Source organism: Thalia democratica, chromosome 1 (assembly GCF_965202585.1).
Source record: "Thalia democratica chromosome 1, ktThaDemo2.hap1.1, whole genome shotgun sequence".
Taxonomy (NCBI): Eukaryota; Metazoa; Chordata; class Thaliacea; order Salpida; family Salpidae; genus Thalia; species Thalia democratica.
The window spans coordinates 87,306,230-87,378,318 of record NC_139165.1 but is presented as its reverse complement, the minus strand read 5'-3'; the positions used below and the strand labels follow the sequence as shown (position 1 = coordinate 87,378,318).

Here is a 72,089-nt window from a genome sequence, read left to right as displayed (position 1 = left end):
TGGTTTCAAGTTTTTTTTTTGTATTATATAAAAGGAAAAATAAAAAGATTTCTGTCATTGAAGTAATAACAAAGGTAAATTTTATTACAAAAATTAAAGGGATTTTTATTCTAGTTATTTTAGAATTATCTGTTTAAGAGAAAAATTTTAAGCTGATTAAAACTCTTAAATTTGAACCTTGTTAATTAAAACTATTTGACATTTTTTACTTTTAAATATTTTAATAACTTTTTGCTATACGACTTAAATAAGTTTTAAACTTAACTAAATTATGGCAATTTTTGTCAGTATTAATTTTACTGTATTTAACTTAATATAATTTACAACCATATTTTTTATTAATTGAATCTACTGAGCACTTTTTAATTTAAATCAAAAACTAATTTTTAGAGATTTAGCTTCTTACAGTTTTCTTAAAAAGTGATTGTCATGTAATTAAAGTTTATTTCAATTAAAATTTGAATTCATTTTGGTAAATAACAGTTTTATATTTTTATTTTGTTTTTTATTAATTCATGGTTATAAATACGAAACTATTAAGAAAAAATATATTTCAGTGTTAAAGTCTTAATAATTGACAGTAAAAATTTATCTAGTTTTAAAGTATTCCATAATTAAGGATTAAAATATTTTTATTTACATTTAACTTACAAAATGTTTTATTTTTGATTATGTAACTAAAAAATTAATTTATGTATTATGTTACTGACTCAATATACTATTTAAAATTAATATAAACTACAAAGTACACATAGGCTTATAATAATACCATTGTGTTAAAATTTATGGTCTATTTTTAGTTATGCAATTTTTGAGATTCAGATCACATATTAATACAAGACAAAGATTTGAGTTATTTAATTAAGTGCGTATTATTTAAACTTTGGTTTCCAAAGCTATTGTTTTTAAGGTCCCCTTTTAAAAAGTAAAAATCAATGACCCCTTTTGAAATAATTAAAAGAAAAACCACCCTTAAGTACGCCTAAAAGCTTTTTTTTTGCTCTTCATCATCTACCCCAAAGTATTAGGTTTCAAAATTTCGACATGTGCCGTCGCTTCCTTTTTTTACATCTCTCTAAACTTTTCCCATATTATCTAGTAAAAGTTTCGAAACTACCCTTAAATATGCCTAAGACCTTTTTTTTCTCCTAATTATAAACTTCAGAATATCTAGTGTAAGTTTTGGTTTGTGGCCTTATAGTTCCCCTATGGCCTATTTTACACTTTACTTACAGATCCCCTTTGAATCCCTTCGCAGCTTGTAGCCCACGATTTAGATTTATCAACAAGTATATCATATGTGCGAACAAACTTTAACTGTAACACTTCAAACAAATACTTTTTGCAATAAAATAAGTGATCTTCTAATAATCTATACAACTTTTTTCTTTATTTCTAAAACTTAAAATAATTAAATAAAGATAATACTTGTTATTTAAAGCCTATAGAGTACTTGGTCAACTTATATATTATACTGAACAGAGAAGAAATTATAATTAACGCGAGAATGAAACTCAATCAATCACTTTTGATACACAACCACATTATCAAATAACAATGAGCACAGTTGTAATTTTAAATCTATTGTACCCCTACCTACTTATCATGAAGCACTAAAAATGTAAATTAGTTGTAAAACTTATTTATTATAATCACCAGTAATATACTTTCTTATGTTCAAAAAAGCACGTACTTAAAATAAGATATATTATTTCTGTATAGTGTATGTTAAATATTTTTCAATTAGTTGTTTGCCGTATTATTAAAAGAAAAACTTTAAATTATGTTAATCATTAGTGTAATTAAAGTTGAGTATTTTGAGTTTATTTAGAGTCAGTGAAAACGTTTTATCTAAGATATATTTTCCTAAATAAGTTGTGTTACTGTTCAAAAATTACAAAACAAAAAGCAATGTCAAAACTTATTGTTTAGTTTTTACAATGTTCACAAAACTGTTTTCTATTAATTAAACTAAGTCTTAAATGGTTTTTTGTCGCATAATTATGGAAATAAAATCTTTATTTAGTTCTAAAACTTATTAGCTGAATAATATTGAAAAAAAATGCATCACTTCTCCCACTAACTAAAATGTTCTGACTCTATTTTAAAACTTTTTATATATGGTTAAAACATCTATCTTTAAGATATTTTGATTCTAGTTCTTAACACGTTATTTTTTATTTTAATAAAAATATATCATAAGTTTGAAAAAATTAGAAGTTTAATATATTTTATTATATATTAACACCTTTTGAAATATTATTCTGACGTATATTTTAAAAGTTGTTTTAACTTTACTTTTATATGAATTTTTAAGCAAAATATATCTTAGTTTTTATTTTTTTAATACGAATCATTAATAAACTTTTACCTATTTAATCTACAAATAAAAAAAACAAGAAAATCTTGATTATGTTGCATAATTTAAATTTAATCAAATTGTTTTACAATTTAAGTTATGTTGATTAGTTTATGTAAATTAAAAGTAATTAAAAAGTGCTACAAAGTTTTAGTAAAAAAATTAAATATATTCCTAGTTATACTAAAAGTAAATGTTATTCCACATCAAATTAAAATCTATTAAATAAGAGCATTTATAAAAAGTTGGATATACTATTTTTGTACAGTATACATCTAGTGTATTTTTAATAGTTTGTATACTATATGAACTAAATTCTATTTTTCAATTTATGTTTCTCATTAGTTTTCAACAAAAATATTTCTATGTTTATTTTTTATATTTAATTACAATAATTTAAAACAAAAAAACTTTATTTACAAACTGCATTGCCCATATAAGTTATTTTATAGTTTCAAAATTTATTAAAAATAAGAGTTGTACTATACTGTTGTTTATTTTTTTTTTTTGCACGTTCAAAAATCTATCTTTTTCTAATACGTTAATTACGTTTTCCATAATATCGTTTTGTATTTTTTAAACATATATGAAATAGATTCTTCCCTTCTCCTTTGGAAGAGGATCTTCACTCCTTCTTCTTCTCTCCTGCTAGCAAAATTCTAAGGTTGTGTTCACCTAAACCTAATTGGTAAACAGCAAAAAATCAAAAATAAAGGAACAGTGTAACGCATAAGTAAATTCAAACTAGTCAGTAACTAATTTAAAAATCAAATTGAAGTAGAATACTTATAAGAAAGAGAAAAAAATATCAAGTATTTGGCTTCACATAATTAAAACAACTTCATTAGTTTTTATATAAGAACATAAGTTTTATCAGAATAATTAACTCAGTAAATAATCTTAGACAACATGGTAAAGAAGTGGTGTTAACATTATAGTATTTGCATAATGAATAAAATAAGTATCAATAAAATTCCTGGTTACATTTCTAAATACTATTAGAACTTTTTATAGATAAGCAACATTTAATTATAATTTTAAACTCAGAAAAAAATCTTTGGCAATATGGTATCAATTTGTTTTAAGATCAAAATATTTTCACAAAAAAAAATACTTGCTTAGTCATACAGAATCATCACTTAACTATCATGCCTAACTTAATCTAGAATACAAAGAATTTTAATTCAGCCTTTCTAAAACTTTAGTTCTTAATTTATCAATTTTAAGTTTAATACTTTCAACAATTTCTTTTATTTTTATACCTTCTTTAATCAACTCATTTTTTTCTGAAATTAATTTTAGAATTTCACTCTGAGGTTCAACCTGATCTTTTTTATTGCTATTAGGTTGATAGCCTGTAGAGCTAATTTTTTATAAATAATTTGGAGAATCAGTATTGGTGCTTTCTTTTGCAAATTGTCTATCATCAGTTGCTTCAACCTGATGGGTTAATTGGTGGTTGTGTTTTACCTTACAACTGTTTTGCTCTTCCCTTTGCTGTTTGTCTCTTACTTTATAGTCACTGACAAAAAAGCATTTTTGTTGAAGCCTTTGTTGCCTGTTAAAGCTCTGGTTATAGCATGGACACCTGTCTTGGGTATATTTGGAACCTTTAACTGGTTTGTTGTTAGGACCTGTTACGTTCACAGCCTGTGGTAAATTTCTTTCACTTATTACAACATTAAATTCAACAGCCTCACCTTGTGCAAGTGACCTTTTAAACTTGTTAGGGTTGTTTTTACTAATTTCGGTGTGATGAACTAAAACATCACTGTCCTTATTACCACAATGAATAAATCCATAGCCCTTTTTAACATTAAACCACACAACTCGGCCTGTTACTCCATATGCTGTAATTTTTCTGGGAGTTTTAGGTTTAAATTTTTGTGCCTTTCTGATTGAATGTACTGAATTAATTTTAGTCATTGCAAACTTACAGTGTTTTACTGTTCTGTTATTGCCTTCATTTGGTGAAGTATTTTAATTTTGATAGCCTTCATTTTGTTTGTTGTTATAGTGGTCTCTGTCTTTATTTGTACATTGGTTGTCTCCCAGCCTATAGTACTCTTGATTAGGGTGGTTACTACTGTGGTTAATATAAAAAAAATTTTGATTTTGCTGCCAACCTACATTATTGTGACTCTTACTTCTGTACCTACCATAGTATGGTTTGTGAGGTTCATATAAAATGTTTTTGGAATGCTCAACAACTCTGTTCTTTTATTTCACATAATGACTCTGTGTGCCTTAAAAATTCCTCATACCTTAACCCAAAATTTGCTCTAATTTTCTTTTTTAATTTATCAGGAGCATGAACATACATAAAATAATTAATTCTATCTTGCTCATTTGATTTTGCCCACTTTTTTGCTGACAAGTATAAATTTTGAAATTTTACTGGCCCCTCCCATGTTGGATGCGCTCCTAAGATTTTTGGTAATTTACTGCCTTTGCCTTCTAATAATTTAAAAAGATTGCTATATGACCTATTTTCATCATAAGCTTCAAAAAACTCTATTATATCAGGACGTGGCCAGATTCTTTGAAGTATTTCAAACTTCTCGGTATCATCAGTAATGCCATAAGTACTACACCTATCCTCAAAAAATCTTAATTCATGACAGGGTTCCCTATGGCCGCAATCTAGGAAAAAAGTTTGCAATTTTCTATAGTCCTTTGTTTCAAACTGCTGTTATATGTAGCCCCTACAGCGTGGGAAAAATTATATACAGGACTACTACCACTATAACTTATCTTACTTTGTGATTTATATTGACCTTAATTTAATCTATTATAAATTGAATTCAATTCCTTTTTAAAGGTGGCCTTCTTTTCTAAAATTCTAGCTTGGGCTACTAGTTTTTTGAGCTCCTCTATATCCAAATTTTCCTACTCTAGTGAGCTTTCATAACCTAAAGACTGCTTATGTCTATTGGCCTGCACATTTTCATGTATAGTGTGCTGACTGTAATTACCCATATAAGAATGTTGATTATTTTTATTAAACTTGACTTATTTAACTGTTGGTTAAAAGATTGGTAGTTCTCACTACTTCAAAGGACGCCATTGTGGGCTACCGATGTTGGTGGGCCCAACCAAACATATTGTTTTAAAAAGAAAATTGGACATAAAATAACTAAGTGTAATATGTAGACTACATTACTAGACTTAAGGGAATCGTCAGGTTTAATAAAAAAAAACCTTTGTAAAATTTAATATTTATTACTTTATGTGACTGCAAATATTTTGATTGTTTGACGTTTTCCAAATTAAAAATCACTATATTATGGCAGAACTTATTTGTAAACCGAAAGTAGCTAATACAGATAAAATTAAAAATATAAATACAATGACCTCTCGCTTATTTACGCACATTGTTTCCGAAGAAAAAATTCTTAAAGATAAGAGAGATCGTAATGATACGAGAAGCACCAAATATACTTACTAAAATGGCTGTTTTTTGATACTGCTTTTAGTTAAAAGCATACCGGGGACTTTCCCACTTTTAACAGTTTGCATACTTTATTTATTGTTATGAAAACGAACGATAGAACTGTACACATATTAAAGAAAATATATTAAAATTCACGTAAAATAATGATACATATGTATATTTAATATACTAATGTAATTAATATTACTTACTAAGACAATAAAAGCTACTAAATTTTAGAAAAAAAACTATTTTAAATATACTTTTGGTAAATTATTAATTAAATAAAATTAAAAAAGACATTTATAATTTTTGTTTTGCAGCTTGTTAAACGTTGAATGACGATTTAATGTTGATGATGCGAAACTAAGTAACTTGGTGGTTAAAAAGTAACTGATTTGTTGACGTCATAATCAGAAAAATTTTCCTCTTTGTCACTGTAAAATAATATATTAATGTTGAAAAAATTTATAGAGTAGGCTCAGTATTATGCTACAGGTAGGTACATATAAAAAAGCTTAACCTAAGACTGCGATTACTATTTTCTACAATTGATATTACGTACAGATTGTTTAAATTATTTTAATTGTAAAGATAAGTAGTAGTTAATAATGAAGTAGTACTAAACAAATAGAAATAAACGCAAAATAGAATAAATAACAGTTTTTACAATCAAGAAACAACTTACATCCATATTCAATTTTTCCAAGTCTAAATCTATGTCATCATTTATCTGTAATAAATTTAAACTGTACTAACAATTTTAAAATTAAGATTTCTTAACATTTGTATTTACCCATATAGTATTTATTCGTTTAACTGGAGAAGGATTTATCAGTTGATTAAGTTAATTTTTAAAATCCCAATAAATAATAAAAGTTTTATATATTTTTGCAAATTTTTGCTTGTTACTTAACAAAAAATAACAAAAACAGTTAAACTAACCAAAATAAATCTTTGGTCATCTGATTCTTTAAATCTGTAGAAATACCAATTTTGTTTAGTTAAAGTTCTTACCAATACTTTTTTTGGTTTAGGTTTAGAATACTATTAAGATTTTAAATGCTTTATAGTAACTGGTAAAATAGAAAATAAAATCATACTTAAATTTACATTCCTCAACAATAGACTTTTTCGATTTTAAAATAAAATTCTTCATTCTATGTTAAATATTTAAAAAATTTAAGCAATTTAAAAAAAAAGTAAATAACGTAACATTTAACTCACAGTTCGTTAAAGATTTTTCTTTTAATTTTTCTGTCTTCATAAAACCTATCTAAGTAGTGTTTTACTACGGATAAGCTTCGGTCTGTGCGAAGCTGTTTGTTATAGTCTGTTATTTTTTCATTTGCTTTGATTTCCTCTATGGGCTTTCCATTCTGTTATAGTTATAAACTAAGTGTTATTATGCAGTTTTAGCAAATTAATTTTGTTTACAAAAAGTTTAAAATTTATTAATACGGAGTAGTTTTAATTTGAAGTTTAAATAAGACAGCTAATTAGTCTCGGAAGTTGATATAAAATAGATTACTATGAAAAATCTTAATCAAAACAAATTTGAGTAAATATGAAAAGACTGTGACTTAGAAAACAAAACCTTTTTTTCATTTTGTTGCATATTTAAATACTTAAATTATAAAGCAAGTTGATTACTTTAAATTTGTAGGTTAAAATATAATTTTTTTTTATTAAATTGCAGTAAAACCTACAACAAAATATGATCTTAAAATTTGCTTGAATAGCTAAGGTTTATTTACTAAGAGTTTTATATAATTAAAGTTTTAAATTCATTAGAAAAATTGTTGTAGTAATTTTATAAAAAAATTAAGTTGAAAAAAATAATAAAAACTTTACAAATTAATGTTAACAAATTTTGTGTTTACAGTCTTATTTATATTTTTATAGTTTTATAAACTTAAGTTTTAAACTCTATATAAAAGTTTTTGACTATAATAATGTATCTTAAATTTTTTGAAAGTTAACTTACCAAAACATTTAGGTTCGGATAGTTATCTTGCAGACGGCTGTAAATATAAATAATGTAAAGCTTTATAATTTTTTAATGATAATTATAAAATGCTTTTAATATATTTGATAATAAAAAAAAATTCGAAATGAAATTTGTTGATAAAAAATCTAAATGAAAAGTCATTATAATAATATGTAGATAACAGATAGAGTTAAACTGTATGTAAAGGTTTCTTGTACTTGAAATTATGCTTAAAGCTGTCTATTTTAACGAACTTGTTTAAATAAATATAATAGTTTTTAATAATATAAAATATTTTTATTGACTTTTTCATAACATTTTAAACCTCTCTTGCTTACTTAATAAGTTTTAGCAAACTTACCTAACTAATACTTCTTGCGATACCTCTCTCAACATTTCATCCCAGGTCTTAGTTTCTTTTATATTGTTACAGTCCTGACTAAACCTTGTTGGAAACACAGTTTTTTAACATATAAGTCGATTTCGTACATTAAAAAAATTTAATCAAACAAAGATATGAAAATTTAAATAATTAAATTGTTGTTTTACTTAATAACTTTACACTTTACTAGTTTATAATATTTCAAAAACTAGCAGTGGGTTAAATAAAAAGGCTTATACATTTACAACACAAGTATCACAACAACCCATACTCACGTTAAACTGTTTAAATTCAAGTCATCTTCATTCACTGAAATTATCTCAATTGAATTCAAATTCCAACCAGCAAAAGTTGTGTATATTTGAATAGTTGTTTGAAGTTTAGTACACGAATTCTGTTTGAATATCATTTCATAATAATGGATTTTACAGATGATCAAAAACTTTTAAATTTAAACATTTATTCTTTAAGCTTTAACCTTTTATACTCGTTAAATTTTATAATGAAATAAACACTAAACAAATCAAGAGCAAAAAAAAATATTATAGTTTAATGTGTTAATTATTTTTTCTGCGGTTTCTAAGGAGAATTCGGTATGTCAAAAACCTTAACAAGTTAACGATCAAACTTAATTGAATGTGAAAGTTGATAAAGCATATGTAACCACAGAAAAGACTAACCGGTTTTATACATTCTACCAAAGAAACACTTGTAACAGTAGAAATTCGTTTAACTAAATGCTTTAAAAGTTGGAAATAAAACTTATCATCTTTGCATTCTAAAACAACCATCTGTGAAAAGACATACATTAATTTTTTTTATTAACTAACTTAAATTAAAAAATAAGCACTGCACATTATTTAAATAGATTTGTAAAAAATTATATTTCCTAATATCAAGAGTTGGTTAAAGTTTTTAAAATTTTATTTAAAAACAGCCACCGGCTTTACAATTCATTTCAAACAAAAAACTGTTTGTTCAGAAAGCTTGTGTCTAAAATTTATAAATATTATTAAAAGTAAAATGCTAGAGCAATTATTACTAAAAAACTTAGAAATTTTTGTAAGTCAGAAAATAACAACTGTTTTACAGTTAGTAAGAAAACGATGAAAAAAAAATATTTTAAAAATATTTTTGTTTTTAAATAAAAGTTTAAATTCATCTCCATTAATTGTTAAATACTAATTTAAGTAAACTTGTTAGAAACTAATTATCACTTACATCATAACAACAACTTTCTAGTTGATCTGCCAACTTTTCAAAAATATAAGGACAATTAAAGTTAATCTTCTCTTTGTCTGGTACTTTACTTTTGATATAACGAAACAAAAGAGACAAGTCTAATCGTTTGTTGATTCGATCATAAATATGCTTTACACATTCCTGTTTAGAGTTAATAAAATATTTTGATTAAAATAAACATATGTTCAATTAGCTTTTTATAAATAAAATGTTCATTCCTGAAATATTAAATTATTCATGGTGTTAAGTTTCCAAATATTAAACTGGATAACTTTTTGCTAATACAACATCTTAATGTAAAAGACATTTAAAAACACTTACTTTTTTAGACTACCTTGGTAACTATAAAATCAAACATATATTATTTACCTCAAAACAACTTGTGTCGGTGTTAAACGAAGGAGGGTCAACATAGATCCTTACTGGTCTCATTTGATACTTCATATTAATGTAGCTTGAACAAGATGTTGTTTTCAAAAACTTTACTACTTTATTAGCAACATTTTTTGCCTCGCAGTACACACAAAATTCGACTTCGTTAATATCTCTACAAATCTGCGATTTAAAGATAAATTAAATTGATTTTGATCTTTTAGTTCTTGAGTCTTCTGCATTGAGTATGTATTTAATTTATAACAAATCTAAGCTTTTACGTTAAAATTTACTTTAAAGTACTATTTAATGATGTTAGTTACTCAGTAATACAAAATATTGAGAAACACAGTATTTTTTAGACTAACCTTAACATTTTTTAACTTCGGATCCTTTTCCAAACGATACTTGATGTGATAATATCCACTGTAGTTTATTAACATTCCCTGTAAAATAATGAGTTTGAATTAATATTAACATATTCTTATTAATTTTACCAAATGCGTATCTAATAACGTTTTCTACTTCATATTCATACTTTCAAATTTAAAGTTTTGTTAGTGGTTTTAATAACGGTATAGACACTGTTATTGCATTAGACTTATGTAAAAAATAAAACATGTTTCCGTAATAATTTAAAGGTGTTCTTTTTTTCTAAACATTAGTGAAACAATCTTAGTTTTAAGTATATATTATACCTTATAAACTATCACCCATCTAGACTGATTTATTTCATAGTTAAAATTCCATCTGCAATTGCAAAACTCTAATTAAATAACTATGAATGTGCCAGAAATTAAAATGATAGTCGTTTTTCAATTTTAAATAAAGCATTGAATGTATTTTATTCAAGTGGTGTTTTTGAAGCTTCGTTTATTTAAAAGTTTAGACTTAAGTTATGTAAATAACTCTACGTCTATAAATCAAATTGCTATAAGTTGATATAATTTTTTAATTCTTTTGTGTGCTTAGTTTATATTTCTTACTATACTTTTGTTTTTTTATTTTTTTATTTATTTTCGTTAAACCCATATTTACTTTCAATATATTAATGAATTTTTTTTATGTTAACCTATCTCTAACCAAACTTTTTTTAATGTTTGCTTCTGACCAATTTTAAATTATTCAATTGCTAAATTTTATTTTTTATTTTATTTGCTAGAGTCGTAATTAAAATGGATTAGCCGAAATACATCTAATTTACTCGACAAACCGTTTTTGGATGAAGTGTGTCCAAAGTTTTTGTAAAAAATGCAGTACCAATAATTTGTTAAAATAGATTAAAATATTCGAATTTTAGTTTATCTATATTAGCATAGTAATAGAAATCATTTAAAAGTATATATTAGAATAAAACTGTGTTTATTATTTTTAGTGTGCAAAAGTGTCAAATGTAAAGTGTTTAGTTTAGTAATATCGAGCAACACCTTTTTCTTTAATAAAAGCTTACATAAAAAATGTTTAATTTTTTTACCTTCAACATAAAAAACTGGTAATATTTTTTTTTACTTCAGGTGAGCAACCTAAGGCCTAAGGATTGGATTTCGCTTACTAACAGAAATATCTGACCTTGTTGGTAAAAATTAGCAACAAAAAAAGTAATTTATTGTTAAAATTAAGATGTTTTTTTATTCAATTTTAAATTGATTTTTAGTAGTCAATACTACTTTTTAAATGATTACTTCGTTGGAATTTTATTTAAAAGTATATTTAGTTGTTAAAATAGAATTTTTAAAAATGACGATTTATTTTGCTGTAAAGCTGAGTCAAAAAGTTTTTACGTTAAAGTCCGATGCGTAATCTATGATATGACATTCAGAGTTTCAAGATCTTTAAGAGGTTAAAAATAAGAGAACTGTAACAAAGTTTTTATAAATTATCTTAAACTTTAAAAAAATCATAACCTTAAATAATTAAACAAAAACTTACTTTGACAAGGAAAGTTGTACAAGGACGAGCATTGATCTTATTTCGAACTTCACCAACTTGAATAACTTGTGAGTTGTCATTTCTTTTTAGAAGAACTTCAACATGCTTAGTTGCTGACTTTGGTGGCAAACTTTTAAAGAAAAGTATAATATTATATTTGTTTCAGGTAACTAATATTTGTACTTAATTTATATAAGCAATATGTTTTTAAAACTACTTTAAATTTTTAACAACTATAGTGCACATTTTTATAATCAAAATATTAATACACAGTTAAAACCAGTTTAGTTTATATAACAAATTGATAATTTTACTTTTTTTTTATCAACTTTGTTTACCTATTATTTTGCTTTTTCTTTATCACTTTTTGGTTACACGGAATGCTTTTGATCGTAGTTTTCTTGCTAGGTTTATGTTTCATTTTCAACTAAGCTATTATTCACCTTATCAAAAATGTTCTAATTTGTTATAATATACTGCTGATAAACCATTAAAAATTGTTTTATACCTTAAGTATAGTCATTAATTTAAAATTTTTAAAATCTAATGTATGTTGTATGAGCATACACACTTGCAGAGTATTTATTCTAATTATTCAGTTAATTTATATTAAAGACAATGTTAGTTTAATTTTTAATAATTTTTAACTAATTAGTCTAAAATCTACTGCTGAAATCAATTGTAATGTGTTAAATGTATTCATTATTTTATTTAATCTTACCAGTAAAATAAATTAAATTAGATTGATACCATTATCATAGCTTTTAAATAAAATAGATGTGCATTGTACAGCTATTTGACAAATAAGAAAAATGCATCAAATTGCTATTTTTGTTAAAACCACGATGTGTTGATACACTTAAGTTGTTCTTACTAAGGGCGCTGCGTGGGATGGTGCATTCGCTATTGCACAACCTTAAATATTTTAAGTAACAATTAAGTGTCTGAAACGCTTTATTTAACTTTTAGAATAAAATTTCTTATAAAACTATAATTTAGACAACGACCATTTGCTCACTACACTGTCGCAGACTCATAGCTGACTGCCACAAATTAAATCAAAAAAGAAAAGATTCTTCAAGCTTAATGCAAAATGAATATCTTGCGGTAAGTAGGTGAGTTTAAAATTCCTAAAACAAAACAGGCTTAAGTATTATTCCAAAAGCTATTGTAAGCAAAAATAAAAAATTAAATATAAGCTGTTCAAAAGGGTTTTGGTTGAGTTTATGTAACCACTTTATTTTCTAAATAAACAGATCTATTCTAAAAACACAACAAAAAATATATAATTCATGAGTCAAACATGTTATAAAAATAGATAAAAACACTAAGTTTAGGTCTTAAAAACATGATTTTTTTTAATGTGTGTAGATAAGTTTAACTGTAACTAATTACTAGTATCATTAAGTCAATGAAATATTTAACTTAAATAAATTTTATATTCTCTATATTTTTGTTGTTACGGTAATTGTTTTAAAATTTTTCAGCCTATTCTTTTTAAACTTACATATTTTTGTTTGAAGGAAGTATCAAATTCTTAAGTGTAAATATATATTTTATATATAAAAATATAAATTTTTTATTACTTTTGTCAAAACCTTTTTTTCTTAGCTAAATAAAAACTGTATAAAATAAGTTAAGCAAAATTATTCTGAAGTAGATGTTAAAAGCATAGTTTTATCTTCGGGTTTAGCAAAAATTTAGTTGACGGTAAAAATATTATTTTATAAATACATCTTAAAACCCTAACACCCTTCATGTTATAAAAAGATTAAATTCTTTGTTTTTGAAAAAAAAAATATTTTGTTTTATTTAGGGTTGCCACAGACTAAGGGTACTCAGGGAGGGAACCAGTCAAAATTGCACGAAGACAAAATTACACGAGGTTACAAATATGAACGAGGGGATTTAATTGCATGAAGACATAATTGCACGAGTGCACAAAACTGCACGAAGATACTTTTGCAAGAAGACAATTTAGCACAAGGGAACAAAATTGCACAAAGACAATTTTGCACCAAAAGGTCAATTTTGCACCATTCACAATTTTTCACAGAGGATCATTTATGCACGAAAGTAAAAAAAATGAATATATATATTAACAATAACAGTAAAAAACTAAAATACAATTTAATGAAAAAAAATGATAAAAAAAAGATAAAAATATGAAAATTTTAAAAAAAACTGTTATGATAAAAAAATAAAAAATAAATAAAAAAAATTTAATTTAAAAGAAACAAAAGTGACCAAAGGTAAAGATTAGGGGTAACAGTGATAGTTAAAGAAATAATTAATGGAAAATAAAAATTAAATTATTAATTAATAAAAATAAAATTTACTAACCGAGGGTAAGGGGTATAAATGATAGAATGAAAAAAAAAAGAAATAAATAAATAATAAAATGATAAGCAACAAAAAAAAAAAACAACCCATGCGAAATTGGTTCTGTGCAAAAATTTCTGCTCGGGCATAAGTATCTTCTTGCAATTTTGTGCCCTTGTGCAAATTTGACAGCTATCCACTCAGGGAAGCTTAGTTAATTTTTATTTTCAGAAAAAATCTAGAAAATACATCAGAGTATTTTAGTTTTTCTTAAATTTAAAACTTAGTCAATTTTTTTTTCAAACATATTAATTTCATATAAAATTTTATTTAATACTAATTCTAATTTTAATATTAAATAGTAAATAACCTGTTTTTATTGTATTGGGTAAAATTTGTTTTACTTTAAACAAAGTTGCAATTTGTACATGAATATTTCTTTGTTTGTAGTCTTCTTAATTTACTTGCCAAATCTGATTAGGTTTTTTTTTTGTGTTATATATTGTAAAAAATATTCTTAATTTTAGCTTAATCCAATTTTTTTAAGGAGCATTAAAGCTAAAACAAATATTATTATAGTAGCTGTAAATTTCATTAGAATACAAATTTGTTTAGTATAACTTCTATGCTACTTTTAGCTTTAACTTTAGAACAGAATTCCCAAAAAAATTTTTTTAAAGGCCCCCCTTTAAAGAATTTAAAAAACTATGGCCCACTCTAAAACGGTTTAAAAAAAAAAAAATTAAAAACACTTAAGACCTTTTTATTTGCTTTTCATATGCAACTTTAGAATATCTAAAAAAAAATTAGAAATTATGACTTTATTGCTCCATGTGACTACTTTACTGCTAATAGCCCAAAAAAGGACTATTTGTGCTACTTTGGAAAATCTTGCTTCAGAGCCTTCTTAATGTTAGTATTCTCAAAAAACCTGACATTTTAAACATTCTTTAGACTCAGTCAAAAATATTTTTTTTTATTAAACTAAGTTCCAGTTATTAATATTGTTTTAATTTTTATATTCAATAACTTTTTATGGAAGTATTTTATTTTTTTAAACATGATTTCTTGCGTTACATTAGCAATTTAATGTAGTTGTAATAGAAAAAGTCTTTTTATAGAAACAAGAAAAAAAAAATAAGGGATTTTTTTAAATTTTTTGCCCCATTAATAAAAATAACACACAACGCCACTGGTTTTTAAAGCTCATAGTTGTGTAAGGACTTGTTAAATGTTACCTTATGTTTTTATTATAAACTAGACACAACTAGCACTGAATGGGCAAACCTTTTAGTATTAAACTACAATATAAAACTTATTTCAAAAAATTCTGTAACTATCAAAATAAGTTAAAGTTTAGCTCTTTTATTAAAACCTTAACAATTATTTAAGTTCAAGTTTAAAATTATAAAAAATTTTAAATTATAACTAAACTTAAGGTATACTCAAATCAATTTTATAGACTTAAAACAAATAAGAATGTTATAATAAATAACAATAAATAATAATAAGTATTTTATATATAAACAATACAAATGCATCAGTGTTTTAACATGCACTTCTGATAAGTCATGTTTAGCTGAATGACTTAACAAGCAGATCTAACTACCATTCTTAAAATGCTTCCTTGAATATCATGGAACTTTAGGCAGACAATCCCACACACTAAAAATTAGGAGTAAGTTGGAAATAATTAGTTCAAGGTTTCAATAGACATGTTTTGGAATTTCATAAAACTATAAACATCTCGCACTCTTTTTGGCTCATTTTATAACATTCGACATTCAAACATTTGAAGTTCGACATTCAAGAAATGAAGTAAAATATGAAAAATATGTTTTTATAAAATCGCTTAAACAGTTACTATGATACATAAACAATTTTTAAAACTATAATTTAGTTTTAATCTGGTATCATAACAATAACTTAGTTATTATTTTTAGTATATTTAGTTTTGTTTGTTAATTATTTGAAATAAAACTTTTTTTCATTAACAATAGTTCTATGGACATTAAAAAAAGAGGAGCTACTAACTATCGCATAAAGTTTTTACTTGATTTTTGCATATTATTATGTATAACATGTAGTTCATATTTTTTTTGCATTACAAACTCTTTTAATGATCATAAATTCAGAGTTTTATAAACTCATTTTAGTTTAGGAATCCTTAGCTGATACTTAAATAAAATTACCTACATTTACTATAAGTTGCTCTTTACTATTTATTTACATATTTTTTTCCGCCTTAGTAATTAATCCTTTTATTTAAATCCAAAATCGTTAAGGGGCAACTTTGCTACTTTGGAAAACTCTGATTTAAAAAGTGCCACGATTTATTTTTAAATCAACAGTTTTCCACAATGCCTCTTAGTTTTCCGCTTCTAGAGTCAAACACTTTATAATGTTTCCATCACCAATTCAAAATAAATATTATAAAAGTTATTTAAATAACATTAAACTTTTTAAAAAATGAATTAGCTGATTACTACTACTACTTAACATTTTTTTACTTTGTATTTATAAATCATCCCCCATCTAAATAAATAATACTAATTTGGCTTCAAAAATATTGTTTAAAACCACTCGAGCATGTCCTTAAAAGTCAAAACTAACAAACTTTTAGTAGGTAGTCAGTATTCAGAACCCTCATTTTTGGTATAAGAGAATCTCCAGACTTTTGCGGTAAAAAACATTATTAGAAAATATTATGTATAAAATATAATAAGTGTAGGATAATATATCAATTAAAGAAATTTTTAAAAAGAACCTTATTAGATATTTTTCAAAATATATTAGAAACCTGAGTTTTTCAAAAGTGATATCCTTTGTTTTTTAACTTAAAATAGACAAAAATAGTGTAAAAAAGATATAGTTAGGCAATGTATAAATAATTTAAGACTTTCAGTTTTTTTTTTTTGATTGGTAAATATTTCAAAAGTCCCAAAAAGTTAAACTAAGATAATAACTAGACTAAAACAGAATGAGAATAGTTGTATTACAAACTACTTTAGTATTAGATAAAATTTTACTGAAGACTACATAAAAACAACTGAAACTAGTTTTATTCCATTTTTTTATAGTTTACAAAGTAACTTTGAATTTTTTAGTAAATGATTTTAAAAGATTTTTTTAACATTTTAAATAAGGCTTATTGAAATTATATATTAATTAGTTAAAACGTATTTATACTATTTTTTTTTTTTAAGATGTAGATTTTGTTTAAAGTTTTAGGTTTTTCCCTTTCTTTTGGCAAAATCTTTAAACTTTAGTTATTTTCAGCTTAAATAAACAACCCTTTTGTGATACTTCGGGTAGTTTGAGATTTTTAATATACTTTGACCAAATCAGGCTAGTTTAAACATTAAAAGAAACTCAGGTTTCTTAAAGTTTTCATAACAAAGACTAGCTTTGAATTAATTTCAAATCCCAGGATAGTTCGTTTGATAACGTTTTTGTCTGCAATGCACTTCAGAAACTAGAAGATAACAGATCTTTTGAATAACTCATTATTATGCTTTTATTTAGAATTTAAGTTCTTGTAACAACCAGGTTTTTAAATTCTATATAACTACACATATCTAGGCAAGAGAAAAATATCCATTTGTACAAGGATTAACAGGGGGAACGGATTTTTCGTTGGATCGTACTATTTAAAATTCTTATTTTTGTGATGTTTTTTTTTCGTTTTATTTTATTTCGATAGAGATAAAATTATCCAATAAAAATCTTAATTTAATTAAGGTCTTCGGTATAGATTTTAATGGTATATAAGAGTAATGAGTTTTAGTAAAGATCATGAAGGTTCTGTGCAAATTTTTTGCGCTCGGGCATAAGTGTCTTCGTGCAAAAGTATCTTCTTCCAAATGTGCCCTTGTGCGAATTGTACAGCTACTCACTCAGGGAAGCTTAGGTTTTTTTTTCTAAAAGATCTATAAGATACATCAGAGTATTTTGGTTTTTCTTAAATTTTTAACTTAGTCAAGCTTTTTTTTTCAAACAGATTAATTTTAAATAAAACTTTAGTTAACAATAATTCTTTTTTCTAAATATTAAGTAGTAAAAAAGCTGTTTTTATTGTACAAGGTAAAATTAGTTTTACTTTAAATAAAGTTGCAATTTGTAAATAAAATTTTCTTTGTTTGTAGACTTTTTAATTTACTTGCCAAATCTGATTAGGTTTGTTTTTGTGTTAAGTTATATATTGTAAACAAAATTCTTAATTTTAGTTTAATTTAATGTTTTATAAGTAATATTAAAGCTAAAATAAATATTATTACAGTAGCAGTAAATTTTGAAAGAATACAATTTTTGTTTAATATAACTTTTATGCTACTTTTAGCTTTAACTTTAGAACAGGATTCCCAAAACTATTTTTTCAAAGGCCCCCCTTTAAAGAAATTAAAAAGCTATGGCCCCTCCAACAAGGTTATTAAAAAAATAAACATTAAAAACAATTAGGACTTTTTTATTTGCTCGTCATCTGCAACTCCAGAATATCTAAAATAAATTAGATTTTATGACTTAATTGATTCGTTTGACTACTTTACTGCTAATAGCCAAAAAGAGGCTCATTTGGCCTACTTTGGGAAAACCTTGCTTCAGAGCCTTCTTAATGTTAGTATTTACAAATAACCTGAAATTTTAAACATTCTTTAAACTCAGTCAAAATATTTTTTATTAAACTTAAGTTTCAGTTATTAATATTTTTAATTAATTTATTTATTTATTATATTTAATAAATTTTTATTGAAGTATTTAATTTTTTAAACATGATTCCCTGCGTTACATTAGCAATTTAATGTAGTTGTAATAGAAAAAGTCTTTTAATAGAAGCAAGAAAGTAGGAATAAAAGATTTTTTTTTCTGCTCCCTTAAAAATTATAATGAAATATGACACACAACGCCACTGTTTCTTAAAACTCATTGTTTAAGGACTTGTTAAATGTTACAATCTGTTTTTATTCTAAACTAGACACAGCACTGAATGCGTAAACCTTTTAGTATAAAACTACACTATAAAAATAATTTCAAAATGTGCTGTAACTATCAAAAAAATTAGAGTGTAGCTCTTCTATCAAAAACATAACAACTAATTAAGTTCAAGTTAACAGTGTTAAATAAATTTATAAATCATAATTAAACTTAAGGTATACTCAACTCAATTTTATAGACTTAAAACAAATAAGAATGTTATAGTAGATGTATTTTATATCTAAACAATACAAATGCAACTGTATTTTAACATGCACTTCTAATAAGTCATGTCTAGCTGAATCATGTAACAAGCAGATCTAACTGTTTTTTTTCTTTGACCATTAAGGAGCTCTAGACAGTCGATTCAAAACACTAAAAGTTAGGATTAAGTTAAAAAAGTTTAGTTCAAGAATATGCTTTAATAGACATGAATGAAATTTCATAAGACTTTAAACATCTTGCGTTCTTATTGGCTTATTTTAAAACATTCGACATTTAATTATGTAAAGTTCTACATTCAAACGATGAAAAAGAATATGAAAGATATATTTTCATAAAATCGCTTAAACAGTAACTATGATATATAAATAATTTCAAATACTTATAAGTTAACATAACGAAAGCTTAGTTATAAATTTTAGTATGTTTTGTTTTGTTTGTTAAATATTCTAAATCAAACTTTTTTCATTAACAATAGTTCTATGGACATTTAAAACAAGAGGAGATACTGTATTCAATATATTGAATAAGGTTTGTAATATAAAAAAGTTAAATGTCTATTGTAGCTGAAATCAAAGCATTGGTTGAGTCCTCCAGAATTGGAAAACAGCTGAAAGAAAAACTGATTGCAATAGGAAATAAGAAGGACAATGAATTTAGTCGTTTTCAAGCTGAGATGCTTAAATTGAAGGAAGATTATAATGAAAAAAGTAAAATCATTAAAAATAACATTGATCAGATTCAAAAAGATGAATTCAGCAGTAAGAGAATAAACAATATAGAAAATAGAATTACAGAATTACAAAACAGTTTCTCAGAGTTTAAGTCTGAATTTTCTTCTAAATTTGACAAGTTTGATACTAAATTCTCAAAATATGCTAATGCTATGCAGAAAAGTGAACCAACAGAAATTGTCACAAACATTAGTACCAAATTAAATTTTAGTAGCAGAAAAATTAGAGACTGAAAGTGAACAAAAACTGAAAGAAAAAAAGGCTTTGAACGTAATAATTTTTAACATTCCAGAAAGTAAAAATCCTACTAATAGTGCACTAGAAAATTGCAAAAAGGATTTAAAAATTATTCAACAAGTATTAGGAGAAAACAAATTGAAAAAAGAAAAGTTTAAGTCACTTTATCAAGTTGGTAAGATTGCAGATAACAAAATCAGACCAATTATAATCAATTTAAACAATTTAGCATCCAAACATAGACTGTTAAGACTAAGAGATTTGAAAATTTTTAATGGTGAAATTGAATCAAAAATCTACATCAACCCTGACAGAACTTTCTTGGAAATTGAAGCTTTCAGAACATTGAAAAAAAAAGTTAAAATAAAGCAAACCATCGCTGTTAAGAAAAAATTGAACATAAAATATGTTATAAGGAACAACAAGATAGTTGAACTATCAAGACAGCCCTTTCGTTACCGAACCCAGGACATCTGGGATTAGTGGAGGAAATCGTAAGTCAACGGGTATAAATTTACCAAGTGATAGGATTAATTTTGACACTGACAAGTTTTCCTATATAAACTGTAACAACAACTTTTTAAAAGTTTGTTACACTAATATAAGATTTGTTTTTAAAAAAATTTATATTTTAGAGAACTATAGAAATTTGAATAACATTGATTTATATTTTTTAATGAAACATGGTTGACTAATATGGTCAACGATGCCACAGTGTGTCCTTTTAACTATAACATTTACCGAAGTGATAGGTCTAGTTGGGGTGGAGGTGTTGCTATCCTTTTTGAAAATTCTCTTAAAGTTATTAAAGTTAAAAACGATTATATCTCTACTATCAACATCAATTTTGAATACCTATGTTTAGACGTAATTTTAAAAAAGATAAAATTAAGATTTTTTTGTGTCTACCTTCCTCCACAATATGCTAGATGCGCACTGACTGTTCAAAATGTAATTAAAATAATTAAAATGGTTTTTCCAAAAGAGTTTTTCTTTTATGTTCTTGATGATTTTAATATGCCAAAAATAGATTGGAGGATTCCTAGCGCAGATTTCAATAAACCCCATGAGTATTTCCTTAATTTTTGTACAGACAATTTTTTAACCTAAGTAATTTAAAAATCCTACCCATAAGAATGGTAACATTCTCGATCTTATAATTTGCAATCATTTTGGTCTAGATAGAATTATATCACACTCAACTAATTTTCCATTAACAAACACTTGTGACCATAACTTGCTTTCACTAAAAATTAAAATTGAAAATAAAATAGTACCTATTTTAAAAAAATCCTCATATGACTATAAAAAAGCAGATTTTGAAAGCATCAATGATTTCCTGTCAAAAAGTAATTGGACCTCTTCATTTAAAAGTTCAGAAAATCTCCAAAATTTCTACGATCAATTCATTAGCTTACTCCAAATCTCAATCAAACGTTTTGTTCCAATTTATTCTAATATAACAAAAGTGAAAAATATCCATCTCATATTAAAAAATTATTAAAAGAAAAAGCGAATCTATACAAAAAAAGTAAGACAAATAAATCACTTTTGATAAAATACAAAAACAAGTCTAAAGAATATCAATTAGCTGTTAAAAAATACAACTTTGAATATGAAAACAAATTCTGCAAAAACCCAAATTTAAAAAAGTTTTATAGCTACGTAAAATCTAAACTTAAGTTAAAAACTCCATACATCTCTTAATGATAATGATAAAACAAAACAGTAACCTCATATTTTGAAATAGCCAGACTTTTTAACATAAATTTTCAAAAAGTTTTTAAAAAAGACGAAAGTTACCAGTTCTTTAAGCTACCTCAAAAGAATTGCAATATTTTTCATAACCTATGAAGACATTATAATTATAAGAACGAATTAAAATTATAAGATCGCCAGAAAACATTCCACCCTATTATATCAAGCATGTTATCCAATCAATAATTTTTCCACTATCATTAATATTTAATTGCTCTCTAGAACTATCTGATGTTTCTAAACAATTGAAAACATCTTTTATTATTCCTGTGCACAAGAAAGATAATATACACGATGCGTTAAATTACAGACCAATATCTCTAACGAGTGGCTTTTCAAGAATTCATGAACATATTATATCTGTAAAAATTCTCAATTACCTCTTTGATAACAAACTATTAACTAAGAAACAGTTTGGTTTTGTCCCAAACCGCTCACCAACCATTCAAATGTTAACATGCTTTCATTCTTGGTTAGTTCCTTATCTAAAAAATGAATTTACTAAAGTAGTTTATACGGATATTCAAAAAGCCTTTGATTCATTATCACACAAAAGATTATTAAAAATTTTAAATCATTATGGGCTACATGAAAGCTTAATTGATTGGTTTGATAACTTTTTAAAAAATAGATCACAAAGAGTACTCATCAATAATACGCTTTCTGACTCTTTAACAATTTACAGTGGAGTACCACAAGGTGGTGTAGTTGGTCCCCTTCTCTTTTTAATTTATATTAATGATATTTGTTCAAACATTGATATTAAAAGTGAGTTAAGCTTATTTGCAGATCATGCCAAAATCTTTCGTCAATCGAATACTTCATTACAACTATCTTTAGATAATATTTACACATGGTTAAAAATAAATGCAATTTTATTGCAGAAAACACTTTAAAATTAGTTCAAAAGTTGATGTTGGCTGATTGGAAAGCAAACAGTTTATACCAAGCGACAAGCTTACGATTTATTTTTTCACGTTCTCTCGCATCTACCACAATACACGTGCTTAACATTTATAAACGCAATATTTATAAACGCAATATTTATTAGCTTGATATGTGGTCCTATGGTGTAATGGTTAGCACACAGGACATTAAATGCTGTGATCCGAGTTCAAGTCTCGGTAGGACCTTTTGTGTTTTAAATTATTTGTTGATGTTGACTTAGTTTATTTGAACAAATAATGAAGTTTTTCTTAGAGTTAAATACGTAGAAATAGTTACGAAACAAAATTTAAATTAAGATTTGTTTATAGTTCCAATAAACATTGTTTTAAAATAAATTGATTTACTTTGAGCAATACAACTAATGCAAAAAAAACTGTAATTTGATTGAAATAAAGTCAGCAAACTGGTATGATATACGTTTTCTTTCTTTAAAACTTATAATTTTTTTGATTATAAATAAATTTTTACTAGAAAGCTTGAATTTATTATTTAGTAACCTGTTCAAATTATTGTAGTATTTTTTAAAATATAAATATAAAATAAAATATAATATATAATTTCTAAATGTTCAAAGAAAGTTGTCTCGTCGACATATTTAATAGCATTTCCCAAAATTTAAGAATTTAAATATATTGATTTATAATAATAAAATAATAATGTTTTAGACAACTGTTTGTTGCTTTATTATATAGTTGTTAGTTTCGAACTAAATTATTTTTCGCATTGATATGCGCTTCATCATATTTTATTTTTGATTTTACTGTTAACTTATATTTTTCACATTAAACTCTTTCCCAATTTAAACAGCTGGTGATTATATGCATGTATAAAACAAAGGTATGAAGCAAAAGCCTGAATAAAAAAACTACTGTTTTATTTTATTTTATTTTGTTTTAATATCTCGTCATTATTTTTTGTTTTATTTGTTGGTTCATTTAAAAAATATTTTAGTTTATAGATCTACTTAAAGTAGATAAAGTTTAAAGCAAGAAGCTTAATAATTTTTTTTTTGTTTTTATTTCCATATATTTTTTGAATGAACTATTTATAATTTACGTATGTAAATATTTCTTTAATGTAAAGATATTCTTAACTTATTTTTTTTAATATTTTTTAAATAAAAACCATTATATTATAACATCTTTTATATATATAAAATATTCAAACGTTTTTTGATTGTTGAATTCTTTTTTAATACATACAGTTCAAAAAAATTTAAAACTTAACATTCAAATAACTTTAAAATGAGTTTAAAGTCTTTTTTTTTAATAAAACGTTTAAATTAATACAAATTACTACAACACCACAGCAAAAAAATGCTTTAAAGTTTTAAAAAATACACAAGAGTAATAAATTATTTTATTTTAAACTTTTAGCTTAGCACATAAACTTAAACAGTTTATGCAAAACTTAATGGTTGTTTTTGTATTAAAGCGTTACAGACATTTCTACTATTAAAAAAAAGTAGCAAGACATAGTTTTAAAATAAAACTTATATGAAAAAATAAATTAGATTAGTTACATCAAACTGTTACATCAACGACAAGCAACAGACAAGAAATGTTAAACAATTTTCTCCTAAACACTTTAGCACGCACAATGGATCGAAATTAACTTATTCATAGGTTTATAAATTTAAAAACTTGGCTTCAGTCGCCCTCCCAGGTGGTCTAGTGGTTAGGATTCGTGGCTCTCAACCACGCGGCCCGGGTTCGATTCCCGGTCTGGGAACCTCTTTAAACTAACGTGTTTCAAAAAAAATTCAAACTCTATTATATGTTGAACTTAGTTAAGGTTTCAACAGTCTAACATTTTCAACAAAACTCCTTAGAATTCAAAAACAAATTTCTCTACTAAGAATTTAGAGTAAACTTTGTAGTTAATGACTTTCAAAACTGTATTGAACTTATTCTTAAAAAATTGTAATAGTTTTAAACCAAACAACGTTCTATAAACTATCATAATAAAATTTGATTGCAATTGTCTGTATTATTACATTACTAAAAGTAAAAAAGTTGTCAGAAAAAGTTCGTTTCAGGTTTAACAAATTAATTGTTCAAAATGTTTTGTTATTGCTTAAATTAGATATTATGAAAAATAATAATTTAAGGTTATTCAGAATTACTTTAATATTTATACTTTAAACATTATTACATTATATAGTGACTAATGAACCTTTTTTAGAAACAATGTTAGCGTAACAACTGTTTCACACAAATAATCATGTTTTGTTTGAGTTTAAATCTTCATACAAACTTAATTACATTTTTATGACATTTAATAAAACCTATTAACTTTTATATCAATTTTAAAATATTACTTTTGAAAATTGTTACTCGACACACAAATTTGAAAAAAATTTTAATTTAATATTTTAAAGTAAAAAATAAATCTTATAAGTTGTTTAAATAATTACAGGTAAATCTACACCGTTATCGAAATAAATATTTTATGTATAAAGTACAAATAAAGTTTCAGATATTATTAGTAATTTATTAGTCGTGAATAACTGAAAACTTTTAATTAAAAATTATTTAACATTAGATTAAAATTGAATAACTCTAGTTATACAACACTTTTTGAAATAAACTTTAGTTACTGTTATTGAAAAGTACGTTATGTTCATTTCTAGCTGTACTACTAAATCTTTTTTTGTAAGTCAAATTCTAGTTACAAATGAAAAAAACTTGTGACAAAAAACGCAATTTTATTCAACCCAGAATTCAACTCCAGAAAGTTGGAATAGATAGTGAAATAATAACTTGTTCTCTACTAAAAATTAATAATTTACTGTCCAAATAAACAGTTAACTTATATGCTTGACAGTGGTGATTTTCAGTTATATTGTTTTCTTTTTTTTCTATTCTATAACTAATTTTCCTGAATTTAAATTTTATTAATTTATAAAAATTCGATAACTTTTTTTTATATTTAAAAACTCAGGGTGACTCAGGGTAGTAAAAAAGCTTTAAGGACATTTTTGGTCACTGAGGACTTTTTTTGACTTAAATAGTAGCAACCCTGCAATATGATTAACACAACTGGGGTTGAAATTAAAACGCTGAAATTATATACAAAAAATATTTCTTCTTTCATATTGTATGAAATTATAAAAGAAAATTTTTATTCAAGTTTTTTAATTCGAATTTATTTTATAGGTTTACGTAAAGTTGTCGTATTTTAAGATGAAACATAATTTAATTTATTTCTACATAAATCTAGTAAACAAATTTTTCATAAACTTGAATAATTGCAATGAGTTTTTTTCTACTTAAATAAACTAAGTTGTGATTTGAAAAATAGAATAATTGTTTTTAAACATAATTTAAATTTTAATAAACGAATAGAACTAAGAACACAAATCAAAGCTTAAGAGCAAATCTAATGATAAATGTCTGAAAAATATTCTTAGTAAAATATATGGAATATTTGAAATCGATAAACATAATTTTTAATAACATGAAGTTTAATTTAAAAAGTTTAAACATTAAAGTATTATTACAGCTTTCTGTTTAAACAATGTCTGATTTTTACAACAACAAAGCAGCATGCGATGAGTTTTTAACAAAGGTTGTTAACCTGATTAAAAGGAGAGTAAGCAAACTGAAGGCTGTTTATTCAGTTGCAAGTGACACTGCTAACATCAAGTTTAAAGAAAGGTGTGGCATTTAGAACGGTAGAAGTTACTGCGGCATTCAAATTTGTATCAAGCGGGAAAACCAAACTCCAATGAGAAGCAATAAACTTCTTTATGGCTGTTAGTTTATATTTTAAAACCTTAGGTTATACAAGCTTTAAAAAGTAATAATGTACATTGAACTTTAAAAAAAACTTAATATTTATTATATAAAAATAAATATTTTTACAGTTTTTTGATACCAATTGTTTATAGTTCGTTGTTTATTTAATAAATAAAATTGATACTTATAATCAGTGTTGCCAAAGACTAAACCAAGAAAACTCAGAATATTTTGAGTTTTTTTTATAAACTTGATCTTAACCAGGATTATTTTTTATATATAAAAAACTCAGGAAGGTCAAAGGGAACCTTTTAAATTTCACGCTTTTTTTTTTTTATTTAAATCAGATTTTGGTAGTTAATTTTGAAAATGTTGTTATTTTATAACTGATTTAGTTTGGAGCTTCATTTAAATTAATAAAAAAAAACATTTATTTAAGGCTTTGTATATATTAAGGATAACTTAAAACAGTTAACGGACAGTCATTACAGTTTTTATGATCTAAAGAATGGCAACCCTGCATAACACCGAGAACAAATTTTAATCAAAATGTTCTGTTTAAACTATTTAAAAACTTTTCTTTTAGACAAAATCAACTCAATCAACATTAATATTTTTTATTTATTCTAGGTGCTTATTATCCAGTGTTTCCCATCGTATCCGGTAGGTTGTTGGTGGAAGGATACTATGGGGAGTTGGTTGTGAGAGACGCTGATTGTCAAGATCCTATATTTCTTTAGAGTTCTCACGATGAGTTGCTTGACAGCATTAGAAGTTTTAACCGAAATTCTAATGTTAGTATTTAAACTAATTTAACTTAAGTTTGTCTTACAACACATAATTTAGCTATCATTTTTTTATTTCAAGTAAGGAGTTATTATTAATTTCTTATAGATAATTCAACTAGGAAGTACTAGATTCATATATCAAGCAATTTAAATATATGTTGAGTTCATCTATACTCAACTTTATTACTATAAGTACCAGCGTTTACATTTTTGAAAACAAGTGCTATCTCTGTAAACGCTAATAATTTAAGAAATTAAGACTAGTTAAGGTTTTAAAAAAACAAAAAGAAATACAAAGCATTAAACTCAACCGACAACAAACAACAACAGCATCTAAAACAACCTACGACCGGTTTGTTTTTTATCATCAATTAAAAACAAAGTAAAAATCACTATTCTATTTTTGTACTGAAAATTTTATGCTCATCAGACCTATAAGGTATTCGAAGTAAAATACAATTATATATAAAAGTTTCTTCTAAAGAAAAAACACAACACTAAGATAAAGAAAAAATAATAATATTAGCAAATATCATTGCAGTTTTCTTCTGACAAACCTGATTTTTACAACGACAAAGAAGCTCGCGATGATTTAAAGGAAGTTATTCACAAACTCTATCGGGAACTGAACATGCGGGTTTTGTTATATTCTAAAAACAACTTTGTTGGCATTTATCTAGTTGCAAGCGATACTGCTAACATAAGGTTTCTCGAGAAGGATGGAAGCTAAAACGGTAGAAGTTACTGCGGGATTCAAATTTCTATATTGTCAAAATTCCAAGCTCCTGTGAGAAGCAAGAAGTTTCATATTCAGCGTTAGTTAAGTTTAATTGAAAATTTATACCCTACTAGGTTTCATAAGGTGTAAAAAAATAAACATATAAGTAGATTTTTTTAAATAAAATCTTTAGTTTGAAAAACAAAAGCTGTTTTTTTTTATCTATTGTTGATTTTTTTGTCCCTAACAGTCGCTAGTTGATTTTATGTTTTAAGTTAATTTAAAATATAACAACTTTTTAATTAACAACTTTAAGTCAAAACATAACCAGCTAAATAAACATTTACTTTAGGAACTGCCTCAGCGTTTCCCGTCATATCTGGCAGATTGTTGACTCGTCGCCTTGGGTATCAGGAGTTCGTTGCGAGGGAAGATAGTCAGGATCCATTTTTCCTGTGGACTTCTACGAAGAGTTGATTGAAAAATTAGAAGTTTGATGACGTAAACCTGATTGTAATATGACGTTATATGTGATTATATGTTGAAACTTTAAAATCGCTACTTGCAGTTTGAATTATAAACTTAATTGTTTATTGGAAGTATTTAAATGACGATATATATTTAAAGTTTTCCATTTAATATATTTTTGTTATCCAACAAACGACAAGTTAAAGCAAAAGCAAATAATTTTTCAATTGATTTATTATGTTACAAATATTTGTTTTTTATTCATTTACTACTGTGCCTAACTTTATAATTTCATACAGTAATAAACCTAGAATTTATGGTTTAGTAGTTTTTCCTTATCTTATATTGTAAGAAATTCGCACGTTTATGCATTTTTAAGCAATCCCATGTGTTTAGCAACTAATTACCGGATTTTTTTTAGAATTTAACGTTAAAAAAAATAATTATTACTTATTTTATAATTATCTTTAAACTAGCCAACAAATTAATGAAAATATTAAACCGTGCAAAAAAGCCTCCGTACAATATTGTCTGCTCGTGCAGAAAAGTCTTCGTGGAAATGTGACCCTTCGTGCAGAAGTGTTTTCTTGCAATTTTATTCTACTTATGCAACAGTGTCTTCGCGCAAAATTGTTTTCGTGCAATTTTGTGCCCTCGTGCAGTTTTTTAAGCTCGTACAAGTTTGACAGCTACCCGTTTGTACAGTGTAACGATTTTCGTCAGAGAGAATAAAAATCTTGACCAGAGTTACATGACAATTCAAATTCGGACTACTCAAACTCCGACAATTCAAATTCTTTAAATCTATTTAAAAGACTACATCTAAAAAAGTATAATAAATATGAAAAAAAGATGCATATGTAGATCTTGTTCGTACCTAAAAGCCACTATTTGTTTTTGCAAAATCTGAAATACTTTTCAAGAAATTTTACAACTAATAGAAATAACTATGCTTTTTACATTATTTGAGCAGTGTCTCAAAGAATACTTACTGTTTTGGAAAAGGAAAAAAAAATGGCTTGTAGATATTAATATGACCTACATATATATTTTTAATTTTTGATAAATATACATTACTATTTTATTTGTGGAACTTTTAATTTGTTTTTAAGAATTTAATTGTCCGAATTTTAAATGTCGCGCACCTCTCGACCAGCGATCTACCAACGAGCAATGTTTGATTGTAATTTGATATTTTAGTTATTTTTACTAACTGTTTAGTTACGTAGTAATAAGAGGTATTAAGATCAAAAGTTTTCTATTCAGACAATTTCTAAGTGTTGACGAAAGTAGTTTTGAAGAAAAACTTTTTAAATTTATAGTTTATATATTTACATTTTTTTTTGGTAATAAACATAACATAAAAGCATTGCTGAGCAATGAGATGGATTTTATTTTGATTTCTATATATTAACGGCTTAAAACATATTTAATAGAAAAATACATAATTCGGTTTTGTTTTTCTAATTTTTGCTTTTAATTTACTTTTTTATTTAACTCTGTTTTTTTATTAGTTTTTGTATTGTTTTTTTAAATTTTAAAATTAATCTTAATAAGGTTAACTTAATAAAAAACGACCTTGAAATTAAAAATACCTCAAACTTTAAGCTGCTTCTAAAATTACGTAGATTCAATATAAAAAATACTTGTCTAAGCTTTCCTTAAAATATATGCCCTATTATTCGTTGTTTTAAAAAAAACTTTCGCATAGTTTTCTATCATGGTATGTAATTAAGTTTAAAAGAGATTGTTTGTTATAAAAGATAGGAGATAAGATAGTGATCTTTTTTTTTAATTATTATCTTATACATAAAACAGTTTATTTATTAAAGTAACTACAAAATTAACAGTAAATAACTTTTATATAAATAAAGAAATTATATTATTTAGACATAACCTTCATATTAATTTTATTTTAGTGAAAAAATGAAACACATTAAATTAAACTTATGCCTCATAAAATTACACCATGAGTACATATCCAACTGTTTTTCCGTAAAACTTGTTAAGATTTGTTTTATTTTGGTTTTGTTTTAATATGAAATACAACTGAAGAGTTTTACCAGCTTAATTTTTTTCTAATAAACTTCTTTTAAGGGTTATTCCTAACGAACTGTGAAAACAGATAAGATACAATAAACTTAATAAGCTATTTTAAGAGTGAAATAGTAAAACCGAATGTGCCCCCAAACCGGAGATCGAACCCTAGCCGCGGTAAAAATACCACAAATGCTAACCATTACGCCACTTTAAATCTAGACACAGCTGCTTTTTATGTTTTTAATCCTATGCTTGTGTATACTGCTACATGCACTTGCCAAAGTGTTTAGGAGAACATTGTTAAGTTAGAGTTCTATGCAAATTGACTTGTAATTTTTAAATTTGCTGTGTCTCTTGTTTTTTATTCCTTTAAGGTTTCTTAGTAATAAAACACATAACAAAACCGCTAAACTGCCGAAACAAAGGCATTATTAAGCTATTATGTTAGTTATATTAAAACACGTTAAAATTTAGAACAAATTTTATTTACCATGAAACCTAGTAAATTACTACCAGCTTTAATTGGTTATGTTGTTTTTCTTCTTAAAGGTGTTAATATTTTTTTTTCTAAGTTAACGAACTATGTAAACAATAGTATTTTAAATATTTTTTTACAAAAACTAACTGAATAAATTTTTCATCGAACAAAACAAATACACTTAAATTTTTGTGAAAGGAAAAGTTATGATTTAAATAATAATTACTTCAGCTTTCAGAAAAACATTGAATGAAACTATTGAGTACGATTGAAAAAATATATAAAACTTAAATTTTAAATAATGGACAATACAGTTTATTTTAGATTTACATAGCATATAAATTTTAATAAATCTAAATTTCTTCTTTCATTTAGTTTTTATTTTAATTAAAACACTTTACAACGCAACGCTAGTTTAAAAATCTGTTAAGTTTTAGATTAAATTTAGACATTTAATTAAGTTAAAATTTTTTAATATCAAATAATGAGCAGTTTTTCATTAGCTATAGATTATTTAAGTAGGGAGTAGAAAGTTTAAATAATCAACAGATTAGATGTACTTAAACCTTAGCTACACACAATTTTGTTACTATAAGTTACAAGCTTATACGTTTTTAAATACATTTTTGTTACTGTAAGTTCCTAGCTTACACATTGTTAACTACATTTTTTTATACTATCAGTACAGAGCTAAAAGTTAAGTTATATCCCTCTAAGAACTACCAACTAAAAATTATTTATAAATTTAAATGAGGTTATAATAATAAAAATCACAGTTCTAATTTGTGTAGTAAGTGAGTAAAAAGTTTATCTAGCAAATATAATCAAAGCTTGAAATTGTTTTAGATTAAAAAGCTTACTCAAAGTTCAACAAAACTAACTATAACAACAAATTAACATCACAGTATTAGGTTACAATCATGTCTTCCGCACAACATGATTTTTACGGCGACATAGAAGCTCGCCATAAGTTTCTAAAGGACATTCTTGACAGGCTCCGCCGGGAAATTGATGTAGAAGTTTTTACGAACAATAGAAGAAACTTTATTTTCCCCTACTTTGTTGGAAAGGACCGTGCCAATATAACCTTTCTTGAGAAGAATAGAGACTACTATGGTAAAATAGTCTGCGGAGTTGAAATTCGTATCAAGTCGGCACACCAAACTCCTGCAAAAAGCAATAAATTTCCTTATGGCTGTTAGTTAATTTTTGATTGATGTTTTACAAATTTTTAGATTTATATGCTCTTTAAGTTTAAATATTATTAGATAGTAAACATTCAATTATTAAAAAACAGGTTCATTGCATGTCAAAAGTTTTTTTTTACTTTAATTTATTATTTAAGTTCATTGATGTTAACCGTTTGTTGTTCATTCTTTAATATATGAAACTTATAAAGTATTCCTGGAACAAAACCTCACAATATTGAACTTTTAATTAGCTGGAAAGTTTTAGTTTTAACGAAATCAATTCAATCTATATTTAAAGTTTTCATTATCATAAGGTACTGGTCCAGTGTTTCCCGTCATATCCGGTAGGGTGTTTGTTGAAAAAAAGTTTCGCCCCGTTGGCAATCAAGAATTGGTTTATAAAGAAATTGATAAGGGTCTTTATTTTTTGTGGAACTCTTATGAAGGGTTGATTGACGGAATCAGAACCTTGAATGGAAATTTATGACGTAAACCTTAAAGTTGTATGACGTCACATTTGATTATGTGTTGACACTTTAAACTGGTTGTTTGCAGTTAGAATTGTAAGTTTGATCATTATAAGGAAGTATTTGAAAGACGTTGTATTATTTAGGGTTTTTTTTTTCAATTTAATTCTATTCGTTTTCAAACTAGCTTCAAATTAAAGAAATTCTAAATAAGATAAAAGCAAAATTAAACAGCTTTGACTCTTAGTTTTTTAACACAATTGCCACTAAGCCCAACTTTATAAGATCGTATACAAAGTGTTTTTAGTAATAAACCGAACATTGATATTCAAATGGCTTTTTACTGTGTAGATATAAATTTTAAAGAGGTATTTTTTTTTATAGGCACTATGGTTTTTTAATTTATGTTAAAGTTTTTTTTAACAAAACTAAGCTTCTAAAGTTAGCTAATAAGAAAAAAATAATCGGTCAAGTTTTAATAACACAGTTTATCAGCGTAGATAATTTAAGATCATATTAACATAAGTAACTAATAAAAACATACTCTTTTCATTTTTCAAATTTTCAGTAAAATATTTTCGGAAGTTTTAAACACTTTATAGAGACTGAATATTTTACAGTGCACTGTAGTAAAAATCAACAAGAAAAATCTTATGACGTTTTAAAACAACTTATCTTTCTGATAATGAAAGTATTTTGTTTGGGTATAGAAAAAATTTTAACGGTCAATAATATCTTATGTAAGTTTATTTAGTTTTTATTTTAAAAAATTAAGATAAAAAAAAGTTAATTTTTGTTTTAAAAAGATAAATCTTAAACATAAATCTGGTTTTTTCTTAGTTTAATGCTGTTGCTTATCTAGTTTTCAAATCGCGCTTCAAAATTGGAAGAAAAATAGGATTCGAACATTATTTTTTATGCGCTGAAACTTATGGATTTGTTAGTCAAAAATTTTAAAAGTTGTATACCGTTAAAGAGTAAGCAACAAATTTGATTTTAAGAAACTATTGAATGCATTTGTTTATATTTACTATATTTAAAGCAAATGTAAGCAGTTTTTTACATGGAACCGATCATATTATAAGAGAAAACAGAAATCAGTTTAAATTTAATTAGTTTTCTTGCCAAATGATTTTGTTTTTAATGTCTTTAATATGTAAGAGCAAAACTGTAACTAAATTAACACAAAACAGGAAGCAGCGTGTTTTATATTATAGAGTTTTTTTGTTCAAAAACTCTTTCATAGAAACCTAAAAAAAAAAGAGTCTTATGTTTTTTAGCGAAAAATCAGATCTCGGGTGAAAAAATTTTACTTTTCAGAACACTGTTTCACTAAATCTACATTAACGTTATCTCATGACTTTAGTAATATGCGTTTTAAACCTAAATAGGATGGTTAGTATTAGGTACTATATTTTAATGATCAAATTACATATAAAGCACCTGATATTAACTATTAACCTAAAATTATGAGCTATATTTTTATGATTAACTTACATATATAGTATCTAGTTTTGACTTTTAATCTAAAATTGTGAGCTCTGTTTTATTGATTTATATAACATGTAAAATACCTTACATTATTGAATATAAATCTATAATTATGAATTATCTATTGTATATATACACATACTTTACCTTAAAATTTTTAATAATAGTATTTATTTTTTACAGAACTTCATTGGCATGTTTTACTCGCTTAACATACTTTGGTTCAATAAAGAAAGAGTACTGTGCAACAGGAATTAATATATTTTTGAAGGTAGCAAAACTATCAAAGTATTATAAAAATGAAATACTGGTTTCTTATTAGTAATATCCATTTTATTTCTTTTAAAAAAATTAGATTATCATAATAGTTGTTTTTATTTTTAAGAAATTATCAAATATGAAATAACGATATTGATTTTAAAATAACTTTGACTTTTTTATAAACATTTTCTAGTATTTTACACATCTGCTTTTCTTTTCCGGTATCAAGAAAGGACTTGCTCTAAGCTTACTACAGACAACTAAGGTTTAAAGATTTAAATAAAATTAGTTAGTTTAAATTTAAAATAAGTGAAAAGTGTTTCTGAAACTGTATGATTTTAGTCAAAATAAAAACTACTTTAGATTAGACTTTAATTATGTATAAAAATTATTGTAAAAAAAGAATATAAAATTTTAAACTTTTATTTTGAAAAATTTTACAATATATTTTATAAAGTTGTTTAAAAAACTATCACACTTGATTATTCAGTGAAATTGTTATAAACTATAATAAAGAAATTTGTGCAATTTTTTATAAAGAATAAATAAATGTAGATTATGGTAAACTTTTAAAAGTATATTAATATTTATTATTTTGGTAATGACCAATATAACTATAATTAATGAACAGTTTTGAACAAGCACTAAAGAATAATAAAATTAAATATTATCTACATTACTTTGTATTTATGTTGCTTTAATTACCTAGTTATTTATTATAAATAATTGTAAAAAAATAATAGTCTTAGTCCGTTTACAAAACTTTAAAATTGTTTATTTTAAATGAAAAATATAACAAAATGATTAAATCAATTGACTTTTCGAGTTAAACATGGGATTTCTAAAGTTTGTATGTTTTTATCTGCTTAAGTAAAGTATTTTTAACTTAAATATCCATTCGGTATTATGCTTGATTTAGCATTTTAATAAAAAATTTCAATTAGCTTTATACTTTAAAAACAGTCTTAATACTTTAAACTTTTAGCTACTATCATTAAATTAAAACAAAATGCAAATTAATAATTGTTTATAAAACCTTGTTTTCCAAAAATTATAATGTTTTATAAATACGTTCACTTAAATGTTATTATTATTTACAAAACGTTAAATAAGAGTATACAGATGAAATACATTGCTTGAAATCAGATGAAAGGTCTTAAATATTTTTGATAAATTTAATTCATGTTAAATCTCTCTAGTTAACAAATTAGTTTAAGTTTATAGTTTTTTTACTTTAAAAAAAATTAAAGCTACCGAAATTTTATTTTAAACTAGACTCTATGATAGATAAAAAGTCGTTATATTTATTTGTTTTTAAAATACTAAAGTATAATCGATACTTGTAAGCTATTTACTTTCATTCAATACACACTACTAAGTATGTTTTTTTAATCGACGACCAATAAAATGATTAAACTCTGGTTTTATGAAGGTTTTTGCAAAGATTTAATTGATTTGTTTGTGGATTATGCAAAACTTGATTGTTTATTTTATGTATATAGAAACACTTAAAATGATTTTTTTTTTAATTTTCTAACATCTTTAAATAAAAGCTTTTAAAGTATTAAGTTAAAGAACTGAAGTATATATGGTTTAGGAAATTTTAGATTTTTTTAATTTTTTTGTATCACTTTTTTGGTTGTTTTCATTTTTTAATAAAGTTTCTTTAACAATAGTATTTTTTAAAGTTATTAGTTTATAACTTAATTAAAGTCAGTCAAAAGAATGTTTACATAAAAGTACAAAAAGCTTTTTTTTTATTTCCTTGTAGTTAAATTTAGTAACATTTAAATTATTTTTTTTATATATATTTAGAGTTTTTGAAGTATTTTATATATATCTATTGTTTTTTAGTTTATAATTATTAGATGAAATAATAAGTTAAAAATAAAAGTAGTTTAAATAAACAATAATTTCGGACAGTTATTAAACATTTTTGTATTTTTTTAGTCGACAGTAGTCTGAAATTCTTTTACTGTTATTATAGCTTAAAAATATTTTTCAGATTACCAACAAATGACAGTATTAGGTTTGTTTTATACAGTTTTACAAAAACTTAAAGTAGTATATTTACTATTTAGTGGCGATTTTAAGTTTTTTTTTCAGCACTTACATAGAAAAGGACGTATAACTTCAACTAATACACTTTTATTTTTTAAGATTGATAAATATTTAATTTATATTGAACCAATGTAGTATTAAACTTCAATTTTCAAAGATTTGCCTCTAGTATCCTTAATTGTAGTATGCATGTTGATAGTTGTATTGATGTATTATATGTTCAAATTTATCAATGAGAGTAGAAACGTATCAATTGAACAGAACACAACAGTATCATACACCGCAAGTTAGTGATTTTGTAAATAAACATTATAAATAATTAATAAGTTCATCTGTTAGTGTTCACGTCTAAAATTGGGTTTCAATATTAATATGATTTACAAGTTTGTGATTGGTGTAAAACTATAATTAACTTTTTTAGTTATTAAAAAATATATAACTAGATAATGAGAATCCTCGGACAAGTGAATTAGCACCACCTCCTAACTATGACTCAGAATATGAAAACATTAATGAAACAGGGGATAATTTAATAAACTATAGGTTACCATCATATAAAGAAGCTTTAAAGATGTGAAAAACAAAAACAAGAATTTTACTTTACTGCTTTCTCTTTCATTTTCTGTCTTTCATTATTTGGATAAATATATGTTGAGAAGTGAGACATATTGCTATTTTATATACTTAATTAAAATGCTGTTTTATCAACTTTGAAATTAGTCTTTTTGAAATTAGCATAATTATTAAATATTAAACAAGCATATATTCAGCAAGTTTGTTGTTAATTAAATATAAAACAACTTTATTTTTCAAGTCGCTTATATATTTTGTTCTTTTACTCTATAAAAATTTTCTACGTTTTATAACCGTTTTACTTTTCTTATTTATTATATTTAGCAAAAAAAAAATCTTCGTAGTGTATTTCTTATAATCTTAGTTAGAATCTTATGTGTAAATTTTTAATACTCACACATAGTTTTCAAAATTTTAAATACTTTTTTCCATTATTTTTAAGTAGTAAAACTTAAGTACAAATTAAAACCGTCTCACTTAAATTTTAATACACTCTTTAAGTATTATAATGATAATCGAAAAAAGTTGAAAGAACTTTTCAACTTTACTAAGTTATATACACTTATGTCTTTGTGAAAATAAAAACAATGTGTTTATGATTATGAGCCGGAAAATAATATATTTAAGATTATAGATCAAAATGTTGTAGCTCAAACTAACATTAAGAAACGAACAAGATTAGCTTATATGGTTTACTGTACTGTAAAAACTAAATATATTGTAGAAAGAGTTAAAAATATAAAATAGTATGTTTTAAATACGCTTACATGTTTAACTTATTAAAGGCTACTTTTTGAAATAATAAAAAAAGTTATTGTTTATAAGATAAATGTCTAAACTAAATAATAACTTTTAAAACAGTTAAAATATTTTTTACTATATTGAAGTCAATTGTAGTCAGTTAATATTCTATGTTTCGTAGTTTACTAAAAGTTGTTTTAACAGAATAACAATTAATAAAAATAGACAACTTTATTGGAATTGATTGCATCATGTTTGTTCAAGGATAAAACTCGTAGATTAACTTTAAGTAATATATGTCATTTTATTTTAAAGGTTATACCAAAAATAATTATGTTACTAACATTTTGATTTTTAAATTATTTGAAAGTTAAAAACTATATTAACTGTTTGATACTTTTATATTTTAAATCAAATATCGTTTATATGATAATCTACCAATGATAAGAATAACAAATTGTACTAACTATTTTTATTACTGCATCAATTTTCAAGGATTTTTCTCTAATTGCACTTTGTATTACGATAATAGTATTGATTTTTACATAATCCAATGCAGTTGTCGGCACGCTACTTCGAAGCCGTGAATCCTAAATCACAAAATTAAAATTATGTGCACCCCAATTTGCATTCTTTAGCACCGTTAGTGTTTAAGAATATATAAACACTTTTAATCGTTTTTTTTTTAATAATTATTTGGTAACACCCAGTTAATTTTTACACGCTAACTTTAAATTTACCAGTTTACCCTATTAATTTCAATAAACTTTAATATCGATGAAGCCCTACTAAATTTTTGTCAAATACCAGTTGATTAAGCTGATTAATATAGTGATTTTTAATGTAGCAAAACGCTTTAAAACAATAAGAGTTGATAAAATTAAAAATTAATAGAATATTAAACGTTTTATTCTGTTTTAAAAATCTATGAGATTTGCTCACTTCGGTTTTTTTTTTGGGCGACTAAGGGTGGAAAAATTTTCATATATAGTAACAGAATAGAACTTGGAGAGTACAAAAATGATCGTTTTATTAACAACAAAATGATCAATTAGAAATCAAGCTTGAATATGTCTTAAATTTAGAAATATTAAAAAAAAAGTTTCATTTAGTTTCTGCGCGAAAAAAAAATCATGTATCCCAAAATAAGTTTCATGCACCCCAAAAGTCTCATGCATCCCTAACAAAAATTTCATGTACACTAGTGTGCACCAGTGTACCCCGTGCCGACCACTAATCTAATGTATCAACGAGAGTAAAAACGTATTAAATGAACAGAATACAACAGTGTCATACACCGCAAGTTTGTTTTTATTTTTTAGAATATATATGTTAAATATCTATTATGTTAATCAATTTGTAAACATTTCTAAGTTATTATTATTTTCTGATATTAATACGAGCCAAAAACATTTTATTGGTGTCTCCTATATCTTTTTTGTCTTAGTAAATATTTTTAGTATACTATTTTTATATATAGGTAACGAAAACCCTCGCACAATTGAACTACAATGACCTCCTAACTATGACTCAGTCTTTGATTGTATTAGTGATACGAGAATAAGTTTACAAATGATTGGTTGCTAACGTATACAGAAGCGCTAAAATGTGATAAATATGACAAAACAAGAAGTATAAATTGCTATTTTCTTTCTGTTTTTTAATGTTTAAACAATTCAGTTTTAGTTTATTTAAATGTAGATTATGTTGTTGTGTTTTATGCCTGATTTAAGTGAAATTATTTTAAGCTCAAAATTAACTTGTTCGAAATTAGCCAAAATTTTGGTATTAAGCTTGCATATATTCAACAGATTTTTTATTACTGGAAAATATAATAAAACCTAATTCAATCATTAGCTTGAAACTTTTTGTTCACTTACTGTTTTAAATTCAGTTAAATAAAACGTTTTTACAAGTAATCAAGAGCGGTTCTAACCAAGCTTTTACATCTTAAGGGTATTATGTTATATGTAAATAGAATCAAATGTTAAAAACAGGGGATAAATGCAAGAGTTTTTTGATTTGATTTTACCCTTAATAATATAAAAAATACAGTTTTTAATCAAAATTACAGACTGAATTTTATATTATTAAATTAGAGATAAGGTTTTTTTAATCTTTAAGTTTAAATCAAGTAGAAACAATAAGTAAAAAAATTGTAATTACATAAAAACAAAAATATATATAATAAAATTAAAAACAAAAATCTAATCCAGCTGCAATCCAATTGCCATTTTGTGAACAATACACCTCCATCAGGAGAAATGTCAATACTTGAAGCTACGCCCGTTTGTCCTGCAAACTGCCTATAAAAAATTATAGGTAAATTAATTAAAAAGCATATAACACAAAACCTTTAACTTCGTATTGGTAGCTTAATAGAATATACAGCTGAAATTATTAACTATGGCTGTTTTGAAAATTAAACTAGTAATTTCGTAAACTTCGAGAAAAAATAAAGTTTTGAACAAATGTTTATAATCAAGATTAAAAATATATACCTTCATTTTAAACTGTAACTTTTTTTAAACTAGTGGTAATTTATCTTTTTTAATAGTTATCACATACTGAACAATTTGTTTATTGTGCAAATCCAACATACAAACGGTTCCATCTGTACAACAAGTAAAACACATTTTGGAGTCCTGAGAAATTGCAAGTCCTAAGCACCATCGAAAATTTGGTAATGTTAATTGAGACTGAAAAAATTAATTATGACCAAATTTAAATAACAATCAATAGAAGAGTTAGTTTTAGACTTAACATTATTGAACTAAAGGAAATTAAAATAAAAGAATTCAAACTATCTTCAATAAACTTTAATTGTCAAATGCGTCAAATTGTCAAAAAAAAATTAACCCTTTAATTAAAAAAATTGAAAACAAAGCTTAAAACTTTATATGTTAACTTTAGTCTTAATTAAAGAACAAAAAATACGTTTAAATTTTTTAAAGAAAAATGTATGTTAAGCAAATCAATAACAACTTTGATCATAAAAAACCTTTAACCTAGGGGCTCCACCACAATTAAGATCCCAAACTGACACTGATGTTTATTCACCGCCAATTAAACGGGAATTTCCCTCATTTATAAGTTTGCATTTTCTTATGTAATCGTCATCAAAATAACTGAAATGCCTTACTGGTTTTGTTAGTTCTTGCAGATTCTCGTTTGCTACTGAAATATCCCAGATCTAAGTATAGATGAAATTTCAAAACTATGTAATCATAATTAAACTTGTAAATAAAACAAAAAAGTATTTTTGAATAAACATTAATAAACTAACTTTAATATTTATTTTATATATTTACTAATTTAAAATACTGAACTAAATAAAATGTATTAAATATTATTACTGACAATCAATTTGATGTATACAAAATAAATTACGGTAGCATATCAAACTGAGTAGTGTACTGTACTACACTGTACAAATCGAAATATTAACCAATTGATTAAAAAGGTTATAGTGCAGAGAGATTAAAAATGAAATCATAGTTTAATTTGAAACAAAAGGCACTTTGGTAAGCAGAGATGCAAAACTTATACAAAAAAATAAAAACACTGATGATTAAATCATTTAGTTTTATGAAATATATGTTATAGGTTTTTTAAATCGTTTTTTTTTTATAATAAATTATTTAAAACACATTTAAGTGGGCTCTTTAAAAAGTGTTAAATTTGGAATAACCACCTTATTTTATATATATATATGTATAGTATGTTTGCGGCCTAAAGCGCAAAAACATTGATCTTAAATTAACTTTGGAGGTGATAAAAAGAGCACAGCCAATAGCAAATGGTAATAAACCTGTTTGCCTGTTTGTAGGCTGTGCTTAAAAGAGTCAACAGCCGTTATGTATGCGTTGAAAAAGGAAGGTTATTTAAATAAGAGAAGTGAATTTGTATCGTCTTGTCGACATATGAAAAAGCTTCTCTTAAAATACAATAATTTTTAAAGTATTTTATAGTCACTTAATTGTGGTTTTTTGTGAATTTTAGTTTTTTGTTTGGTTAGATGGATGATCAATTTTTGCACCGAATACTATCAATGTACAATGTTCAATTCTTACGTTATATATTTTTGTATAACTTTTGCATCTCTATCTTCAAACATGCTTTTTATTTTAAATTGAACCAGCTGAAGGTAATAGGCAATCTTTTTGTCCTAATAAAACGTACGTACTGAATTTTAAAATAAAATTTTCCTAATAACTTATATGTGTTTACATATATATAATAGAACTTGATCTTTTTAAATGACTAAATCTCAAATAAGCCTGCTTTTAAGGGTTTTTATAAATTGTTTCAAAATAAATATTCAAAAAAATCTGTTTCATGTAAATTTTTGACATCAACAAATTAAAAAATTTAGGGTCAAATACTTCATGTTTTAAATTTTTGTTGTAAACTTTTTATTTTATGCATTTATATGCGTTGAAAAAAATTTAAAATTACGTCATTATTTTTGTTTATCTTGTTTAATAGTTTAAGTATATAGCTCTACTTAAGTTAGATAAAGTATAAAGCAAGAAAATTAATATATAGTTTGTTTTATTCATTGAATGAACTATTTAATAACGTATAGTTAAAATATTCTAAATAAAAAACATATTCTTAATACATTTTTATGTATGAGATTCTAAATTAATACACATTTATTTCAAAATAATATTGCAACAAAATGGTTTAAAATTTTAAAAAATGCAATTATAATAGAAAAATTTATTTTAAACTTTTTACTTCGCACATGATTTAATTAGTTTCTACAAAACTTTTACGGTGGTTTTTGTATCGAAGCGTTTAGATTATTTTTTCTATTAAAAAGTAGCAAAAGATAATTTGAATATAAAAGTTTTAGATTAGTTACATCAAACTGTTAAGCATTTGTTACATCGACCAAGAAGCTACAGTCAAGGAATGTTATATACTTTTCTCCTAACCAATTTGTCACGCACAATGGATAGGTGTTTACTTATGCTTAAGTATATAAATTTTAAAAATTGACTACAGCCGCCTTCCCAGGTGGTCTAGTGGTTAGGATTGAAATTTATTGATAATAACAAAAAATATTTATCAATATAAGGTTTATAAGATCTACTATAATATATATTTTAAAAATTTTTACTTTATCAAAAGTCAGATAAACTTTTTCTCTAGACACAATTTTAGTGTAACAACTATTTACACAAATAGTCACGTTTTATTTAAAATCAAATCTTCATATCAATCTAAATAAATTTCAATGAAATTTAAACATCTCTTATTTTTTTTTATCAGATTCAAAATGTTTATTTCAAAAACTTTTGCTAGATACACAAAGTCAAAATATATCATGTATTTAATAATTAGCTTGTATAAGAAAATAATTGTTTACAATAGCTCTTATAAGTTATTCAAATAACTACAGGTAAATCTAAAACGATATTTAAAAAAGTGATTACTATAAAAAATGCAAAAAGTGTTTTATATATTATCGATAGTTTATTAACCGTTATTTTAATAATAAACCTAATTAAGTAATATTGTACACAAACTTTGTAATGTTATTCTAATTTTTTTTAATTTACACTAAAGTTGACTGAGAAAAGTAGTCAAAATACGCCTTTGATAGATAATATTTTAAGTATGTTATCTAAGCTGCGCTCAAGAACTTTTATTAAATACAATCAAGTTAATGGTAATTTTTCTATGCATACTGTTATCTTTAATTAGTGCTAAAAAAAAAATAAGTTTATCTGAAACAATTCTTTTTTTTTATATACCAACTGAAAATTATGTTGTATTAAAGCTGATTGCCGCGCAGATTTATTAGTACTTTTTAAGGTTGTCAATATATATTTATTCTATATTAAAACTACTCTTTTTTAACTTTAATGAAACAAAAATTAGTTTATAAATTCTAAATAACTAAAATTTCAATTTAGAAAAAATTTATTAGGAAATTTAATTTTATTATTCCATGTATACAACAGTTTATAAAACAAAGCTGTATTTTTATTATTAAGTATGTTACTAAAGTATAGTGCTGTAATGAATAAAATGTTTAAAGAACTAGTCAAGTTGTTATTTTGTGATAAAAACTTTTAAATATACTTTATCAGAAGTTGAAATAAAACATTTGATACTTTCAGTGAAATTATAATAAATTATAATCAAGCAACTTAAGAAAATTTACTCGATAAAAAAATAAATGTAGATTATAATACATCGTTAAAAGTTTGAGTTTGGTAATATTTTTGTAGTCACCAATATAATTAAAATTTATGATGAGTTAAAGAAACATTAAACAATAATAAACTATAATCTTTATTAGATTATTTTGTACTTTTTATTGCTTTACTTATCTAGTTAGATGTTGTAAATAATTATATAAAAAAATTGCTTATCGGTTTACAATACTTTAAAATTGTTCATTTTAGATTTAAAAAAATCCAAATAAATGGTTAGATACATTGACTATTCGAGTTTAGGATTGAGTTTGTAAAGTTTGTATGTTTTTATCTGCTTACTTAAAGTATTTTAAGCTCGAATATCCATTTGACATTATGCTTGATTACCATTTTGATAAAATAATTTTAGCTAACTTCATACCTTAAAAACAGTCTTAATACTCTTAGCTATTTTCATGAAAGAATAACTAAATGCAATTTATTAATTACTTATTAAGTTTGATTTTCAAGAACTATAATGTATTATAAGTACGTTCACTATAATGTTATTGTTATTGATAAAATTCAATACGTTTATTATGTAGTGCTTAAAACAAATAAAACCTAAAATATTTTTAAGTAACTTAATTCATGTTTTATCTTTCAAGTTAACAAGTTAGTTAAAGTTTATGGTTTTAACTATAAAAAATGTCAAAGGTTACCGAAACTTTATTTTTAAATAAACTTAATAATACAATATTAACCATTATATTTATTTGTATTTAAAATACTCAAGTTCGATTTATATTCGTAAGTTATTTACTTTCAATACGGACTAATAAGTTTTTTTTTATCCGACGACCAATAAAATAATTAAAGACTGATTTTGTGAAAGTTTTTGCAAAGATTTTATTAAGTTTTTTTTTGATTATGTAAACCTAATTTGTTTATTTAAATGGTTATAGAATAACTAAAAATGAGTCTGCTTTAAGAAATTTCTAAAATCTTTAAATAACAGCCAATATATTATTAAATTAAAGAAATAAAAGAATATATAGTTTAAAAGATTTTAGATATTTCTTTTATTTTTTTTTTTTTGTATTATACTTCTAGTTAATTTCTTTTTTTAATGAAGTTAGTTTTACAGTAGTATTTTTCAAAGTTATTAGTTTATAATTTAAACAAAACAAATCAAAAACATGTTTACTAAAAAATACGAATAGCTCTTTTTTATTTCCTTGTAGTTAACTTAAGTAACATTTAAAGTTTTTGTTAGTTTTAAAGAATAAAGAATAACATATTAATTGTTTGTATTAATCATTTTAAATTTTTAAAACAAAATTATTTATTGTATTTTCTAATGAAGATTTAGTGTTTTTAAAATTTTAAATATATATGTATATATATACTGCCTTTAGTTCATAATTACTAGATAAAATTATGAAATATAAATAAAAATAGTTTAAATAACAAATACTTTCGAACAGTTATTCAACATTTTGTATTTTCCCAGTCGACAGTAGTCTAAAAATTTCTTACTGTTATTATAGTTTACAGATATTTTTTCAGACTAACAACTTAAAAGGAAGTTTAAAAATTCTATCTAAAATTTATAGGTTTTACAATAAATTAAATGAATAACAATATATAACGGAGTTATTCTAGTGACAAGATAGTTATGTTATAAGTATAACCTAAATAAAAATAAACTTCTCGCTGATTCTTTATGCGTAAAAAAAGGAAAACCACGGGTCATCTGTGATTTGAGTAAAAGCTTTTAAAACAGGCTTAAAAATAGTTTTAAGTCAGCTAACAAAAAGTTATGCAAGTTAAAAAGATTTTTTTTATTACGATTTAAATGAAGTTTAATAATTAGTGTCCTAAACGCTTTTATCATGAATATTGTATTCCTATAAACTTGTTGGACATTTATGTGAAATTATACTTATTTCACTTCAATTGTCCATATGTCGATGCATGCATTAGAATAAATTTTAAAACTTTTTTAATTAAAAATTCCTTTCAAAAGACATGTTTCAAATAATTAATAACAACAGTTCTCTAATTTATATTTTAAATTCTACTCGATATTTTTTGATTGACAAAGGCAAAATAAATACAATTTTGTATTCATTAATTGCCGTGTGCAAGACAGGTGAGTATGTAAGCTGGCTATTAAAACCGTGCTGAGACACCTGAAGATTCCAACATGCACATTCCAACATGCCGAAACACTTGCAGCTTCCAACATGCAACGAGACACCTGCAATTGTCAACATGTCAAGCCACCTGCAACTGTCAACAAGTCAAGCCATCTGCAACTGTCAACATGTCAAGCCACATGCAAAAGAGAGAGTAAAAATGTATATAAACGATGAAGCACATCTACAAAATAGGTTATTATACCTCAACTACCCTACGGAGCGGACCTAGGCCGCTTCAACGGGGCGACTCTTCCTTCGTGGAAGTAGTTGCAGCTTTTCACGTGAGACTTCGAGGCCGGAGACGTGAATGGCAGTACGATACAAAATAGTTGGCTTGGGACTGCGCGGCCGCAGAGGTTAACTAGAGAACGATATAAAACAGCTTACGTGAGACTTCGAGGCCGAAGACGTAAGCTGTGGTACGATATGAAACAATTTTGATAGGATTTCTACGTTCATAAATATTGTATTTTTCACTTTTATCGATATTGAAGTTCGTATAAGGTTAATGTGTAGAAAACTTTAGCGTCGCGCACCATTTTGAATCGTTCGTTTGGGAAAGTAATAAATTGTACATAGTTTTTGTTGTTTATTTTATAACTAAATTAAGTTGCTATACCTATTTATATCCGTTAAAGATAGAGATATTTTTATATCCCTTTATTTTACATATAAATAAATATGGTATACAATAATGGCGTCCTCAGTCGTGCTCTTAAAATTAACCATTCGAAGACAAGGCAAACATAAGTAAAGATTTAATTAAACCCGATCAGAAAATAATTTATTTTACTAAGTTATTTTTTAAGAATTCATTCATTTATTAGACTTACAACTCGGAATAATTTCTACAATGCTTTTCTACGTGTAAAACTTAACTTAATTATAGTTTGCGATGATCGCTTATTTGATTTTAGTAAGGATGGTAGTGTAAATCACCGGTCTTTGTGACAGTGAGTGTAAAATTAAAGGTAAAAGCGTGTGGTAAAAGTCTACTATGTTTTATTAAAATGATAGTGTTTATTTCTCGAGTGGTTTAATTGCGAGCAAAAAAAAAATTTGCAAAGAATTGCTTAATTTCCTTATGTATGTGCAGTTTTTTTGTCATCTATATTTTTATTTTGTGCTAAATGTGTACAACATTTTAACGCAAAGCTTTTATTATTAAAAAGTCGCTAATCGCATATAAGCCGTCAATGAGCGCATGTAAGCCGCAAAGAAAGCACTTTTAACTCCCATTGCACTTGTTTTTGTCGTAAAAAATTAAATCGCTTTTTATCAGCCGCACAGACATAAAGGCATTTAATTTGCAGCAATGAAAATCACTCTTGATTTAAGTGCTCCAGTACTAGAAATAAAACAGTTAAAAAGAGTGCTTATGTATGCGTACTTATTCCACCCGGAAGGTAAAAACTCGATTTAGCAACAAAACAATATATGTATGTGAAGAAAAGCGATTATTGTTCAAACACTTCATTAAATAATCTATGACAGCTATATATCTTGAAGAGAAGTAAAAGCACTTATAAAATGAAGTCGACCAAGTCATTTATTAATAGTCTGCAAATCAACCAAAGTCAAACATTAACATCTACAGTAAGACAAAGCAAAGTTTAAACTTTGTAAATAACTTTTAAAACTATATATCTTTATATGTGTATATTTGTGTAAATATTGTTTAAACATAAAAAACTAAAAAAAAAAACCGTTTGTTGTATATAGTTAAAATTTGCATATGATACAAAGTTCTCTCAACTATAGAAATATCCTTGTAAAAATATTTATTCTTTATTTTGCTTTAGACATTTTATATGACTTAAGTATATTTATTGAATTTACAAATTAAGTTGTTAGTTTTTAATTTTTACTGCATGAGTTAAGTATTTTAAGAGTAAATGTTTCAAAATAAAAACTAATTTAACAATTTCAAGTTCATAAGCCTATTGTATCAACACTTAAATAACAAGTTGTTTACAATAAGATAAAAAATACTATGTGGTTTGTTTAAACAAAATGTATGTTATCTTTTGCGTCAATGCCTTAGCGTTTTTAGTCCTAGATAATTGTATCGGTGATTCTCGTTTTTGGTTTCTTTAGTGATTGCTTGTAAATATTGCAGACAAAAATAAAGTTTTTGGAGTTTCAAATTATTTTGGTCTTTTTATTATTTAATTGTCAATGGCAACAAAACTCTATTAAAACGTGTAAATTTTTATTTCTTTTTTTTTTGCAAAATTAAAAAAAAAACAATTTTTTTTTAGAATAGTGTCGATGTTGGACATTTATGTGAAATTATACTTATTTCACTTCAATTGTCCATATGTCGATGCATGCATTAGAATAAATTTTAAAACTTTTTTAATTAAAAATTCCTTTCAAAAGACATGTTTCAAATAAATAATAACAACAGTTCTCTAATTTATATTTTAAATTCTACTCGATATTTTTTGATTGACAAAGGCAAAATAAATACAATTTTGTATTCATTAATTGCCGTGTGCAAGACAGGTGAGTATGTAAGCTGGCTATTAAAACCGTGCTGAGACACCTGCAGATTCCAACATGCACATTCCAACGTGCCGAAACACTTGCAGTTTCCAACATGCAACGAGACACCTGCAATTGTCAACATGTCAAGCCACCTGCAACTGTCAACAAGTCAAGCCATCTGCAACTGTCAACATGTCAAGCCACATGCAAAAGAGAGAGTAAAAATGTATATAAACGATGAAGCACATCTACAAAATAGGTTATTATACCTCAACTACCCTACGGAGCGGACCTAGGCCGCTTCAACGGGGCGACTCTTCCTTCGTGGAAGTAGTTGCAGCTTTTCACGTGAGACTTCGAGGCCGGAGACGTGAATGGCAGTACGATACAAAATAGTTGGCTTGGGACTGCGCGGCCGCAGAGGTTAACTAGAGAACGATATAAAACAGCTTACGTGAGACTTCGAGGCCGAAGACGTAAGCTGTGGTACGATATGAAACAATTTTGATAGGATTTCTACGTTCATAAATATTGTATTTTTCACTTTTATCGATATTGAAGTTCGTATAAGATTAATGTGTAGAAAACTTAAGCGTCGCGCACCATTTTGAATCGTTCGTTTGGGAAAGTAATAAATTGTACATAGTTTTTGTTGTTTATTTTACAACTAAATTAAGTTGCTATACCTATTTATATCCGTTAAAGATAGAGATATTTTTATATCCCTTTATTTTACATATAAATAAATATGGTATACAATAAACTAATCTTGTAATTTTTAATAAAATAAACTAAAATATAAGTTAAAACGTTTAAAAAAATATTTTTAATGAATCCATTAAAAAAATGATTTTTCTTTAAATTTAACCCCTATTTTAAAAAACGAATGTCAAACTTCAAATACTTATATTTTATTTATTAAAGTCAAAAACACAAATTTAATTTTTTTACTTATCTAAGCTTACATAGCTAGTTTTATATTTTTTGTAGAATATTACTTTATATAAAATTTGCGCATAAAAATGATTATACTTAACATATTATACTATTATGAAAAAAAGAAAACATATATTAAATATCTTTGTAAATTTTTTCAAATCTTTACTTAAAAGAAGCACTCAAGTTAATTAGAAGAAGGTATTTTAGTTTAAAGTAAATTTAAAATGATATACAGTATTTAGTTCATATGTTACTAAAAAAGATTCATTGTACATTATTAAACACAAAATTCAGTTATTTTCGTTTAGTTTTATTTTTTTTTTTCATTTTTAATTTTGTTTAACTGTTGTTTATTACTAAAGATTTAAACAATTAAATGATAAAAAAACTATGTGTAATAGATCGTAAAAATCTTTATAAGTATGTGGTGTATGACTCGAGAACCGAAGAATCCTTTGTACACCAGGTCCTTAAAACAAAATTTTGCAGCGCTTTTTTTAATGTTCAATAATCAATATATATATATACATTATGAACTTTAACTATTGTTTATATTCAGTCGCATAAAGTGTAAAAACTTTTTCGAAGAATATAAAATTATGTAATAATAAAAAAGTGAGGTTTTAATAACTAGTCTTTCATATAACAAACATGTCTAAACTTTTAAAATATGTTACCTCATTTTAATCAATTTAATAAATGTATACACATTCTATTAAGTTATAAGATAATTATTCACCAAAGAATTCAACATTCATCATTTTTGTACTTTCTGTAATAAAAAAAAAATTATTTGCAAGTACATGAAAACTTTTAAAATATATACAAATATAAAATTTGTAACAATTCTCAATATAACAAGAATTTGCAAAGTTAAGAAGATCTGCATCGTCAAAGGACATTTTTTATTCTATTATTTTATAATATGTCGACTTATTTAAAAAAAAAAAGTCAACAATTAATCTTGCTCTTTTTGATTACTTAACCTGTATTCCGCTTGATTTAGATCCGTTTGGACATAGTTTGATCTTTAAAACTTCGACCAAATCTTAAGCTTTTATTCTAAAGTTGTATAAACTAAACATGTTTTTCTTTTAATAATTTAAAACAATTATATAATGAAAAATAGTCAAAAGAAGTAACTTTTACAGATTTCTGATATTCATAACTAGTAATTTTTATTCTAATTGTACAAATATTTATATGGTACACTATATAATATTTAACTAATATACAAATAATAAAAAAGTTACGTATTTAAAGTCTAAAATTGTAAAACGAGAAACTTTAATTTTCATTGTAACAAAAAGTCTATTCACATATTACAAAAGTAAATAATATATAAAGATTACAAAAGTATCACATTCATGTTATAACTTGTATCTAAAAAAAAAAATAAATCTAAATAACAAACTACATTTTTAGTATATTTATGGTTTATTAAACGATCAAAAAAGCATAAAAAACGTAGGTTATTAAACATGGTAAAAAAAAACTCTATGTTATTTAATCGTACACCACTTGGATATCATTAATATTCTGGTAAGTAAACTCAATTAAAAAAAAAGTTAAGTAATGGTATAATAATTAGAAGCCTACTAGTAACTAACATTTTTTGATAGATAATTAAAAAATAATAAAAATTAGAACATTTTATTTATATGAAAAACTTTAATTTTTTTAAACTGGATTATAAACAAGAAGATAAATAAATTGAGCCTATACCGTAATGTAATAAATATGTCATTAAAAGATTGCTTCTAAGTTCACAAATCTAGAATAAGTGGACGATCGAGGTCATCTTCTGTGAAAATAACCTGTTCATCTTCTATTGTTGCGTATCTTATTGTATTCAAGTAAAAGTCAAAAAAACTGGGTAGGGGTTGCATAAGTATATTAAAAGTCTTGCTGTAACTATCATAAACTTCGCAACTGCTTTTTGAGCCACAAATCATGTAAAGCTTGCTGTTTACCGATACTGAATCGTGTCCATATCTTTTTTCTATCATATCAGGCATGCAAGACCAGGTGTTTTCAATGTGGTCGTAGGCAAACACGTCGTTCGACTGAAATTCTGTTCTATGGTAATATTTTATAGCATGGAAGTAACCCCCAGAGACTACAATTCTGCCTTCAAAAACAGCACATCCTGCATGTCTTACATATTTAGGCATAATTTCGATTTCATGCAATTGTCCATTTCTATGATTGATTGAAATACATTGCGTTCCTTTAGCACATAAAACGTATAATCTATCCATAAGTATACAGGCTGTATCGAAAACGTACTCATCTAAATAATTCCACAAAACTTTGTGTTCTCCTGTGATGGTTGAATATTTATGAAATGATTCACTGTCAAACAAAAAAAAGCTTCCATTACTAAAAAGAGTTTTTTTAACATGTCCAGATGTTACAACTAGATTTGACACACATTTATTGCTATCATTCATTTGACACAGATAGTGACCTAAACTGTTTGAAACACTTTTACTGTTTTGAAGAAGGGTCAAATAGAACTTTTTATGTTCACAGTAACGGCTTTGATAATATAAGGATTCTCGATCAAATATTTCTTTCCTTTTATCTTTTATCGCTCTATCTATAAGTGTAATACTTTCACTGCTATTGCAAAATAAGCTTATACTTTTTAAATACTTTAATGCTGCGAAACTTAATAAAGGCAAGCGAACTGCTTTAATAAGTACTTTTGTGTACTTATTTCTATTCATGTAGTCGTCTTTTATCCATGCTTCTGCAAAATTAGCTACCTCAACTTCTGAAGTGATTTTTAGTTTGGAGCTCATACAAATCCGGTGTATTTTACTGAAGGGCAAATTAATAAAAGTTTCATTTTTCAATATCAAATAAAACCACTTTTCGATGCACTCAAACGCGCAAACTTCAGTACTTCCAAGGTAGTTGTTCTTCAAAACGTCGTAAAAGAAACAAGCATTTTCGGGGTTGATATTTTCTTCTACAATAGTTGCTAAAGCGTCTTCAAGTTTTACAGTGTTAAGTGTTTTTGACAATCTGTTGAATTTCAACCATAATCTCCATTTCAACAATTTTTTTCCTGTTTTTAATTGTAATGAATAAAAAATTCTACTTAAGATAAGTACGAGTTTAAAGTAATATAGTAGTTTTTGGTGAAAAAAGGTTGTACTATATATCTTTTGCAAATAATAAACTAAAGTTTAGTAACAAAATTGTTTAATTAAATATACATTTAAAACTATATTATAAACTAATTAGTCATGTTAAGTAATATGAAAGGCGAAAAGATAACTAATATAAAATAAATATAAAACTATTAAAAAACATCTTAAGTGTTGAAATTAAGGTAGTGTTACCAATACTTTACTTACTGTTTTTTTCTAATACTAAGAAATCTTGTTCATTCTCTTCTTTGACTAAATTAATTGAATGTTGATAAAAGGCTTGTAAAACATTTTTATCATCTTGAAACGAATATTTTAGATGTTCATTTAGTACTGTATTACAAAGATTACTTGAATTTGCATCAACTCTACAAGTTTTGCGTTTTTGTTTGTGTAATAAACTACAACTAGTTCTCTTATCTGCTTTTCCCATACTTTTTACTTAGTTATACTTTTCTTAAAAAATTATAGCAATTAATTATTACAAAATATATAAGTCATTCAGTATATAAATTTTCATATTGATGTTGATTAAATTCAAAGGAGTAAAAAAAACTACTATACAAAGAGACAACTTAAATTACTTAACCTAATAAAAAAAAAAGTATCTTTATTAATATAAGTTTTAAATTAATTATAGTGGCTTTTTTTACAAAGTCTATAAGCATCGTATTAGGTTTTGGACTTTATTCTTATCTGATTTTAATTTTAATTTCGTTGGTCAGTATAGTTGCTGAAATCTGAGAGGAGATAAAGTCACTTTTTGTAAATAAATATTAATTCCTTTATTAGAGCTTGGCACTGAGTGAAAATGATCGTTTTAATCTGAATAAACTTACAACTTTTATATACATTATTAAAATAAAATCAGAACTATTAACATTTCTTACATTATTTTGATTATTGAAGTGAACTTTGCTTAAAGCAATCATCCTGGTAATAAAGTTAATTAAAAGAGATAAAACTTAGTTGTATAACACACCAAACTTTTTCTAAAATACTAGATGACAATTTTACAGCAAACAAAAACAAGTAGCCAGCAACAAAATTATTTTTTATTTTTCAGAGAGTCAAACAATTAAGAGATTTTTTTTGTGATACTCATTTCTGATAAATTTTCAAAACATAAAACACAATTATTATATTTTTAAATTTTATGTGTCATTGTTACGATAATTGCTGTACAAGAAAATTGTTTTTTAATCTACTACAAGTTTTTGAAATTATACTGGTATCAAGCAAAAAAGGTCATAAGCGCTAAAATTGCAACCACTGCTTTATACAAATTTTTCAAGCATGTCATTTTAAAATAAAACAAAAAAAACTTTACTTAGTAATCAGTATTTACAACTTCTTGCTTCTTGCAAAGTGAAATCTGCAGTGTTTTTCGGTGAACAAGTGATCTTAAAAAAAGTTGAAATAAAACAATGATAGTGAGAACATTGTCAATTAAATAAATTTTAATATAGAGCTTGAAGATATTAGTAATTAAAATTTTATTTCAGAATTAGAAGAAATTAATCAAATAATTTCAAAAACATAATAAACAACCTAGATTTCCTTAAATGTTTTCATAATAAACAAAGTAATATCGCTGTCTGAATAAGATTGATATTGAAATAATTTTAGACTTGTGTGTTTTTTTAAGGATCGGTTAGACTTTATAAAAACAACAAAAATTATACGTTCAGATAAGGTAAGATATGAACAAAATAATTTTTTTTTAAATAATTGTTTACATTAGTTACTTTATAATAAGTTAGACATGGTAATTAATTCAGTTACTTTAAAATACGAACTTATGCAAAATAGGCTACACTCAAAAATATAAATATTTTTAAAAATAATATTTCAAAATTTAAATAAGCTTTAATCTAAAAAAAACATAAGTTTGATGTTCGAAAATATATTTAACTTCCAGTAGATATTTACGGGTGGATTAAAAACTCTTTTATTTATTAAGCAAACCTGAACAAAGCTGCTTTTATCATTTCAAAAGAACAAATATTTGCTTCTGTTTTGATATTCAATTTATATAAATACTATAAACAAGGAACGAGTCAAAATTGCACAAAGACAAAGTTGAACGATTGAAAGTTTTGCACAAAAGTTCAATTTTGCACGTGTGACAGTTTTGCACAAAGGGTCATTGTGCACGAGACTGAAATAAGTATAAAAAACTAACTACAAGATAAAAACTAAGCTCCCGATCGAGGGTAAGGGTAGCAGTGATACTAAAGATAAAAAAAACTAATAAAAACTATTAAAAAAAAAACTAGAAGGTAATTTAATAAAAAAAAAGCTACCGTTAAAAGGTAAGGGTTACGGGTAACAGTTAAAAAAAATAACTATTAAAAACTAAAAAAAGTAAAGTTTTTATCCGAATTTGAGTAGTCGTGTATTCTATATATGTAGATGTTTGGACCTAGCGTTAAATTTATAATGAATATTAATTTGATTGACGTTACTTTAAAGTTAGTTTAAAAAGATTACAATAAAAAACCGAGTTTTCAATCCATCCACTTTTTACTAAAGGAATAAAAAAAATCACCTTAGATTTAACTAGTTAATAATTAAATATTATGGTTTTCTAATTAAAAAGGTTTGTCTTATTGAAAAGGCTCAGAAGTAATTAACTATAATTTTCAATTAAGACTAAAAATATTCTTTTGTAATGAATAAAAATAAAAATTCTTAAAACTTGTAAAACTTACCTCAGTTTCTTAGCTATCCTTAGATTTTGAGTTGAACTAAACTAACCATAGTATTCAGAATTTAGACTAAAATTTTATACAATTATTTTGTGTTGCTTTGGTTAAAACACAGTACACTGATTTATGTGACTTAAATGACTAAATTTTCAAAAAAAATATAAATTGTATTTTATTGTATATTATTTTCTGACATTAAAAAAATACCCAAATTTAAAATTTACTATTGAAAAAAAAAAAAGACAATTGCTTACCTTTCTTGGATGTACATCTGTTGCGTACATCTTCTGAGTTGCTTACTACTGTTAATAGAAAACCAACATTTGCTTGCCAATATATTCCATTTCAGTCATTTTGCCCTTTATCTCAAAAACTCGGTTTGATTTCCTGTTTAATATTCAGAGTAAACAAGATTTGTTCGAATGAGTTGTTTAAAGAAAAATTAGATAAAGTAAAAAATATTTTTTGAAGCTCTTTGTTATCCATCGAATATAATCAGAAAAACAATTAACAATAGAATCTCAAAATTTGAAAAACCTGTTATATTTGGTCCTAGTAAATTCTCTGTATATTTAAAATTGCCATATCTCGGTAAAGTAGCAACTGCTCTCGAAAACACAGTCAAATACACAGTAAACTCCACTTTTAATTTTGTAGAACTAAAAAATCAGTCATGCTACAAGAAAGCACTTAAATGGAATTTATAAAGACCGTACTGCCGATCATGAAAAAAGAAAAATAATTTATATGTACAAATGCCACTGTAACAGTGTGTACATTGGCAGTAAGTCCCAGAGATCGCATATAAGAAGGGACCAACACATTTTTAATTCCCTCAGAAGATGGATGGACACTGGTTTAAAAAAACCATCAGATCATCAGCGATTGCCGAACACTTATTAAACAATTCATATTGTGTAAAGAACTACAGTGATAGTAACTTTTCAATTATAAGTAAAGCTCGTAACGATTATCACCTAAGTGTTTTAGAATCTTTATTTATAAAAACATGCAAACCTAATTTGTGTAAGCAACAATACGTTTATAAATCTAATCTTTATAAGTTGTTACAGATTAAATTAAAAGAAAATTTTTAATTTAAATCTATTAGAATTTTGTCGCTATTTTTTTTTTATTGTTGCTTATCTTAGTTAAATTTCTGATCAACTGTTTTATATATGTATTTATGAATTGTGAATGTCTAATTAATAAATTTTTGCTCAATTATGTTAGTTAGTGTTAATTGATATTTTTTTTGTAACCTCTAATGATTTATTTACTCAAAATTTAATTTAAAATTAGTTGCTAACAAAAGTAGTTGAAAAGCGTTAGCCGAAATCGATTTTATACGTTGTTTGCTTTAATAAAGATGTTTTTGAATGAATATTGTCTTAGGTTTCTGTACAATATACTAGATCAGGGGTCGGCAAACTGCGGCCCGCGGGCCAAATGCGGCCATCGAAGGGTAAATCTGCGGCCCGCGAGCACATTTATTTTTTGAATGGAATGCGGCCCGCGGAAGAAAATTTTGTGGCCCGCGAGCATTTAAATGTGGCCCGCTGAACAAAAAAAAAATAAGTTAAACTTAATTTGTTTTTTTAGTTTCGTTTTAAGTTCCTGTTTAACATTTTAAAACAATTAAAAAACTTTACAGTATCAGCTTACAAATGTAATAAAAAACAGATTAGCATTCCACCAGGTTTTTTCTCAGTTTTATCATAACTTTCTTCTTACAACTGCAAGTTTAGGTGTTTTTACATGTTTTTTAAAACTAAGTTTCTTTTATAGATGTTTTATTACTAAAAGTTATACTTAAGTGTGCAAAAAAATATTTAAAATTAAATATTAGTAAGAAAAAGGTTTAGTTTATTTGATTTTTGAACATTTTGATTTTTTTATAAATTGTTTTAGCATTCTAAATTAATTCTTATGCACACAAAAGTACAACGATGCTCATATTTTAATCGGCATATTGACTATTCCCACTAGAATCATTTCCCACTCGAAAATATTTTTAACTTTCTTTGTATATTCCTTTTCTTTCTAATATTTTTGTTTTATTTATATTTCTTATTATTTTATGTTTTACTATCACTGTTATCCCTAATCCTTGGTTGGTAAGCGGTTATCGGATTTGATCGGGTTGGAAATGATCGCGGGTGGAAATTAGCGTTTACAATTTTTAAACACGTTTTATTTAATACTTAAACTAGATTAAGTTTAGTTAATTTATAATTTTCTAAAATTGTTGTTTACACATACATGTAGTATCTAGGTGTGTAAAGACACATTTAAAACAATACATGATATAAATTAAAAGATTTTTTTATAGGTATACATTACAATAAACAAAACAATGTTTTTTTTTGCAAACTAAGTTAATTTTTATGCACTAATATATACAGTTACTGTTTATTTAATACAAATTAAATTTAGGGATGGTAAGTTTATAAGGTTTGTATATTGTTAATCAAAGTAGTCAAAATCAAGCAAATAAACAACTAAACATTGCCACACACTTAAACTATGACTATCTGTAGATTTCAAATCTCAAGTCATTTAAGTCATTTTTAGTTAAAATAAATATTTGTATACTAAAATATTAGGCTAGTTTGTGGTCATTTAGGCTGGCGTTTTTGCTTTATGATTGGCAAATTAAATTTAAGATGTATGTTTTATTCAATTTATAGTGTTGGTTTGAATTATAAAATATAATAAACTTTAAGTCTTGCAGCTGATAAAATTTTAAATTTTTTTTATATAATTTTATACATATAGGTGTGAACAATTAGTGTTGCTAAAAAACTTAAATCCCGGAAAAGCTACAATTGAAAATTTATGCTTAACAATTCTGGAAAAACCTTGAATTTGATAACTTATGAAAAAAACTGGAATTGTAAACAATTTTTACGTGTAAAGTAGTGAAATTTCGATTTGAAACAAAAATTTTACTTAATAGATACTTTTTTTAAACACATTAAAAGTAGCTTAACAGTATCTATTTAGTATTGCTATATTATTAAAGACAGTTTTTTATTACATGTTATTTAATTTTATACCAAAAAAAGAAGCAGAAAATTATAATTTGAAAAACTTTATGTAAGTGCATTGCATCTTTGCTTTTAAAACGCTTTCACCTATTATTGTACATTGGAACTTAACCTAGAATCTTTTCTAAAAAATCAAAGTCAGTAAACACACCTCTAATTAAAACTCTCAGATGAGCAATATTTGTTGTACCTGTTCTCTTATCTTAACAGATTGATTAAAATTCTAATTTGATTTATGCTGCTTTATAATCTTCAGAGATTTAATAAACACGACTAATTGTTGTCATTGAAGAAAAGAACAAAGATATTTTACTACCGCCAACATAAATTCTTTAAAAAGTTTTAAACGGTACTTTCTTTTTAGTAGTTACTTTTGCTTCTCTATAACTTGCCTTAACAGTTTTTTCTGATCAGTCTGTAGTTACTCTGCTCTGTTGCTTTGTTGAAATTGACTATAGCTGTTTGTTTTTTTTTTGTTCTTGCAATAACTCCTAACTAATGTTTTTATATTTTTATAGTTCGTCTTATATTTCACATTTAATCTTTAAATACAACATCTTTATTGCAGATAAAGAATTGCGATAATGTTCAATAAAAGTTGAGTTTTTCTACTAAATTTTTGGCTCAATAAACTTCTAAATTCTGTTAAAAATGTTTAAAAAACGTAATTGTCCATTCAAGCTGACTTATGACATTATTTTTGTTATATATATAATTCATTGTTAGTATACTTTGTTATTTCTTTATTTTGTGACTTTATTTTAAAAAGGATTGCCAAACATACAGTCTAGTTTAAAAATTTGAAAAATTCAAAGTAGGTTAAACCTGTTTGAGACATTTAAAAGAAACTCAGTTAAACTTTTATTTTTAAACACTTTAAATAAATCTTCGAATTCTCAGAACATTCTGTATGACTTTAGTGTAGTTTACTAATTGTAAATTTTTCTGGTCTACTTATATGTTGTGTCATTTTAATACTGATGATGTTTTAGCAAGGTATCTGAGCTTGATTAGTTGCAAGTTTTTGAATCTTTTTTTAAATGGAAACTTCGTTAAAAGCTAATTAATTACTAATAAGGTACTTTATTAGAGTATTCGAGCCTTAATTATGTTAAAAAAAGTACACCGTTAATTAGGAATTAAGTATATTTGTCAATGTAACTGTTAGTCCAATAAATATTTTTGATTAAAATATGCATTCTATGTGTAGCTAACTATCATTAAAATTAATAAAATGAACAAAAGTAAAACTTTCTTTAATGTGACTAAAACTAAAACCAAAAAATTATTCAAATGTCACTAAAACTAAAACTGCGGCCCGCGAAGGTTTGGGAAACTTGAAATTTGGCCCGCGAACACCAACTGACTGCCGACCCCTGTACTATATGAATAAAAACTATCACCTTTGTTAATCTATTTAAAAGCTGATTATATTTAGAGAATTAAAAAAAATATTTATAAATCAATTTCAACTTTAAGAAACTAAGTTTTGTGCTGTTTCAACAAACAACGTGACTTCAATCATATCAGCTAGATATTTTATAACTTTTCCTTAATAACTTATAAATAAGTAACCTAAAGATTTTTAAATTCAGGGGTTTTAAGTGACTTTAACTAAGTAATTAGATACAGTTTATAACAATTTTAATGTAAAGCTTTAATATTATATTTTTTAGTAATTGATCAAGTTAAGTAATCTTACTACTACAAAGTTTTAAACTTTCACGGACAGAAGGAAAAAAATATTTTCTTTATTACGACCGTATGATTCTTTAAAATGTTTTTATAGTGATATGACTTAGTATTAAGCTTGTATAGTGTATACAAATATTAAAACAAAGGTATAAATTACCTCCTTAACAAACTATTTTAGTTTATCATAAGTAAAATACTTTAGAATTTCTACGCAAAACTAAGGCGATCATTGCTATTAAAAAAAGTAGCACTTGTGTTTAATAAATAACTACACCATTAGACTTGCAATTTAGCTGATATGTCTTATTTTCCAAATTAAAAGTTTAATGATATATCATTAGGTATTAAATAGTTTTCAAAAATTAACTACATTAGTAAACATTTTAGCTGAAACTAACTTAAGTAATTATAACAAATAATTTTACTCAATTTGTATTTACAGTCATTCATCATACTAACTAATTGTAGAAATAAAAATTACAAACAATGTAACAAGCTAGCAATAAGTTGTAAAAATTGTTTTAAATTAACTTTTAAGTTTATAATTTTATTACAAAGTCTTTGAAACTAGAATCATACCTAATTAGTATGTTTTTAAACTACAACAAAAAGTATTAAAAACATGTTAAACTTGTATAAAGTCTTACCTATAATCATTTGACTTTGTCTAAATACTCGGAGATGAAAATAACGTTTTATTAAAAAAAGTGCTAAATATTGTCATTTTCAATTAAGTATGAACATTTTTAAAGTGTAAAGACTGTGTTAAAGTATGTTTCTAAATAAAAATTGGTTTTAGAACTGTTCATTTAGTTATAACTAAAGTATTGTTTTTGTGTTTGTGATATACTAAACATTCTTCAAATCAAAAAAAAAAGTTTTCTTGTACATCATTAAAAAATAACTAGTTACTCATTAAAAATTTATTAGTTATTAACTAGATCAGATATATATAATCCTTTTAATTCTGTTCGCACTAAATTACTCCAAAATAATCATAATCAGTGAATTTTCTAATAAGGTCTTTGTAAAACTAACATATCATTATTTTGATAACTAAGAAATAAAATAGCTTGTAAAGCTATGAAAACGTTTTAATGTTAATATTTTTATATGTTTTAAGATTTTGAAACAAAATTTTTTAAAGACTACGAGAAATCCTTTATTACACTAACTTTAATAAAAATTACTTTTAAAATTTAGATTTAAATTTTTTGTTCTAGTAAACAACATAGCTATAATTTGTGATAAAGTTTAATTTGTATTAAGTTTTTAAATCAATGACTTTTTACAGAATGTTTAACTAATACTGTTAAAGGTTAGCTGCAATACACAAAAATAGTATTAGTTATTTTATCAAACTAAGTTTACAATAACTTTACAGAAGATAATATTAGGCGCACTTTTAAAGATAATGATAGCAAATAATCAAACAAATACTACAAGCACAGGTAATACCTATATATTGTGATAAGTTGTTGAAAAACTTTTATTTAAATCGTGTTTAGTATAAAATTCAAATTAAACACTAATTAATATATGTTTTGAAATTAAAATTTAATAACATATCTATCGAAAATTCAATGATCCTGAAAAACATTATTAAAAATAATTTAGCTGAGGGTAAAGGTTCACCGGATTGGGGCATTATTTTATTTGCAATTTCACCAATTGTGTTTTTAATTAGATTATTGTGGGTTGTTGTAAAGTCATTATTGTTTTCACGAAGAACAGTAATGGATGATACAGGTTTGATGTAATTATAATTGGTCGATATTGTTTAGTTTGGTAAAATATTTTTAGTATGCCTATAAAATAATAAATGGAAAAAACAAAGTTTGATTATCTTTTTTGTCTTTATATAGAATATTATACTTGTTTTGATAATAGAGAACGACACAACTCACGTTATACGGTTTGATCTACCTTCAACTTATGATGAAATAAAGACATCTAATAGACAGTTGGAGTACGAAAATGAATCATCCCGATCACAAAATTTGTCGAATATAAACAAACAAGAAGTTACGTTTAGGTCAAATACTAAACTGCCTGCATATGAAGAAGCTCTTAATATGTGATTTATAATTGTTTTATTTCTACTTTTACAGAATTTATGAAGTCAATTGTTTGTGTTATAAAGTGTTTTAATGCGATTTGAATTGTAGTTTTAATAATTAGACAAACAAAAGTAGTTTAATCGTTTCATATGAATGTCGGTTTTAATTTAAAGCTTTAAAAGTAAAATCTAACTGATGACCCACTGGCCGGATCCAGTTCACTAACATAAACTTTCGACCGCTGACTTAATTTTTAGTTAAAAAGTTCTCACAAAAATATATAATAAAGTTACTATTCTGTTGACTTTTATTTTATAAATCTTATTTTTTACCTAATTTGACAAGACTAAACGCTTGATGATTTAGGTTTAAGAAATTAATGTACTTAAAAACCACTAGATTTATGCTATCGCTAAATTTAGCATATGTGATGTTGTTAATGTAGTAAAAAGCAGGCAGATTCAACTTTATCGAAATAAACTAATTTATGCATCAAAAAAAACAAATCTTTTAAAAAAGCATCGAATTATATTTTTGACCAAGCATGCTTTTTTGCAATATTTTGAAATTTCTACAAAATAAAAACGACATAAAACAACATTTTATTGGCAAAAAATGAATCTATGTTTTACTATATTTCAAACTGCCATTCATGTACAGTGATTTTTTATTTCAAAGTTCATCAAAACGCATCATATCATCGAACTTCTGCCACCACGTGGTAGTCGGGCTGTTATACATCTTCAGCCAGCCTGGTGCACCTAAAACAAAATAAATTTATGAAATTTTAATAAAATATTCTTGAAAGCATTAGATGTTTGGCTACAGAAAAATTAATTTTACAAAAGAAAAACACTGTTAATTTAAAAAATACTAACATTTAAGTTTAAAACTTATAATAATTAGACAAAAATATGTGCTCTGCTGTCCATAAAGTCAGTGAATTATAAAAGGTAAGTAAAAATGCTTAAAAATATTTTAAAAATATAGTTTTAGTAAGAAAATACTTGCTTAATGAAAAAGTTTATATCTATGAAAGTTTTCATTCTTCTTTTTGTTATAGTTGTTTTCATCCTTATCTTAGTTGTTTTAAATTACTTGTGATCTATAATTTCTTGAAAAAAAAATAGAATGCATCTTTCTATTAACTTTATGAACAGTTAAGTTTTTGAAAGCTTTGGAGCTTTCATTTTGAAAAAAAAACTTAAACTTTATTAGAAGTAAATTTTATAGAGTAGGCTCAGTATTATGCTACAGGTTGGTACATATGAAAAAAAAACTTAACCTAAGACTGCGATTACTATTTTCTACAATTGATATTACATACAGATTGTTTAAATTATTTTGTTTGTAAAGATAAGTAATAGTTAATAACGAAGTAGTACTAAACAAATAGAAATAAACGCAAAATAGAATAAATAACAGTTTTTACAATCAAGAAACAACTTACATCCATATTCAATTTTTCCAAGTCTAAATCTATGTCATCATTTATCTGTAATAAATTTAAACTGTACTGACAATTTTAAAATTAAGATGACGATAAATATTTAAGTGTTTTTATTAAACTAAAGATTTCTTAACACTTGTATTTACCAATGTAGAATTTATTCGTTTAAATGGAGAAGGATTTAACAGTTGATTAAGTTAATTTTAATTTTTGAATAATAAAAGTTTTATATTTTTTTGCAAATTTTTGCTTGTTACTTAACAAAACATAACAAAAACAGTAAAACTAACCAAAATAAATCTTTGGTCATCTGATTCTTTAAATCTGTAGAAATACCAATTTTGTTTAGTTTAAGTTCTTACCAATACTTTTTTTGGTTTAGGTTTAGAATACTATTAAGATTTTAAATGCTTTATATTAACTGGTAATATAGAAAAAAAATCATTCTTAAATTTTCATTCCTCAACAATAGACTTTTTCGACTCCAAAATAAAATTCTTCATTCTATGTTAAATATTTAAAAAATTTAAGTAATTTAAAAAAAAGTAAATAACGTAACATTTAACTCACAGTTCGTTAAAGATTTTTCTTTTAATTTTTCTGTCTTCATAAAACCTATCTAAGTAGTGTTTTACTACGGATAAGCTTCGGTCTGTGCGAAGCTGTTTGTTGTAGTCTGTTATTTTTTCATTTGCTTTGATTTCCTCTATGGGCTTTCCATTCTGTTATAGTTATAAACTAAGTGTTATTATGCAGTTTTAGCAAATAAATTTTGTTTACAAAAAATTTAAAAACTATTAATACGGAGTAGTTTTAATTTGAAGTTTAAGTAAAAAAGCTAATAGTTGATATAAAATAGATTACTATGAAAAATCTTAATCAAAACAAATTTGAGTATTTATGAACAGACCGTGACTTAGAAAACAAAACCTTTATTTTTTATTTTGTTGTATATTTAAATACTTAAATTATAAATCAAGTTGATTACTTCAACTTTGTAGGTTAAAATATAAGTTTTTTTATTAAATTGCAGTAAACCTACAACAAAGAACGATCTTAATATTTGTTTGAATAGCTAATGTTTATTTACTAAGATTTTTATATAATTAAAGTTTTAAATTCATTAGAAAAATTGTTGTAGTAACTTTATAAAAAATAAAACTTTACAAATTAATGTTAACAAATTTTGTGTTTATAGTCTTATTTGTATTTTTTTGGTTTTATAAACTTAAGTTTTAAACTCCATATAAAAGTTTTTGACTATAATGATGTATCTTAAAATTTTTGAAACTTAACTTACCAAAACATTTAGGTTCGGATAGTAATCTTGCAGACGGCTGTAAATATATGTATAAAAAATGTACAGTTTTATAATTTTTTAATGATTATTATAAAATGCTTTTAATATATTTGATAACAAAAAAAAAATTTTTGAAACAAAATTTGTTGATATAAAATCTAAATGAAAAATTATTATAATAATATCTAGATACCAGATATAGCTAAACTGTATGTAAAGGTTTCTTGTACTTGAAATTATGCTTAAAGCTGTCTATTTTAACGAACTTATTTAAATAAATATAATATTTTTCTTTAATATAAAATATTTTTATTGACTTTTTCTTAACATTTTAAACCCCTCTTAGCTTACTTAATAAGTTTTTGCAAACTTACGTAACTAATACTTCTTGCGATACCTCTCTCAAAATTTCATCATAGGTCTTAGTTTCCTTTATTTTGTTACAGTCCTGACTAAACCTTGTTGGAAACACAGTTTTATAACATATAAGTCGATTTCGTACATTTTAAAATTTAATCAAACAAAGATATAACAATTTAAATAATTAAATCGTTGTTTTACTTAATAACTTTATACTTTACTAGTTTATAATATTTCAAATACTAGCAGTGGGTTAAATCAAAAGGCTTATGCATTTACAACAAACGTGTCACAATTATACATACTAACGTTAAACTGTTTAAATTCAAGTCATCTTCATTCACTGAAATTATCTCAATTGAATTCAAATTCCAACCAGCAAAAGTTGTGTATATTTGAAAATTTGTTTGAAGTTTAGTACACGGACCCTGTTTGAAAATGATTTCATAATAATAAAGTTTTACAGATGGTCAAAAACTTTATAATTTTGATGTTTATTCTTTAAGCTTTAACCTTTAATACGTGTAAAATTTTATAATGAAATAAACACTAAACAAATCAAGAACAAAAAAAATATTATAGTTTAATGTATTAATTTTTTAATCTGCGGTTTCTAAAGATAATCCGGTATGACTAAAACCTTAACAAGTTAATGATCAAACTAAATTTAAAAGTAAAATGTAAACGTTAACAAAACATATGTAGTCACAGAATAGACTAACTGGTTTTATACATTCTACCAAAGAAACACGAGTAACTGTAGAAATTCTTTTAACTAAATGCTTTAAAAGTTTGAAACAAAACTTATTATCTTTGCATTCTAAAACAACCATCTGTGAAAGAATATACATTAATTTTTATTTATTTAATTTACTTTAATTTAAAAGCAAGCACTGCACATCGTTTAAAATAATTTGAATAAAGGAATTAGATTTCCTAATTTTAAGAGTTTGTTGAAGTTTTGAGAAATGTTTTTGAAAACAGCCGTCGGTGAAACAATTCATTTCAAATAACAAACTGTTTGTTTAATCAGCTTGTCCGTAAACTTTATAAAAAGATATAAAAGTAGAGTACATGAACAATAAAATTTAACCTGTTTAGAAAAATTTTATAATTCAGCAAACATTTTTTTTATAGTTGGTAAAAAATTTATGAATAGAAATAAATTATTCAAAAACTTTTTCGTTTTTAAACAGAAATTTAAATTCACCTCAATCAACTATTGTATTATTAGTTTTTACAAACTTGTTAGAAACTAATCATAACTTACATCATAACAACAACTTTCTATTTGATCTGCTAACTTTTCAAAAATATAAGGACAATTAAAATTAATCTTCTCTTTGTCTGGTACCTCACTTTTAATATACCGGAACAAAAGAGACAAATCTAATCGTTTGTTGGTTCGATCATAAACATGCTTTACACATTCCTGTTTAGAGTTTATTAAATAGTTTTTAGTTGGAGTACACATATTATCAATTAACTATTTATGATTAAAATGTATAACATTTTCCTTGCTGGAAACATTACATTCGACTAAATGTTTGTAGTCTCAAGTTTCCAAACCTTAAATTGGGTACTTTTTTTTTGCAATACAACATTTTAATGCATAAGAAATTTAAAAATACTTATTTTTATAGACTACCTTGCTAGCTATAAAATAAGGCACATATTATTTACCTCAAAACAACTTGTGTCGGTGTTAAACGAAGGAGGGTCAAGATAGATCCTTACTGGTCTCATTGGATAATTCATGTTAATGTAGTTTGAACAAGATGTAGTTTTTAAAAACTGAACAACTTTCTCAGCAACATTGTTTTTCTTGCAGTACACACGAAAATCACATTCGTTAATATCTCTACAAATCTGCGATTTAAAAATAAATTAAGTTGATTTTGATCTTTCAACTGGAGTCTTTAGTGTTAAGTATATATTTAATTTATATCAAATTAAAGTGATAATAATACATTTGAAGTACTAAATTAAGTAATGCTACTTACTTAGTAATTATAAAAAAATATTAAAGTAAACACACTATTTTTAGACTAACCTTAACATTTTTAAACTTCGGATCATTTTCCAAACGATACTTAATGTAGTAATATCCACTGTAGTTTATTAACATTCCCTGTAAAACAATGAGTTTGATTTAATATTTAGATATTTAAGTTAAATTTAGCAAAATGTGTTTTTTATAAAGACTTCTTTATATTTTTTGATAATTTGAAATTCAATTTTTTATTTAGGTTTAATAACAATATAACAACATAAAAAATGTTACTGCATTAGGTATTTCTAAAAAGTAAGACATTTTTTCTTTAATACTTTTATGATGTTCTTTTTTCTAAACATGAAGTTAATTTTAATAAAACAACTAGAATGTAATTGTTTACATCTTAAAAATTATCACCTATTTGGATCGATATATTTTATAAATATAAAACAATCTATGATTGCTAAATTCTTTTTAAACAACTAAGAATGTGCAAAAAATTATAATGATAGTCATTTTTGAAATTTAAATAGAGCTTGTAATGTATATTATTCAATTAATGGTTTTGAACAAGGTTGCCACTCGTTTTTTAAATTTATTCCAGGTTTTCCAAATTTCTTCCAGGTTGTTAAAAGTAAACATTTTTGAGTCTATTTATAGTATAGAGTTAAGTTAAAGGTAAAAAACTGTGTTAGATAGTGTAAAAACATTGAAAACATACTGTAAAGCTACTTTAAATATGTTTTTTAACAAAAAAAAAATTGACTTCGACAAAATGTTTTATTTATATAGCAGATTTTTTGAGTCACATCAAAGTTTTACTACTAAACATGTAAAAGATGTTAAAATTCTAGGTTTTTCCAGGTTTTTAAGTGAGTTTTGTTCGAAATTCCAGGTTTTTCAGGTTTTTTTTTAAATTTCTCAAATTCCAGGTTTTCTAGGTTTTTTTTGTCTAAATTTTCAAATTCCAGGTTTCCAGGTAAAGTAGCAACCTTGTTTTAAAGCTCTGTTTATTAAAACGTTGAGACTTGAGTTGTGCAAACAACTCTACGTCTATAAATCTAATATCTGTAAATTGAAATAATTTGTTATCTACTTAGTGTGTTTATTTTAAATTTTCATTTTATTTAGAAAAAACTCACTTTTATAAGAAAAGCTGTACAAGGGCGAATATTGATCCTATTACGAAATTCACCAACTTGAATGACTTGTGAGTTGTCACTTCTTTTGAGAAAAAGTTCAACATGCTTAATTGTTGACTTTGATGGTAAACTGATAAAGTAAAGTTCAATAAAATATTTATTAAAGGTTACTAAGATTTGTACTTAACTTATAAAAGCAATATTTTTTTCAAATTATTTTAAACTTTAAGCAATTTGAATAAATATTTTTTTAGTTTAAATAATCAAAATATTAAATACAAAAATTAAAAATGTGTAGCTTAATTAACACATTAAAAATAATAATTTTTCAACATCAACTTTGTTTACTTATTATTTTGCTTTTTCCTTATCGCTTTTTGGTTACACGAAATGCTTTTGATGGTAGTTCTCATGCTAGGTTTAAAATTCATTTTCAACTTATTCATGGTTCACGTTATCAAAAATATTGCAATTTTTTAGTATATAATGCTGATAAAACATTCATAGTTAATTTATTACTTTAGTATACCTAATATAAAAAAACAGATCTTCAAGCAAAGTTTTTTAGTTAAATATTTTTCATATTGATTTTTATTATAAATATAGATATAGAAAATAATTCATAACATGAAAAATTTGAAAACAAAGAAATATGTATACTTTGGACTGAGTTTCTAAATAAATAAATTTAAAATAGGTGTACATAAAAATAGTAGGCAATAAAAATTACATCCTTTACTTGTATTTGTGTTAAATTGTATAGTTTACAAAAATTAAGTGTTTATTGTTTAAATATTATTAAATACTTTATACTTATAACAAAAAAAGTTTTTTTTCTTTTATGTTTTCTTTTACAACTATAAATCACTAGTTGCATTGAGTTAAAATTAATCAGGTTCAAACTAGATTTATCTAGTTAGATCTTTTTTGTTAGGAATAGACTACAAACATGGTTTTTACAGTTTAACATCATAACATTCTTTTTATATGAGGTCTACAAGACTTTTATTTTATTAAAAACATTAGTTTTGAAACCAGTAACGGGTCAAAAAAGTAAATATTAATGTGAAATTGGAAACCCTTTTTAACTTAAATGTAATACCAATATCAAAATGTTTAACTAGTAGAACAAAATTGTTTTTAATTAACTTACAAATATACTTCAAAACCTACAAAAGAAGTTATATAACAAAGACTATTTAAAAACAAAAATTGCATCTCAATAAAATAAGTTTAAGCTAGAACTATCTTGAATAAAAATTAAGTATACTTTCTTTCAAATCTTTTTATTAGAAAATTAGTAAAACAGCTTGTAAATATTTTCCATTTAATCAATATAATAATCAGTTATTAATTGAATAAAGTTATTTAAGAATAAGTACATAGTTTTAATAAAAGTTTTGAAGATTAATAATTAATATATATAAAACATTAAAAAAATAAAAGGTTTTAGAATTTTGGTTCAAATCATATAAAATAGTAATTTTTTTTCATGCTGGTTTCTGATTTTAATTAGCTAACTAAACTAGTTTAGATGATTTAGTTTTATAATATGTCAAAAGTTATATTGTTTATTAATAACTTTTATTAAATTGTTAATGTAATTTAAGTATAGTTTACATTACATTTTCGAATATTTAAGAAAAACTTGTAAACTATCAAATATATACTGTTTTTATCTATTTTCAAACAAATAGAAATCACTAGTTCTAATCAATGAAAATAAAAGAGGTTTTAACTTTACCTATCTATTTTGATCTTTTTAAAATAAGTAGTTTACCACTAATTTGGTCTTTTTACAATTTAAAATCATAACATTTTTTAATATGAGGTTTTTATTAATAGTGAAAATTAGAAAAAAAAAATCACAACTATTTGTACTTGACTCTATGTAAAACAATTAAAACAATTAAGTATTGTTTAGATAAAAACATTTTTAAATAAAACAATAAAAATTCAAAAACTACTTAAAGTACACTCCTAACAAAACAGGTCTAGCTATTTTCTTAAAATTCTTTTTTGGTCATCAAGGAGGTAACTACGGGGAGGTAAATACTAAAAACTGTGACTAAGTTAGGTTACTTTTCTGCCTTAAACTTTATTTTGTATAATGAGGGACAAAAAAACTTTATTTTCAAAAACCTTGAGGAAAATTAAAAAAACAAGAAAAACTATCAAAAAACTTTTGGTAGCTACTTGGTTACTACTTAGTTTTTTTTTACTTATATTACAATAACTTATTATATTTTGTATTAATAATCTTATAATTTAGTTACAAAATATGCATAAATAGGCATGAAAAGCTTTTATTATATTTTAATCATTTTGCATTCTTATTGGCTTATTTTGTATCATTCGACATTCAAACATATAATGTTCGACATTCAAACAACTAAAAGTTATATGAAAGCCGTAATTTCACTAAATCGGTTAAACTGTCGCTTCAAAAAACGAACTTTTTTGTCACACCATTTTTCAGTACTTTTTCATTTTCAGTTTTATTATAAACTTCATTTTATATCGTTTATTAATTAATTACACATAGACACAATTTTTCGATAACAAGAATTTGCTATGGACACTAAAAACACGAGGAACCACTATCCTATGTAGAAATTTATTATTTAGAACATCTAGTTCCTCTTTTAATTTTGCATTACAAGTTTTTGTATTGATCATAAAACACACGGTTTTCTAAATTCATCTTTCTGCATCTTTTTTACATCATAATTTTTCTTTGGCTAAAAATTAAGAAATGATCATCGTCTCCATTTTCTAGTAGTCCCCCTTAATAATTATTTACCTTTTTACTTTTTCACCGCCTACTGATTAACGCCCCTGAAAACCATAATCGTCCGAAAAAAAGTGATATTGCTAACTTTGGAAAATCCTGGTTTAAATTGTGTCCGATTGTTTTTAAATTCCCTGTTTTCCTTTATCACTTTTAGAGTCAAACTGTCTTAAACTTTTCTGTTTATTAACCTTTAAAAAAATCAACAAAATGCAACAAGTTGTAATAAAATCAATTCAAAAAGATCAATTAGCTGACTATAAACTAGAAACAAAGTTCAAAATTATTACATTATAGATTCTTCAATTAAGACTATATATGCTTAAAGTAAAATTAAGCTGCTTCTTAGGTTGTTCATCTAAAATATACTTGAAAAAAAACATTGCTAAAACTTAAAACAAAGCACTAATTTAAACAGCTACAACTTACCTATGCATGTTTATTTCATTTCTTATCGCATTTTGGTTTAAAATACAGTTTATAAATTTATTACAGTAATCTCTCGCTTATTTACGCACATTGTGTCCACAGAAAAAATGCGTAAAGATATGAGAGATCGTAAAGATACGAGAGGTATCAAATATATTTATATAATGGCTATTTTTTGATATTGCTTCTAGTTAAAAGCAGACTGGGGACTTTCTAACTTTTAACAACTGTTTACTTTGTTTAT

General features: G+C 24.7%; 1 protein-coding gene and 1 non-coding gene across 2 annotated transcripts; one reads left to right on the top strand and one right to left on the bottom strand.

Annotated features, from left to right (window-relative positions):
- Positions 1 to 24,558: 24,558 nt before the first annotated feature.
- Positions 24,559 to 24,630, top strand: Trnae-cuc (transfer RNA glutamic acid (anticodon CUC)). The gene has a single exon. It is a non-coding gene; the product is annotated as a tRNA-Glu (tRNA).
- Positions 24,631 to 51,466: 26,836 nt separating this feature from the next.
- On the bottom strand, positions 51,467 to 55,925 carry LOC145840746 (kelch-like protein 25). The gene is made up of 4 exons (XM_082948077.1): positions 55,894 to 55,925; positions 55,827 to 55,843; positions 52,359 to 52,776; positions 51,467 to 52,055 (listed from the first exon to the last, which is right to left on the bottom strand). The coding sequence occupies exons 1-4, from the start codon at positions 55,923 to 55,925 to the stop codon at positions 51,467 to 51,469; spliced, it is 1,056 nt and encodes a 351-aa protein (XP_082804203.1).
- Between the last annotated feature and the right edge of the window lie 16,164 nt (positions 55,926 to 72,089).

What these genes read in the sequence shown, in the direction of transcription:
- LOC145840746 (XM_082948077.1), bottom strand. Translation starts at nt 55,925, where the DNA reads ATGACTGAAATGGAATATATTGGCAAGCAAAT. An exon ending in TTAAGTTTCGCAGCATTAAA is followed by an intron (nt 52,056 to 52,358) that starts GTATTTAAAAAG and finishes TTTGTTTGACAG; the next exon opens with TGAATCATTTCATAAATATT.